A 71,818-nucleotide genomic window follows, 5' to 3' on the forward strand; every position below is an offset into this window, starting at 1 on the left:
CTCCTCTCTGGCTCCGTATCCCCACTACGATCAAGAGCAGCTTCAGTTACACTTCAATGGATGGCTCGACCGGGATATCTCTGACAAAACACACAAGGGCAGTATCAGTGTACCTGTTTAAAATGCAGGCATATTACACAAATACAAATAAATACTTAGCAATAGGTGTAATCGAAAGTGTTTGCTATAGATTTCCAAACTTGACACGACCCGGTAGCGTTAATGCGTGATGGTGTTGTTTTATTGGTAGCCACATCCACAAGTTTGAGTTAACGTAAACCATCACACACGTCAACTCCCAGTAACGTTTACCATCACACACACGTCAACTCCCAGTAACGTTTACCATCACACACACGTCAACTCCCAGTAACGTTTACCAACACACACACGTCAACTCCCAGTAACGTTTACCAACACACACACACACACGTCAACTCCCAGTAACGTTTACCAACACACACACGTCAACTCCCAGTAACGTTTACCCCACACGCACACACACACACACACACACACACTAGCGATACTTGAGTTAATTAATCATCCAGCTGGCCTAGCAACGGCAAACAGACACCCTGCCGACAGGTCGTGTTGCTCATCTAGTAAGCGTTAAGGTAAATCAACTTACAAAAATAACGAAAAGAACAAAGTGGATATAACGATAACAATGCAATATACATATACAAAAGACCGGCAACGAGTAACCAGTGGGTTGTAGATTACCAGTAGCCAGCCTTAGCAGTCCTCAGCTCCGCAGCCATTAGCGGTTCATCCTTGAGAACCAGGATGGAGATAAGTGTTGCCAGAGTGGGCCAGATTCTCCGCCCAACCTGCCAAGAAGAGTGGGCGAGAAATCGGGCCCAATCTGGCAACAATGATGGAAATGCCAGGTTTCAATATCTCTATCCCCCGAAAGCATCTTAGAAACATGCATTAATTTGAGCTGGGACAAGTTTACCGAATTGGATATTACATACTCTCCATCTCTCTCTATATAGTGTAGATTAGAGAAATACCACGAACAAACATTCATGCAATAATATAAAAGAAGGTCCAGTACTTCCGATACAATCGCGTCCCGTCGAATCTGGCAACCCGAAGTAAGCTCTCCTGACTGGCTCATCAGCTGATTGGATCAGCTTAAATTCTGCAGCCAAGGCTATGTTAAAAATGGAAAGAAACTTCATGCTCCAGTTTACAAATCCAGTTTTTATTTAACAATTTATTCAAGGTGATTGATTTTTTGTAAAAAAAAAAAAAATACAACTAAAACAGGTTCATCAGATTCCATTTAGGCGATTAAGTGAGAAACGTCAAGTTGAATTGCAGTACCCCCCCAATCGAAAAGTAAAAATCTGTTGAAATGGCACTGCCTATTCCTGACGTTGCGCCCAACCTTAATCTTGTGAGGGAAAACCTTCTATAAGCACTGTGGGCAACATTAGAACTTTGAAAGGGCCTCTTCAAAAATATATCATTCTAGGAAGGTTGGAAGAGCAAAAGGTCTTGGGGAGAGTGGCTACGACATTTACTATTATTCATAGCATTTACATAGTAACACTGACTATTGTAGTGATATAAACCCTAAAAAGACCAGTAATTGGCAGAATGTAGTCGTAGTGTGCAACAGTTTGTGCTAGTTGTGATGGTATGCATCTAATGCATAGAAATCAGCTGGAATGTCCACCAGAAGTGCATTGTATGTCAAAAGTGTCTTGCAATAGTGAGACACACAACCAGTCTTTCAGACAGTTGGTGAAGTAAACTCAGCTAAAAACTAAATAAATTACAGTAATGCAAAACATTGTTTGAAAAACTTTACATTAAAAAAGCCAACTATGTATACCTGAATATGAGGATACCACTTCTTAACTGAAGTGCAATAGAAAGCAACATTTTTCAGGTGTCTGGTGACATCCAAGCAAGGTAAACTAAATGACTCTCGATGGCAGTGCAGTCCTCGCCATTTTCAACAAACCACATGTTTACCCGCACACACATCATAACCTGTCCTCATTGGTCACTTAAATCATCAATACATTTTTAATTTTCATAGCTCCTCCTTCTTGTTGACTTTCCCAGGTTGGTCCATGCCAAAGAAGGAGGACGGCTGGCCATGGACGTCACGCTGTCTCTTCACAAAGGCAGAGAAAGAGGAGACACAGTTTCCAATGAAGTGGTCCGCCTGGCCCAAGATGTAGAGGTCCGTCTGGGCCAGCTCTGGCTGGAGAGTCACCACCTTCACCTGCAACAAGCCGGACAGCAGTTAGCACCAATAGGAATTATATTAAGGGCTTTTTCAGTTTGGCAGATTTGGTCTGAACAATGGTCTCAAACTTATTTTTTTAGGGATATGGTCGATATGCATATGGCTCGCGTTTATCAAGGCTATGAATGAAAAAAGTGATGGCATTTGGGGTTTATCAAACAAAATTTAAAAATGACTTGCCATAACTTGGCTTGATTAATCCAGCGGACATATTGGCTCTAAGTACTAGGTTGGTGGGCATTAGGTTAAAGTTGAGTAGGTTGGTCAGATTACCCTGAAACCTGACCTTTACCTCACCTATATGGAACTTAACAGGTAGCCAGACCAAGATTCATTTGCCTGGATCCCTATATAATAATTGGTTCTGCACCAGATTCTCAGCTAATGATCAAAACTAGTGGACAGGATGAAAATCATTCAAATCGGCTTGAAGTGTAAGGAACCCAATTCTACTGCTCTATACACCTTTCAATAACACCTACTGCTCTTTACACCTATTGCTCTACTGCTCTATACACCTTTATCTCAATTCTATACACCTTTACATTTCGTGTTTGCTCATTCGCGTAATCGAGCAATCGCGCACAAAATACATTTCAAAGTGGACCGGCCCACTTCCCGATCTTCCCGATGTCCAGTCCCTGCTGCAGAGCAAATTCAAATCACCAGAACAACGGGCTGGGGGTCTAACACCATAATATATATAAACTATAACCGCATTTCACATTAATCGCAAATATCCGCTGTTTCGGGTTTTCCTTTGTAGGCGCGTTGAGAGGAGCGGGCGAATCCGCTGCTCTATGTATGGGAAACACTGAACGTACATACGAAACGTAACGGAATAGTGGCACAGTGGATTCACCTTCTTCTCCAGAAGCTTTTCGAGGTCCTTGCTGTAGGACTCTGAGTCGGTGGCGATGTAGACGGAGCGGGCGGAGGTCTTCCCCACCCAGAGCTTCACGGCTCTCTGGATCTCCGTCAGGTTTGGGAGGCACATGGTCAAGGTGAGAGGCAGGGCGTTCTGCCGGCTGTAGCCCACACACTGGGGCGATGCCATGAAGTGGGGGCCAGCATCCCCCTTCTCCAGCATTTTGCAAGCATTTTGCTGCAAGAAAGAATCATGGACGAATTGAGGAGGAGATGTTTGTATAACTTAACAAATATTAATCAAATGACGTAACACGGTCCTTGTCTATTTATTGGATGATGAGTATAATAACCAATCACATACTTGGACTATAGAAAATGTGTATATATTTTTTATAACATGATAGATGACTAAAGCAATTCCTTGAGGATCAACATTATAATCGATGTATGACCCGATAAACATATGATTGGGAATACTTGTTCCAGCACTAGTTAGCGCCGAGCTAGTTGGTCTCACCCAGTCAATGCCGATCCTCAGATGAATGCCGACGTACGGGCGGTCCAGATGGGCAGCGATGAGCCGCTCCCCGTCTGCGGACATGCTGTCAGACCACACCAGATAGCGCTGGAGCCACACGTGCTCCTCCAGCACCGGGAACTGAGCAGGGGCCCCCGGAAGGGCCAGGACCGGGTGCTCTGAGGAAGGGTACCTACTCAGGCCAGGAGGAGGAGTCGGGGAGACAAGCAGATAGAAAATGTTTGAAGAAATAACAAGAATAATCCTTCTAAATGATTCAAAGAAGTCCTACTGACACAACGGAAATCAAACGCTACACTGCGCGTGGTTTATTTTATCGTGTGAGAATGATAGGCAAGCTCAATCGAAAACGCACTTCTTAATCCATTGAGATTGATGATATGCACTGAACGCAATACCACCAAACAATATGGATTTGTCAAAGTCCACTCCGACATGGTCCCAGAATGGACCAAATGGGTTTCCGTCCTGCAAAAAAGACCAGAACAAAAAGTTAAAACAGACCATTTTTCCCAAAGATATAGCAGTTTGTCTTTCAGCCACCAGGAGGGGGAGTTTCAAAGTCCACTATAAGTCATCGCTAACTCACCAGTTATCAATTATACAACCATTTGTTCGAGTCTCACCTTCATGGGGCAGGATTTCTTGTCTGAACTCCTTTGTGCAGCCGTTTCAAAGCAGTAGGCGTTTCTCCGGCCCCGTGGCCAGTGTTGAGGAGCTAAATGCTGCATGAAAGCCTCTAGACTGACCACACGGTGGTATGCAGAGAGGGCATCCAGCTGGAAGAACTGGCTGTAGGGTTCATGGACCTAGCAGAACGACACAGTATGAGGAACAGAACGAATGTTGTATGAGGAACAGAACGAAATAGACTCATGCTGCATGATGAATAGAACGACATAGACTCATGCTGTATGATGAATAGAACGACAAAGACTCATGTTGTATGAGGAACAGAACGAAATAGAATCATGTTGTATGAGGAACAGAACGACATACTCCTGTTGTATGATGAATAGAACGACAGTGTTTCTCATACATAGACCAATGTGTGGCACAGCGCCACAGAAACAACACTGAGCACCATAAATTGATTCTGCTTTTATTTATTAATTTTTTACGCAATTTTGTACGATAAATATCGTTCCCTTCATTCATCTCCGCAAAGCACTCTTTCTCCATGCCGTTCTCGTTCACACACGCACGCAGAGACAAGCGCGCATACATGCCAATGGTGCGCGGGTACAATACCACTTATTATATCAACCCAAGTATCACTGATACATGCACACGGATTCGCCCGCTCCTCCTCTCAACGCGCCTACAAAGGAAAACCCGAAGCAGCGGGATATTTGGCACAGAGAAGACGGTCGGCGAGATCTGGAGTTTTCCAATGTTTAGCATGATATACTGTGCTCAAACACACCTGCCCAAAAGTATTGTTGACTCAGAAGAGATAATGTTAGCCTTATGAACTCAACCTTATTGATATTGAACATCCCGCACCCTAAGTCAGCATAGACAACGCAGCAATGCGATTAATGTGAAATGCGGTAATAGTTTAGATAGATTACGGTGTTAGACTGGGTACCCCCAGCCCGTTCTGCCGGCGATTTGAATTCGCTCTGCAGCAGGGGCTGGAGAGGAGCAATACATTTCTTTCTGTTTCCGATCCCCTATTACTGGAGACAATCACTGGAGCCCTCCCCCCCCCCCCCCCCCCCTCCCGTTTAGGACTCATCGTTACGTATGATGAATGACTAATGGCCGAGAAGAGACACACAGATGAAGATGTATACTTAAGAGTTCTGAAGTTAGTGATCAAAAGATGTGTCAAAAATTACAACTGATATAGGGTACATCTTCTTGACGTATATCATTTCAAAATAAACATGTATAAAATAACTATAAACTATTGACAAAAAAATACTGATTGCGAATAACAGAGCTACCATCTATTGAAGTCAAATCGTATGAGTTAATAGTATTAGTGAAGCATCCATGATGCTTCCATGATGCATCACTGACCCACATTCAGCGACCAAACCTGACAAAGAGTGGTGCCTACATAAAGGTAAGGGGGTGCGTGTTGCCTACATTAAGGTAAGGGGGAGTGTGGTGCCTACATTAACGTAAGGGGGTGCGTGGTGGCGGTACACGATCCATGGAGGCACTGCCAGGGTGCGGTTTAACATCTTGGCGAACGCCAGAGAGCCCAGCAGGTGATCAGCCTGGTTCCCGAAGCGACCTGCGGAGAAATAGAACTCAAATGAGCCGATATTCAAACAAACCCATACACTGATGCATATTGTTTTACATGTGTAGTCCTGATGCATATTGTTGTACATGTGCAGTCCTGATGCATATTATTTTACATTTTCAGTCCTGGTGCATATTGTTGTACATGTGCAGTCCGGGAGGTCCGTGACGACACAACTGAAGGAAAAGTCGAGTCTTAAAGTTCAGTTTATCAACAGGAAAAGTACATACAACACAGTGGACCCGTGTCGTGGACGCATTGTAACAAGAATTACACAACAGGATTTCTTCGTTGATTGCTTTTTATGCAATGAAGATGACACAAAGCGACAGAGGAGTCTACTTGTAAACTTGATAAACACTTTAGATGTTAGTTTACTTCGATTTATACCATGCGAGCATGTCACGTTACACCCAGAAAGGGACACTTAAGAACATGCAAAACAGATTTACCCATGCACGGACAGTACAACACATAGCCGTTATGGTCCCAGGTCAGGTCCTCTGCCACAGTCAGGCATACTTGTTGAATAAGTGCTAAAAGGAACCATGTGAAGAGGATGTTCTGTGAGGCTTGTTGATACTCCGCCATTGTGATTTATCAGACTACCCAGAATGCACCGCCCGCGTTGGTCTGCCCGACTGCTGCATTTGCATTTGCAGGCTATATCAATATATTGCATTTGATTGCATTTGCAGGCTATATCAATATATGAAACATAATTATGAATCCAAAAGGCTATATCAATATATTAAATATTATTATTAATCCAACAGGCTATATCAATATATTAAATATAGTTATTAGTGGCCAACAGGCTATATCAATCTATGAAAAATAATTATTAATCCAAAAGGCTATATCAATATATTAAATATTATTATTAATCCAACAGGCTATATCAATATATTAAATATAGTTATTAGTGGCCAACAGGCTATATCAATCTATGAAAAATAATTATTAATCCAACAGGCTATATCAATATATGAAATATAATTATTAATCCATTAATACAGTGTAAAGTTTGTGACTAGATTTGCCCTGACTGAATGCTTCTTGTGCGGACACAAATTGAAGTCGAATAATTCGAGAAATAGAACTATGGATTTTATTAAAGGCCTATTATATTATTTTATTTTGTTGCATACTTGATAAAGATCTGATGCCACAACTCACAAAATTCAAAGATGGATTTATATTACACACATTTTGGGATCAGCACAATGTTTGGTACTTTTGTTTGGTTATTTCGACCTACTCATATGAACAGTGTTCTTCATCTGAGCATTTAGCGTTCAGAAAAAGTTGAGAAAAATATTTACAATTTAGCTCTTGCCATATCTTTTCTTCAAATCAAATGATTCGAATCTGTGTATTATCTAACATTAAAGACCCTGAAGAAACAAGGAGCAGAGATTCCAGACATCGGCCATTAGGGTTGTTATTGGTGGCCAAAATGCTGACTGGGCCCCAACAATCTCACTGCACTGAGCATGAGCAGAGCAATGTTTGGAAATGGGGTGACATCATTTCTTTAATATCGTACAGTGCACATCTCTCTCCCTCTCTCTCTCTTAAGATAGTAGAAACATAATAGAAAATTTGGAAAACTTTAATCTATCTTCATCTCCTCGCTCAAACGGGAAACTAATACGACCAAAACATAAGCATAATGCATCTGCTGATACACAGGGGACATTTATAGATGTTCAAGAAACAAGTTTGACACTTTATTATTTTCTCCAAACCAACTTGTTGTCCTACACTAGGACCCCCCTTGGGCCACCGCATCGATGACGTGGACATGAATGGGACTGTTCCACCCATTGGCCTTATCAAAAAGAAGCAGGCTGTCTACCACCTGATACCACCACTAATCACAAAGCTCCCAGGCCCAGCCGAAAAAGAGCTCTTGTACCTCATTGCTGGACTCACCAGTGGACCGTATTTGAAGGGAAGGATCTCAATACCATTCCTTTTATGACTTTCTTGTCATTTTTAGGCTGGTTGTTGCAATGGATTGGATGAGAACTTTACCTTTTAGGAAGGTAGTCCCAATGTGCATCAAATGTGTGATGCAGTAAGAAAACCTTCATGAGACATCCAAAGAAAGTAACAATACTCAGAGTAAATCTATTTTTTGCCAGCTTGAATGAAAGCTCTGCTGTGTGGGTTGTCGTTGTTAAGCTATCCCTGGGCAGCAGAGTGGCATGTCACTCTTTCTATCGCACTTGCTGTGCTCATTCATTTAAATATGTTTATCACCAGTCCTCTCTATAATGTAACTGCTCATCAGTTTTAAACGAATCAAACTGCACATAGCATATTCCCACACATTTAACAAGGATCATGAAAGGATCAAAATCAAATATTTAGCTTTCATTAATCTTTGGGATCATTGCGGTTATTTTGAAGGGGTCGAAAAGGAAAGAAATGTAAAAGCATGCGTGTCTGTCTATTGATTCATCTGTGAGTGTGCCTGCTTGAATGAAAGTTGTGTTAAAATAAGGGCTCTGAGGTGCAGCCAGGTGAATATTTCCAGCACTCCAGAAACCGTTTAAGATTTGACTAGAGCTATACACAACATAAACACACACACACACACGTTTCTGATCAGAGGCTGATGACAGCTGCAGGATTCATTTCAGGGAAGCTCATCACTTTCTTGACTCAGCCTCATCATCATCATTGTCGTCCTCATCATCATCATCAACTTCTTCTTCCTGAAATGCAATTGCTGGCTGTCTTATGCATCATGTCTAATAAGGACTGATTCACTGGATGCTGGGTAGAGATAGAGCCATGACGGTCTGAGGATCCTTCTCCCTTCAGTGTGTTTTACAGCTGCCTCTCTGGTAACATAGGGAAAAGGTAGAGAGAGAGAGAGAGAGAGAGAGAGAGAGAGAGAGAGAGAGAGAGAGAGAGAGAGAGAGAGAGAGAGAGAGAGAGAGAGAGAGAGAGAGAGAGAGAGAGAGAGAGAGAGAGAGAGAGAGAGGGAGAGGGAGAGAGAGAGAGAGAGAGAGAGAGAGAGAGAGAGAGAGAGAGAGAGAGAGAGAGAGAGAGAGAGGGAGAGAGAGAGAGAGAGAGAGAGAGAGAGAGAGAGAGAGAGAGAGAGAGAGAGAGAGAGAGAGGAGAGAGAGAGAGAGAGAGAGAGAGAGAGAGGGAGAGGGAGAGAGAGAGAGAGAGAGAGAGAGAGGGAGAGGGAGAGGGAGAGAGAGGGAGAGGGAGAGAGAGAGAGAGAGAGAGAGAGAGAGAGAGAGAGAGAGAGAGAGAGAGAGAGCCCACAAGCCCCTTTGTGCTGTGGGAGAGAATTGGAAAGAGAGAGGCAAGGAAGAGGGATGGAGAGAAAATAGGTGCATTTACAGAGAGAGTGGGAAATAACATGTCAGCATTTGGGTTGTTTCAAATGATAGTTAAAAATCGATCTAGGACTATAAATATCAGACCACCACCTGACAGCAATGAATCTGGCTCCGACCATGCCATAATTGACGTAAACAAACCTACCACATTAAAAGCACTATTCTTATACTGTAGAATCATTGCATCTAATCAGTCCCTTGTTTGTCTCTTATTTATTCGTATCCGCTTTGTTTTAGGTTTACAGCATCATTAGATCAGAAAGATTACAAGGAAAGTAACATTCAGAATGTTAGAATATAATCTGTGAGCCAAAAGGAAAAAGAGACAACATTGCCTAAAACTGAGTAGTCATTTCAAACCATTTATCATTTGTTATTTGCGATTTTTTTATTGAAATTGTACTATAATATAGTCAGTCTAACTGGGACTATTATCAATAAGAAATCTGAGCAGTGTTGACTGATCTTGTTGCAGGTGTTTCAGTGGTCCATGTCTGTCAGATTTATTAGACAACCACATCAACCCGCGTATTGAACAAGCTTATTGAAACCCCTACTCCCTACTCCCTACACCGTACCCCCTATTCTAAACGCCCACCCTGGGGCTGGTCGGGCTGCTGAAGCCTCTCGTTATGGAGGAGTGGGGGTTGGGGTGATGAGGAAACGGGTCGATGTGCCCTGGAAGTAATTCTTTCGCCCCAAACACTCCGGTGAAAGGGACCACCGGGGTCTACATGTGGGGGTCTCATCTCGTTTACAAAAACGGACAGAATTCCGAACTTTTAGTGGCCCTTCTATTGCATTGCGAAAAGAAGACATTGTTTATCCAATATGTCGTCTGTATGAATCTTAGAGCCACGAAACGATTGTCAACATGATGCCTGCCTCATGTTGTAAATGTGTATATTTACTTGTTACTGCAATAGGTTAATTGCATTTTTTATATTCCGTGTTTCAAAATATTAATTTCGAGTGATTTAGACTATAAGTTCATTCCATTATTAATCGGGTTTTTTTTACAGTATCGTTTAACTATAACTTCTCGACCTGATACCTTTACATATTGTTTAGGTGGCATAGAACATGCTTTTTCTATGTTTTCGTTCAAGGATAAAATATGAATTCCAAACGTCGATGAGAAATGATTTGTACCATCAGACCTTATCATTCATTCACTAAAATGTATGCCTTTGAGCCGTTTACTTTAACAGCATTTTAATCACAATTTAATCACAAATGATACATTCTAAAGAGGAATCAAATCTAAATACTACAAAATTAGGTCTGATCAAACCCATTAACAATTGATCGCTTATTTGTAATAGCCATATAATGTTGAATGATTAAACTTACCATGAATCAAATTAATCTTTTCAGCATTTTACAACAAAACTAAAAATGATTTAAAGGCCCAAATCTATTTTAAACTACCCCAATACAGCCCCAAAAAATTATTGTGCATTTTTCTTATGAAAGTTGAGGTCATTACACAAGTATAGGCAACCAGCCTAACAGGCCTAAATAGGCTATTACATAAACTCCTTAATAGTTTCTAATTTTTGTAGGCCTGTTATTGGTTATTATAGGCTACAGTCTAAGCCAAGAACGAAAAATTAGGGCTTTGTAATACTTGCGCATATATGTCATGTGAATTAGACCCATTAGGCTATAGAGAAGACAAACCAACCAACATGGTAAACTCTCTAAAAAAAAGTTGGTAACGTGACGTCACCCTCCCACAATGCCCCATAGCTCCGCTGCAGCTCGAGGAGAGCGACGCTCAGGCCCCAATACACACTATCACTATTAAAACAACCACCAGATCGGACCGAGGAGGACGGGGAAGGTGGCCTGGGGTCTCCACGGTGGGTTCTCCTGAAGTCCGGATCATCTAGAGTCTAAAGGGTTTCATGTGAAGTGGATTAATGCGGCTCTGGAAACTTTTTGGTGGGTAACTGCTCGTTTCTGTAGGACCTCATAGAGTAGCTGCATGTTCTGATGTGCACGTTTTCTCTATAAGAATATCATCGTTATGTTTGCCGATACACTAGATAAAATGACAACTGACATATTGACATATTTCTTAAGAGTTGAATCGCTCCATGTGTTGATATTGATCTGATAACCGATTGAGTGTAATTTAGGACATAACTGTGGGAGTATGCAAGCATCTGGGTATTTAATTTTTAATTACTAGAGCTCCCCTTCACTTGTAGCTTTGTCGATAAATATGTTATAAATGTCAGCTTTTCAGAGGATCCACATGATCCAATCTGTTGCGTATGTCCTTGCTCTACTTTATTGATCTTCATTTAGCGTTTCCGCCCATTTGTAGAATTTTAAGCAATTTCTGAATAGTTCTCACGTTGAGAAAACCATCAGGATCAGTGAGACAGGACCGTCCCGGGGTGGTCTGGCTGGGACTGGTTGATAAAGTTGTTGGATTGTTATTCGGTGTTCCCGTGCATCGCACCCTCAGAGAAGTGGTAGTTGTGTTGTTACTTTTGAGAATTCACCTGAGATCCGTATGACTTTCCTCTATGTGTGTGTGTGTGTGTGTGTGTGTGTGTGTGTGTGTGTGTGTGTGTGTGTGTGTGTGTGTGTGTGTGTGTGTGTGTGTGTGTGTGTGTGTGTGTGTGTGTGTGTGTGTGTGTGCGTGCTTCTCTCTATTGAGTCTGTTAAATACACGTAGTAGAGGTAGAAGGAATTATTTCTCACGTCTTGTTGGTTTCTCCTAGTGTCTTGGCGGATTGAGACGAGCTGTGACTGCATGTTGTGTTGACAAAGTGTGTGTGTAGAATACAGGCCTGTGTGAGTTACATGTTGTGTTAAAAAGTGTGTGCATAGTAGTGTGTGTGTGTGTGTGTGTGTGTGTGTGTGTGTGTGTGTGTGTGTGTGTGTGTGTGTGCGTGTGCGTGTGCGTGTGCGTGTGCGTGTGTGTGTGTGTGTACATTCAATAGGACCTCTTCAAGGGGGGTTGGGCGATATTCAAAATGTGGGGGTTCAATTGATAGTAGGCCAGGCTAGCCTCACTTGTTATTAGTATCTGCAAAAACATTTGTGTTTTCTTTTTGCAGAGTTAGTGTTCAGGTAATCGCTGTATGCAGACCTCTGAACACTACCCTTCCTCTGATATGGCAGTTAATAGGACAGGTGATGGGACTAGCACTGGCCCAACATATGAGATGCTAAATGTTTCTGAATGGGTTAGTCAGAAATCAGTGAAATATCAATTGCGTTGTGGTGTTTATGATAACACGTTACAACAAAATAAACAACCCAAAACGACTAAGTACCTCAATGCAGGTTCTTTCTTCATCAAATTAATTCCCTCTATCATTATTAAGCTTTGTAGGATGGTGAATTAAGCAAATACAACACAGTATGCACATCACTTTTACCCTGCCCTCGATGTAAGCAACCCAGATAACGTGGGACTAACAAAACGTCAAGCTTTAGGCCTCGTCCCGATCCTACACTGTAGGTCCATGTCGGCCCTGCAGGTCCATTTAGGTCCCTGTAGGTCTATGTAGGTCTATATAGGTCTATGTAGGTCCACGTAGGTTGATGTAGGTCTATGTAGGTCTATGTAGGTCCATGTAGGTCTATGTAGGCCCATGTAGGTCTATGTAGGTCTATGTAGGCCCATGTAGGTCCATGTAGGTTTATGTAGGTCGATGTAGGTCCACGTAGGTCGATGTAGGTCTATGTAGGTCCCTATAGATCCCTGTAGGTCTATGTAGGTCTATGTAGGTCCATGCAGGCTCTGTCTCTATCACTCATCAGGCCTCTCGCCCATTGCCTCGAGCTACATAATAAGGAAATGGAAGCGAGATCGTCACGAGACAATGGCTTTGTTTCTGACAGTTGCTTTTGCAAACGGAGTCCCATGAGTTGATGTTTGTTTTTATAGTTGTAGAGATCTGGTACAATGTATTCCTTCTACAAATTTGTTGCTTTTGAAATCATCATGTTGCATAATCTGCAACAAGTGAGGTTAGTATACAACTGATGCACCTGTTTTGAAGTGGATTATCGATAGATGTATGTCTTGTTTACTTGACTGCAGAATCTTACAGTTGCTACCTAGACAACGTCCCGAAAGACTTATCCTGGGAAGGTCATATCAAATATGAGAACTATGTTAGAAAAAAACGTTACGGTTTAAACCTGAACCATTAAAACAAGTTGCAATACTAGTTCTACAGTCAAAGACGTAGTTAACACATATTTGATTTACAAGATATTAGATATAAGATATATTGCCCACTACACTTTCTTCTTGGTAATATTTTATTAACTGCCAAATATAAACAGCATAATTCTTCATTTTGTTGTTGTATACAAAGTACTTGAGCCAGTTAGCTTCCCTCAGTATGTTCTGTAGGGTCCAGTGAGACAGCTTCTTCTCATTAACTCCTTTGCATTGCCTGACATTTCTTCTATGCTCCTGCGGTTGGGAGGAAGCACGTTTCATGTTTGCCTTTGTGATTGAGAGAATGTGTTTGTGAGAAATCACACACAGAGACACACACACACGCACAAATGCACAGCCACGCGCACGCACACACATACAAACACACACACACACACACATGGACACACATATATGGCTGTTTTGTGATATGTTCGTTCCTTGAAAAGCACACATGCATCTGTGGGAGTTTCCATGTGTGCGCAATGTATGAATTTATTTATATATGTGTGTATTTCTCTCTCTCTATCATCAAGTTGGTCATTTGGGGAACGATTTGAGAAAATCCCATTTTGAGAATGATGTAGTAAATAGGTAATAGCTTGCAGGTTGGGCTAGGAGAATATATCTATCTATCTCTCTCTCTATAATATCTATATGAATACATCTATACATATATGTATACATATATACATGTATATGTACGTGTGTCTGTGATTGAGAGCGATAGAGAGAGAGGATAAAGGGTTTGAGCGAGAGAGAGAGAGTGAGTAGTTTGGGTAGAGTGGTGTTGTTTTGTGCTGCTTGAGGGAGGTCTTCACAAAAAAGAAATACCCCCAATCCCTTGCACCTCTTTGGGCAGTGAGCACGGCGGTGGTGGTGGTGGTGCGGGCAGCAGCAGGCTGATTTCCATGAGAAAAGAGCATCAGTCTGGTTAATGGCAAGGACAGGCCTCTGAGGGGACAAACAGTAGTTAATAACCGGAGAAGAATCGGAAAAGCTCTGATCCCATTCTTTGTACTTCTTCACCTTCTGCGATGAGAGGGAGAGGGAGGGATTGCGGGGGGGTGGGGGTGGGGGGGGGTAAATTGGAATGAATGTTGTTGTAAAAGAGATGGCAAGCGAGGGAGACCGACTTCTTTTTATCCTCTCTTCATTTGTTTATTCTCCGGACAGTGTGATCATTTCCAACTTTGGACTATGTGTGAGAGAGAGTATGTGTTTGTTTGTGTGTGTGTGCGCGTGTGTGTGTGTGTTTTTCTGTGTCTGTGTTTTTCTGTGTTTGTGGATTTTTGTGTAATCGTGTTATAAGTGTGATAAGTATGTGCATATGTTTTAAGTGTAAGTGCAACCTTTAGGTTGGGTGGTTTGCTGTTTGCTATTTGACAATTCAATATTTGATTACTTGCTGAAATGTTTGAGTGTTGGCCACGTTGTTTAATCTGCTAAACCTGTTACTGGACTCCCAGTCGCCCAGTAAGGATGATGCTCCTCAATCACACAGCGCTGGAGGTGTTAATTGATGTGTCCAGCATGGTCCATCAGAAAAGGAATAAAATGCAACTCGAAAGAACAGTGAATACTGAATGTAATGTGCTGAGTTATGAGGATTTTGTTGGTCATCGCTGGGCTTATTAAGGCTTCGTTATCAAACGGCTTTGTAAGCTGAGTTTATTTCGAAGATGTGTAAATAAGTTACCTTGGCTTTTGCACTGAGTTGATGAAATTCCATTTCACAGAGGGTTGAAAATACTTTTTCATTAATGTTTTGATACAGAACAAAATCTATCCCTCAAGTGACATATTCAGTCTTTTGTTCCTAAGTTTAATAGGAGTTTGCTTGCACAATAATGGAAGAAAACCTAGCGCTTTCCATTTCACCTTTCTCTGCATTTACCAGATTGCAGCCATGGCAGAGAAGAGTGATGCTGCACTATGTTAGAAAGTGGAAAACTGACAGAATGCACAGCATATATGCATGTCTGTGCACAGAACACACACACACACACGCACGTACGTACGCACACACGCACGACACACGCACGACACACACACACACACACACACACACACACACACACACACACACACACACACACACACACACACACACACACACACACACACAAATTACATTCTTTTGCTAGCCTGATTAAAGTACAAAACAAGAGAAAACTCGTAACAGTTCTTCTGTTATTAGTTATGGGCACAGACATCATAATGCCGGCACACATGATCCCATTTACTCACATAGATGTGGACCCTTTATGGAGCGCACTGAGACGGGCCCTGCAGTATGCGGGTCAGAAATAGTAAGCGGACGCTAGATGCTTGAACCACATACTGCCACTTTTCCTCCTGGAACTCTTTCTCGGAAGAGCGCGGCAGCTGTGGCTTTTCAGAACCTCCATCCATCCGTCAAGCAGCACCCATGGTTTATACCGCACAACACACAAAGACACACACATACAGACGCACACACACACACACACACACACACACACACACACACACAAATATAAACATACAACACTCTTCCACTTCCTCTCCCCCCTTCTTTTCCCTTTTGTCTTAATTCTCTGGTCTCTGCTTCCCTCTCTTCTTTCCTCTGTCCATCCATCGCTCCCAGGGCAGGGTTCACCCCCTCAGGCCACTTCCGCCAGGCTGTCTGCTCTGCATTTATTAATAGTTTTTTCCCTCTGTGCTGTAAACACTGGCACTTTTTAGGGGTTCCTCCCCTCAGGCCATTGATTGACTATGACTTCAAGCATGCATTTAGTGACCTGGCTATCAGTAACGGGCTTGTATTGGTGCATCAACAACGCAGTCCACTGCACACTGACGGAGTATATAATACATATATATATATATATATATATATATATATATATATACTACTATACTGCTTACTGCTGTATTTATTGCTGTTAGTTGTCTCGTGTTGTTCACCTTTGGTGTGTAGCTCAGTAGCCAGCGTGCTTATAAGGTTGGTTTGGACAGGGGCTTCTGAATATGTGTTTTCCTTGGATTTTGGCACAAGGGATTATAACATCTGATCCTGTGTATTAATGAAATATATATTTATATATTATATGTATGTATCAAACATACACATATATATAAATATGTATATCTATGTATATGTAGCGCGGTTCAATCGATCTTGCAATCTAACAACATCACACACGCTACATTGCTACACACATATATGTATGTATATATATATATATATATGTATATATATACATCAGTGGACCCACTGTAGTGTGTCCACTGACCAGGGGAACCCGAGCTGCTCCGCTGGTGGCCTGTCATCGTACTGGTGGTCGGACAAAGGTGGGACATGCGTTTGCTTTTAGGCAGTAACCTGGTCCTCTTTGCTGCCATCCTGTGAAGACTCCTGCTAGTGTTCCTCTGACTTGTCGCCATTAGTAGAGCTTCCACCGGGAACATCACCTGAGTTATGGGGGATTCAGAGATCACTCAAAACAACAGCTCTTTTTGTTGCCATGTTGTGCTAATACCATTGTTAGTGGATGAGGTGCGATGTCCCACACTCACAGTCTTGAAAAGTGCTCTATTAATGCATTCATTAGGAGGCCATTGTTATAAGGCTCTTCGCTCCCATGAGGGAGTGGACTATTGACTGATAAGCTCTTCATCAATGAGCCATGTTGGCTCATATCTGCTTCTGCACTGACACTACTAGACACATTCACCGACATTCTACATATGTATATACATATGTGTTGTATGATCCCAATGTAATATAATTGGATAACATGGAAGTCAGTACAGGTCACAAACCACTTAGATGTCCTATATTCCTGTCCTGTATTATGCCAATGGCCCTTTAAAGAACCCTCTGATGATGTTGAACCAGTGCCATCTATAGAACCCTGTGATGGTGTTTTGTCACTACCAGCATTCATGTATGAACTCCCAATCTGAACTTCCCTGCACCTATTACATTTTCAGTTCAATTGAATGTTTAGAAGATAACAGTTCCCACAAAGGCGTCACTGTCTTGTGACTTTTTTTTAAGGAAGCCCTCACAAGAAATTCTTAACAGAAAGACTCTTGCAGGAGACCCAGACAGGAGCATACTGTGGTTGTGTTATTGTTTAATTTGCTGCATTGAGCCTTTCTACTTGGTATAGATATAGAGAAATGGGAAAAGGTGGCATCTGGGAAATTTGAGAGGCATAATGTGTAAATTAAGGAAATGTACTTTCCTCATTCCCCTTTTAGGCGAACTTTCAAACGAAGTACGTTTTTGTCTTTGAGATTCAAATTCCAACCTTCTCATAATTGTATGCTTGGTTAGTTGTGTATTATGTGTCATACTTAATAGTAGAGTTGTGGAATATGCCAGTTCGTGATGCATTCCAGGTATTTCTGAACCATACCACATGTACGAATGTAAGAATGAAGTTGGGTGTTTGTGTGTGTGTGCGTGCATGCGTGGGTGCGTGCGTGCGTGCGTGCGTGTGTGTGTGTTGCTGGGTGACCAAGCAGATAGTTATGTCTTTTTGGTGTTTTAAAGGATTGGTGGGATGCTGTGCGGTCTCCTCTAATGTAGAGAGATTCCCGTTTGTGAGTCAGTAAATATGAAGCAACTTGATCCAAATAAAAGAAGAGAAAGGGGGGCGACTCCTGACTCACACACACACACACTCACACACACACGCACACAAACACGCACACACACACACACACACACACACACACACACACACACACACAATCACACACACACACACACACACACACACACACACACACACACACACACACACACACACACACACACACACACACACACACACACACACACACACACACACACACACACACACACACACAGACACACAGAGCAATGACAGGTATTTACGCTGCTCATTGACTCACGGAGCGACAACTTGTCTGAAGAGAATTGGGAGGGAATGTTGCAGCCATGACACATAATCTCTTCTTCCAAAGTGCCTTTTAATAACCCCTTAACCACCCGCCCTACGCATGTTTTAATGCAACAAAAAACCTCCATTTGGTTGATGAAAAAAGGGCACAAAGAACCAAACAGCCTCTTAGAATACGTATTCGTACGTAATATAATATGGCCAATCTTAAAATACGAGACACGGGATGGGGTGTGTCAGCATTGCAACCATAATCACTATACATTAATACATTATAACGGATTCCCGTCATGTAAGTTCAAAGGTGATCTTTGACTTGCAGCGATAAGTTGAAAATACAGCTGTTTTATCATAGCAATTCCAATTCTTTAAATCCCTTCCTACCTATACAAGAACATCCTTTATCCTATGAAGGTAGAACCACAAATTGAACCATAAATTGAGCCACTAGAGCTGCCCTGGAATTGCCTGTGTATATTTGTACATTTGTTGTGACCCTTTAATGCCCACCTAGTTTTAAAGATAAGAGCGCTGCTGCATCTACTCCCCCCCCCACACACACACACACACACACGCTCACTTTTATTCAGTTATTCTATCTTTTTTTTCATCCACCAGAAGGCTTTACTTCCCCTCTCGCTGGCTTCCTGTTTTCTTCCCCGCACAAACCCACACATCAACCTGCTTCATGTTTTTTGTGCCTCACTTCTCTGTTTTCATTCATTCATACTCTTGGCTTCCCCCTTGTCTCTCCCATTTACTCCTCATGCGCTCCTTTGATCCTTCCCGCGCGCTCCTTTCTCCTTTCTCATCCTAAATCCCCCTCCTCCTCCTCCTTCAGCCCCTCCTTACTTCTCAAACATACTTCTCCCCCTCATTATTTCCAAGTATACTCGGCAGTCCATTCTCTCCCTTTTGCACAGAGCTTTGGATCCACCCCCTTCATTCCCCCCCCCCGGAATCACCATGCACCAAATCTGACCCCTCACCCAATCCATCACACTCATAAATACACACATGCAGTGCTACTTACACCTACACTTACTCCTCTCTGGCTCGCTCTCGCCTCTCGCACTTTAACATCCCTCTTTCTCCCTCGCTGTCCTCCAACCAGAATCCTCATGCCTCTTTCTCCCTCTCTGATAGTCCATCCATCCCTCTCCCCGTCCCCAGTCCCTCCGCTCTCCTACACTGCGCCCCGACAACAGCGTCGGGAGAAATGAGAGTGCTCTGCTGACAACGCCCGGGACCCTCCGTGGGTCCCCCTCCAGAGCCAGTGTGAAGTTTTTCCAGTTTGATTGAAGGCCTCCTTTCTGTAGTGTGCGGTGTGAAAGCTGTCCTGATTGAATGATAAAGTGCCCCGAGATGGAGTCCAGTGAATGGACCAACAATGGTCAGCCTGTGTGTGGTAGAGAGGGATTTGGTTCACATCCAGTCCCTGCCTCCCAGCTCCGAGAGAGGGGATTGGGGGCGGGGGAGGGAGGGGAGGGGGGGGGGGGGGGGGGGGGCTATTATAACACTCTCTGCTGGACTCTGTCACGTGACTGACGCCGCTCGTACTCCCCATTCCTCACCCTCCCTCCCCTCCCTCCCCCCTTACCCCAGTGTTAGCCAAAGCCAATCCTGTGGCGTCAGTCCCCCTCTCCCTCCGCTCGTCGGGCTGAATGCTCTCATTTTGCCCGTAAGTGACTTTGCACGCGTGCTCCCTGCTCACATGTGCGAGTGTTTTTTTTAATTTAATGTTGTGTGTGTGTTTTTGTATTTTCTGTGTGTGTGTGTGTGTGTGTGTGTGTGTGTGTGTGTGTGTGCGTAAAGCTTCCTCGCTCTCCCTCTGACCGTACACACTGATCAGTGGGTGGCAGAACGACAAGTGGAGAAAAAAAAATAAAGTTATTCAAAGAATTCTGAAGGCAGAAGAATGAAATGAGTGCTTCAGAAATAGGATGAACTGCAACCCCTGGCATACACACATTATTCCTCTTGAAAGGGGCATGAAATGTTTCCACAAATTAACTCACCATTATGTAGACGTGTTTCTCATTTCCCTGCCTAGCAGTTCTATTTCATTTCACGATCCAAAGTATTGGGTCAGAGCGGACGTAGTACTCGCAGCTGTGATGTGCTGGTTTTGGGTTATGTTAGGAGTGGTCCATCTCTGAACTAAGACCCGATCTCCCCTCAGCTTCAGCTAGATGGCAGCAAGGCCACCGGGATTCACATCCATTTTATTAATGACATTTTAGCAACGTTTTTGCTTTTCTTATTTGTTGCTTTGACGCTACGCCGTTGTGTTCCGCTGCCTGCGGGGTGGATGTGTGCGTAGCAGGCTGGTAGGGGTAGTAGGCGGTAGAGGTAGTTGGCTTTGGCTGAGAGGAGCAGGCTGACAGAGGCTGAGGAGGGAGCAGCAGACTGAGGACGGCTATTAGGGAAGGAAGTCTGGTCTGAGCACTCAGCAATCTGTTAACTATTTTACTCTCCATCTGAAACCTAAACCCGGAGAAAGGCTTCTCACCGAGTTCCTTACCTCAGACCGCCCCCCTGCACCCAGACACACACATAGAACACACACACAAACACACACACACACACAAACACACACACACACACACATATATATATATATATATATATATACATATATATATAAATATGAATGTTGACATACTGTGGGCAAAACCTTTCAAATCACAGTAAAAAAGAAAAGAAAAATAATGTGCGTTAATGTGTACATTTTTATTAATCAAATTGAAGAATGATTGCGTGAACACGTTATTATTGCGCTAACTTGAACATCCCTAATATATATATATGTACAAATACATACTGTAAAAAAATAAATATATATATACATATATATGTAGGTATATAAACTATATATATATATATACAGTATATAAATATATATGCACATAATGTAGACTCAGCACATAGAAACAAAACTCTGCACACACAACCACACACATCCATGCACATATGCACGCAAGCTCACGTGCACGCTCGCATGCAAACACTTATTCAAGGTGTTAGTGAAGCAGTGAGGTGGAAGACCACCCTTTGGCATTCCAGTCATTGAAATGAGTGTGTTTGTATCTGTAGGGCCTGAAGAAAGGAGGAGGGAGAGCACTGTGTTCAACGTGTTAATGGATAACTCCTGAACGCTGTGCAGAGACTCTGCTCTGCTCTCTAGCGCTCTGCCTCTTTCTTAGTCTAATTCACCTTTTCCCTTCCCTCTTTGTTCTTACTTTACTTCTTGTTAAGTCATCTCAATGTATATTCATTATTATCAATAGAGGAGTTACTACATCTGTAATGTACTGTTTGCTCTGATATATTTGTGTTTTTTATTATGGCGTAAGCATGTTGATAACAATAACCATTGTTCGATGCAGTTGATCATGAGTATTCTTGGGATTGGCATTTCTGTCCATGCCTACTATCTATACATCGCTCCTATACTACTGTCCCCAGAGGCAGTCTAGTCAAATAATTCAGAATACAGCAATATCAATTAAACACGGGGTCAAAGAAAAGCATGCCATTTCAATTTGATTTGGAAAAAACGTTTGCAAAATAAATATCATGTTAGTAATGAAAATATTTTTTTCTAAACTGAGGAAAAAGAGCTTAGCCAAAAATAAACATGAATTAGTCATCTAAAAGTGCTTGATGTGTCCGTAGCTCAGTAGGTGTCAGCTCCAGGGTTGCCAAGGTGAGCTCAGAGAACAGAGTCTCTGAACGGGGTTGAGCTTCGCTGGCCAAAGGCTGAGCGCTTTGTCCGATGCCTGATGTGTAAGCCAAGGCTTTTTAGCCCTCATTTAAAGTTACGTGTGTGCAGGTTAGGTAGGAGTTTAATGTGACGTAAAACAATGATATCATTTGAATGCACTCATAGTTGATATCGATAACACATCAGTAGAAGAATTTCATGGTATGGAATGTAAAAGGCTCCTTTTAATCCAACCAGTGGATGATTATTCATCTGTCCCCCTCACTTTGTGTTTTTCTTTTCTCTGTCCTGCCTCTCCGTGTGTCTCTCTATTATCTCTCGCCGCATCTTTCTCTAACCCCTCCTTTCCCTTCTTCTCTCCTTTGTGTTTGCTTGTCGCTTGGCTGTCATATATTCCACAAGCTCGCTTCCTCCCATTCAGAAGGAGATCAAGTTTCACGAAATTCGAGGAATGCAAGCTGCCCACTGCCCATTTTCAAGACCCTGTTTATGCAAGAATGTTATTTTTACAACTCTAGCTTTTGAGACTCCCCCTTTTCTCTTGTTGTGCGCTACATGACCACGATGCCCTTCTGTCTATAAGCGTCAGGCGATTTGCCCTGAAGTCAAAAAGAAAAAATAGTAGCGGGTCGATTGGAAACCTGCAGATTTCTGTAAACAAAGGCAGCGGAACAATGATTGTTGTTTTAAGGCGAGCTGACGTGGTCACCGTTAGAGATTGTTGGTTGCTGACCCTGTCTGAATTAGGGGGGGGGGGGGGGGGGGGGTCTGCATGTGTGCGTGTGTAATGGTGGGGGGGGGCTGCTGTGGGCTTGAACCCGTACATTATACACACCCTTAAATAAATATATATGCACACACTTGGCGGTCAGCCAACAGTTAATAAGGGAACAATCATTTGCATTAACATTATTTTATATAGCGTTAACTAAGCATTAACTTACAGTTAATTAACAGTTAACTTCTTGTATGGTTATCATACATTGACCATTATTAAATTATTATTGGACCAATGTTAACTGTTAATTGTCTCTGAGTTGATTTTAATCAATGCTGCTCTTACTAATGATAATGAATGGTTAATTACTGGTTTTTACTGCCTTTTAACTTGATGAGCGGGAGAGAGAGAGAGCAAAAGAGATAGAATGAGAGGCATAGAGCGAGATGAGAGAAGGCATGGTGCATTGGCCATTTGCCCAATTCACAGACTGCTGTGGAGCTCTGTGTCACGCGCAGGACTCCCGGCCAGAAGGGCTTCCCCAGACTCACCTCTGCACACATGCACATGCTCTCGGTCACACACACACACACACACACACACACACACACACACACACACACACACACACACACACACACACACACACACACACACACACACACACACACACAGACGACACAAGACACCAGACACACCAACCACAACACACGACACATATACACACACACTCTCGACACATGTACACACACACACACACACACACACGACACAAGACACCAGACACACCAACCACAACACACGACACATATACACACACACTCTCGACACATGTACACACACACACACACACACACACGACACATATATTTGCACACACGCACACACACACACACAGGACACATATACACACTCGCACGGACACCCACACATCACACACACACACACTCGCACAAACCCAACACGCAAAAAAATGTTGCAGCTGTGTGTCCACATTCTTGCCTGTGTACGTCTGTGTAGAAATCCACGAGGTGTACACAAAAAAAATCCTGAATGGTACACCTAGTGGACGCACAAACACACACACACACACACACACAAACATACACACAAACACAGACCACTCAAATGCAGTCATCCATACGTTGCCCAATGGAGACTGCTTATTTGGATAACTGCCTCCTTTGGCGTTCTTCAACTGTGTTCACCAGTGGAGGAGGGAGGAAGGAGGAGGCCGAAGAGTAGTGGATTCAGAGGAAGAGGCTGATAATGAGCCTGATTCATGGGCTGTTTGAATTGGCACGGTGAGAGAATAGCATTGGACATTTCAAGTTTTTGGAAAGTTCGAAAGTAATGGGGGCGCTTGGGCCGGTCGTCTGCTGCGTGCCAGGTGATGTTGCTCGGTGGTTGTACCTCCTGGTCGATACTCGTCGGTACACACAGTAGAATGGATATAATGAGGAGCGCTGCTGCTTCCTCAAGCGGTGGGAGAGAATAACAGAAAGGAATGTTAGTGGCCTTGTAAGAGTGGTCCGCTGAAGAGAAAAACCGCTGCCAGTCCTTAAACATGTATTTTAGGTGAAAGATGTAAAGAAATCAATAAACCAAAAAGCTTCAGAAAGGGTTTGTAGGTGCGTGTGTGCGGTTGAACCTGACCTAATTAAAGGGCCTCACCACACCTCCAGATCACGTCATCCACACATGGTCATGACCATAGCATCATAACAACTATAGAAAACATGCTAAATGCTTCAACCGGCCTTGTTTGTAAGGGGAAGCAGGTGAAGGCATGCCAACTGATAGTCCAAAATGCCTTTGTTCGTCAAAAGACAAGGACATAACTAATATGAAGAAGTAGGAGTCCTACTGTCAACCTCTTATAAACCACTCCAACGGCCACAGAGCCTCCCTGATAGTAAGATAGACCCTCAATCATCAAATTTTACTTATTTACATTATATAAATGATCAATCTATGTTTTAGATATAGTTATTCAAGATGTATGCGTATTCTTGTTTTCAGAAAGAGCCCATTAACCTTTAAACAGGCCAAACTTACGTCAGTGTGTCGAAGTCAGGTCCAGTATTCAGTATCTATACGTCTATGTTGTGTGTGTCCGTGTGGCCCAAAGTGTTCCCGTGCCCACCTAGTCCCATGTATGTCAGCGCTGGTCATTTGCCTGCCTGGATGATTTGTACTGATGCCATGCTGCTGAGAGTAGCTTCAATCATCAATGATCTCCCGATCCTCCGTTGGAGTCCTTCATTGTATCATATGGCCGTTTCCTTTGGTTGAGATGGCTGTGGCAGTCAAGGTATTGAGTCTGCCTCAGTCCACATCCACCCCCCCCCCCCCCGAAGCCACAACTTGAGCTATTTTTAGCCCTTGGCAGGGGTACCGGGTGCCTTCAGCCACAGCCCACCCCACCCCTTGCGTAAGCGACAGACTCGACCTGCTCCAGCGGTCGGAGAGGAGAGGTAGAGAGGTTAGGGCTTGGGGATGGAAGGGTGCGTAAAGGGAGAGGGCTCCCCCCCTCCTCCTCTCCCCCCTGCCTCCATCTGTTGAACCTTAAGGCTTTACCCTGGTCCACAGAACACAGAGAGAGGAACCGAAACCGGCTTTGTGGGGGGTGGGGGGGGGGGGGGGGGGGGGGGGTAAGCGGGAAAGATATGTGACATCTTGAAATCAAATAGCTTTGGGGATGAACCTTCATTATAAATACCGTTTGGATGGTCTGGAGCCGTTATTATTTTGTTAGGTTTGTTATTTATACATACAAATTATTATTTCACGTACTAATACATTATCTCTATGCTGTTGGTTAATTTATCAATAGAGTGTCGTCCACATTTGTTTTTCTTTGTCTTTCAAATGAAGAGGAATCCCTCTTGTGAATTGATTCAATCTGAGGTTGGTGCCCCCCCCCCCCCCCCCCCCCCCCACCTGTCAGAGCAGGTCATTGTGGTTAGTAAAGCATGACCTATCAGCCCCCCACCTCCCATTCTGGAGTCACTTGATCTGCCCACGGACCCCACCGGGATGAGGGACTACTGTTTTCCCTCCTTTTCCCCTTCATCCTATTATCCTCCTCCTCTCTTTCTCTGCGTCTCTCCACCGACCCCCTCCTCTCTATTCTCTCTCTTTGGTCTTCTCCTTTGCTGTTTTCCATCCCCCTCTATCTGCTGGTCACTTGGGTCTTAAAACCTACCTCCTACCACTGCTGCATATTTCTATTGTATATTATATTATCTGCTTAGTTAATTCAATTGGTAAAAGTTGCAGAGTTAATTGCTCTGCAACTTTGTACTTCAAATGCTAAGCTTTAACCCTGTAGTGGACTTTCCCGTGTCCCGGTGCTGTTGTGCTGTGTGTATGTTTTTGTTCTCCTCCGACTCCCACTCCAACTGCCCCTTAGTGTTCCTGTTGTCACCTCCACTTGGCAGAGTGAACTCATTTTCTATATTTAGCTATATTTGAGTTGACACCCACATCTTCTTTTCCCCTTCCCGGGGCCTTGTTGGAGTTCACAGGCGGACTCGGCCACCTAGCTTAGCCCATTTTAGCGTAGCATACCACCCCCCCCCCAGCCCACCGCCATGTCTGTAGCATGTAGACCCCTGAAACCCTGCTCTGTATGGCTGAGGGGAGGGGGGGGTTGATACCAGTCACTCAGCATGCAGGAGCTGTGGCATGCGGCAGGCAGGCAGTGCAGTGCAGGGGATGACCCCTGACCTTTGAGGAAAGGAATGTGGAAGCTCTTTCATCCTAGGACAGAAACCAAAGACTCACAGGCGGTCGTGGAGTGGCGGTTCAATGCTGCCCCACACCAATTGTTGATGAGGGGAAGCAGCTTCTATCTCCCAGCCCTGTGTAGAACACAGTAGTTCCCTCTCGGGATGAACGATTTGGGGAAATAATCCAATTGCGATTATTCCGACCACTATTGCGATTGCGATTTTGTATGCGATTTCTCTTTATAAAGTTCCTTATGTTCTGTATTATTCACTAAAGAAGCAATAAATCCTTCTATAGTATGATCAACACAACATTGGAGGCAGTCAACGTATAAACTGCTCTTTCCTTTAGGCCAAGCCTATGTTCTGAGATGATTGATGCATGAATTGATATTATAACATCTTTATTTAACTATTGAATTGTAAAAAAAAAAAAATTGTGTTGTTTGAGAGTTTCTGATTCTGACCCTATGATTGGTAAGATTTTGTAACATTAAAACAAACACTTATAAACGAACAAAACAAACACAAATAAAATAGTGTTCTTTTTCATTTTAAAAATCGCTTTCTACTACATTGCGTTTGAATACGTTGAATCGTTCAGCCCTAGTTCCCTCAAATGAACCCGCCTGTCGGACACTTTCATCGTCATCTGTATTTTGTAGTTGTTTGAAATAAAGGATGTTGCCAATGCCAACATATTTTGAATAGTGAGCTCTCTATAATAATTCCATAATTCCAATATAATTGGAATTATGAGATTCCATAAGGACGATGTTCAAGTGTAATCCTGCGAAAATTGAACCCAGGGTCTTTTTCTGCATGAAGACCCATAAAATAAGTCCTCCAGACACTTTGTTCGTTCATAAAAGAGTATAGAGCTTGCCCGCGAATGCTCAGAGCAATTTAACAGCCCAAATGGCTTCCATGTTATTGGCTAGGGGCAGGGTGAACGCTTGAAATCTGCATAATTTAACCACTAATATTGCTCAAAATAGCGACAAACCTCTGCAGTAGCATGACTACGGTCTCTACACATAAAACAAAGCATGAACAATTTAGTTAGCGTACCGGGAGTTAAAAAAAATACTGTTTTCCAAGTCTGTGCCTTACAGGTAGGTCCATGTTTCCAGGAAGTCATACAAGTCGATTACCGGCTACCGTAAACAATATAATAGAGGTGCCAAAAGTATCAAGAGGGGAGATTGTTAAGTATCTATTATATTATTTATGGTAGCCGTTAATTGAGTTGTGTGGACTTCCTGGCAACATGGACCTACCTGTAAGGAAAAGACTTGGAAAACAGTATTTTTTAATGAACTCCCGGTACTCTACCTAAGTTGTTGTTGCTTAGTTTTATGTGTAGGGACCCTAGTCATGCTAATGCAGAGGTTTGGCGCTATTTTGAGCAACACTAGTGGTTAAAAAATGCAGATTTGGAAGCGTTCACACTGCCCCTAGCCAATAACATGGAACCCATTTGTGCTGTTACATTGCTCCGGGCATTCATGGGCAAGCTCTATACTCGATTATCAACGGAAAATACAAATTTTTATATGATTACAATTATTAACATGTTGTCATCTTTTAGTAACATAATGTCATTGTATAAGTTCTCACTCACTTGGTATTTTTTTAATGGAAACAACACATGAACAAGTGAAAGACACTTGATCATGTTGCTCATGGGGTCTCATGAGAGACCACCCTTTGGGAGTGTGTGTTTGTGCGTGCATGTGTGCACGTGAATATTGAGGCATTTTAAACACAGGCACAAGCGAGAGCGGCTAACCAAATGCATGTGCTCTGTATGTAGCATGATGTAGGGCGGGTGTGGGGGATGCGGCAGTGGGCCAGGAATGTTCGATGTGGGTAGGCTGTACAATAGAGACGGGCTCCCTGAGGTGGCTCAATGGACTGGGTGTCACCCTCTTGCACTCACCCTGCTGTGTGATGAACCACTGCACATTGCCACAGCTGTCACCTCCTCTTAGGCACCACCATCAACACACACACACAGGCACACACACACAGTTGTGATGGCATAGAAGCACCCTTAAGTGAGTGGATATGTTTAAAGTGAATGTGACGTGAATATGTTTAAACATTCATTAAAACCGTCATTAATACAGTTAACCAGCAGATACACACAAATAAATACACTGGATCAGATAGCTGCCTCCGTGACAGCAACACCTTCTGGTACGAAAGCAAAGACATGGAAGACATGTCTGTCCATGTGGTAACAAAAGTATGAGTGAATTTGGACTGTGTGTGTGTGTGTGTGTGTGTGTGTGTGTGTGTGTGTGTGTGTGTGTGTGTGTGTGTGTGTGTGTGTGTGTGTGTGTGTGTGTGTGTGTGTGTGTGTGTGTGTGTGTGTGTGCATGTGTGTCCGTATGACAATAAGGAGGGCGTGGTCGCCCACCTTGGTTTGGCTGCTGGGTTAGCTAGGAGTGGGTCACCACCTCTGGCTGCTGGGTTAGCTAGGAGCGGGTCACCACCTCTGGCTGCTGGGTTAGCTAGGAGCGGGTCACCACCTCTGGCTGCTGGGTTAGCTAGGAGCGGGTCACCACCTCTGGCTGCTGGGTTAGCTAGGAGTGGGTCACCACCTCTGGCTGCTGGGTTAGCTAGGAGCGGGTCACCACCTCTGGCTGCTGGGTTAGCTAGGAGCGGGTCACCTCTGGCTGCTGGGTTAGCTAGGAGGGAGTTGCGTTGGTCATCAAGGGTAAATAAGTAAAAAAAGATTCCAGGCTGTGTGTGTGTGTGTGTGTGTGTGTGTGTGTGTGTGTGTGTGTGTGTGTGTGTGTGTGTGTGTGTGTGTGTGTGTGTGTGTGTGTGTGCATGTGTTTCAGGGTTTGTGGAATACAGGACTGTTTTTCAGTTAGCTAACATGTACTAACTTGTGCTCACACAAGAAGGCCCACTTTTTTTGCAAATCTTGCCACTGCCTCAGGGATGAGCCAATCTTCATTCAAAACTAAGAGACAGTTTAAAAGAATTTATGTCAGATGATGGCTGACAGATTGATAGCTTTTGACCAACTTTTATTCTCCGTGTTGATTGCCATAGTTGTTATTTAGCGCCCCCTAGTGACGAAAGTAAAGTGTGCCTCTGTACAAGGTTTTCTTAATGGGACATTGTGATTCCAGTCAAGACTGCTCTTGAGTACACTGCTGTAGCGTGTCTATTGGTCCATTGAAATGATTCCCCATTTTGAAGGATATTTCTTTACCCTCATGTCCTTGTTGCCCTTAGGACATTAAATATGCAGGGCAGTATTTCCTACTCACCCCCAGCCATAGCTGTCGGGCCAGGGTGAGGAGGCTGGACAGAGAGAGCCACAAGAGGGAAGAGAAGGAGGAGGGAGTGGAGGAGAGAGTGAGAGGCGAAAGGAGGCCGCTTGGAGACGTTAGAAGAGTAGACATTGGACGAGAAGGTACGTTTTCCTCAACATAAATGCATAGAAGTGTTGTGCAATTGCAATGGAAAAGTAATGAAAATACAGATCTAATCCTTATTCATACAGGAAACACTTTAGCTTCTTTCTTTACCTTTATACTCCCAACCCGCTCCCCTCCAGGAACTTCAGCACTTCCTGTGACTAACGGCAGTGTGTCTCACTGGGGCAAAGCGTCAGCGACCCACACTGAGCCTGGAAGACAGCGGAGCCACGGCCGGGTTCCCATGGCAACGGCACTCTAGTGCTGCCATGGCAGCTGCTGCCACCGATGCCTCACACCATATCACCACACTGACCACGGAGGAGCGGGAGAGAAGGAGCACGGCCAGGCTGTTTGGGAGGTCGGAGAGGGAGCCAGAGAGAGTGAGAGAGCGGGGCTTTGAGGCGGAGAGGGGAAAGAGGCAGGTGGAGAGAGAGGCAGTGCTAGGAGGGCCCGCCGGCGGTAGTGAGTGTCTGGTGTGCGGCGCTCTGTTCGCATCACAGGAGAAGCTTCATTTGCACGCCTTTAGCCACACAGTGGAGAAGGCCTTCCACTGCTCCCAGCCACACTGTCCCAAGGCCTTCAGTTCCAAATACAAACTGTTCAGGTACCCCGAAGTCTTCACCGTGGCCCGTACACATTAACCACTCCTACAGAATGAGGTATTGGGGCCCAGCCAGAAAATAACATGACATGATCATTTTGTTTGGATATGAAGCCTCAATTATTTTCTAGTACGGCCACAATACTCTACTGTAGTCTTTGGTTTGGCTTGAAAAAATAATAATAATTTACCTTAGAATAATTAACCTGATAACTTTTTATGTTTGCATAAAAAATATTCTTTCTTCACAGACTTGATAGAAATCGTACAGCAAACAATGAAAACACATTATTTAGAATACTTTGAATCTCATCACACCGTAGTGTCATCTCTCTGTCTCTGTATCCCACCTTCCAGGCATATGGCCACACACTCGCCACAGAAGACCCACCAGTGCTCGTTCTGTGAGAAGATGTTCCACCGCAAAGACCACCTGAAGAACCACCTGCAGACCCACGACCCCAACAAAGAGGCCTTCAAGTGCGAGGAGTGCGGCAAGCACTACAACACCAAGCTGGGCTACAAGCGCCACGTGGCCCTGCACTCGGCCACCGCCGGGGACCTGACCTGCAAGGTGTGCCTGCAGGGCTACGAGAGCACGCCAGTGCTGCTGGAGCACCTCAAGAGCCACTCGGGGAAGTCGTCCGGCGGCGCCAAGGAGAAGAAGCACCCGTGCGACCATTGCGACCGCCGCTTCTACACCCGCAAGGACGTGCGCCGGCACATGGTGGTGCACACGGGCCGCAAGGACTTCCTGTGCCAGTACTGTGCCCAGCGCTTCGGCCGCAAGGACCACCTGACGCGGCACGTGAAGAAGAGCCACTCGCAGGAGCTGCTCCGGATCAAGACGGAGCCCCCAGACATGCTGGGCCTGCTGAGTTCCGGGTCACCGCCCTGCTCCATCAAGGAGGAGCTCAGCCCGATGATGTGTGGGATGGGTCCCAATAAAGACCCCATGATGGGGAAGCCCTTCCCCAGTGGCACTCCCTTCCCCATGGGCATGTACAACCCCCATCACCTGCAGGCGATGGCCAATCCGGGGGTGGGTCACCCTCACCCGTCCCTGATGCCCGGCTCCCTGTCTGCTGCGATGGGCATGGGCTGTCACATGGAGCCCCCCCACCACCCCCTCCACCACCACCACCATCACCACCACCACCACCACCACCACTCACCTCCGCTGCCCTCCCACCACCACCACCACCAGACCCTCCCCTCACAGCAGCTGTCCCACACCCAGCCTGCTCTGAAGTACCAGCTGGGATCTACCTCATACCTGCTGGACAAGCCCTTGAAGGTGGAGATGGAGAGCTTCCTCATGGACCTGCAGAGCGGGCTGCCCGGGCCGCTGCACTCTTCAGACGACCACAGCGCTGCCTCGCCCACCAAGGACGGCCTGGAGGCCAGCTCGGGACTGGGGGACGAGCTGTGCGGCGGGGAGGCCCTTCTGTCCAAGAGCCCCACGGTGATCGCAGAGTCTCTGTGTGCTGCTAACATGGACTTCTCACACCTGCTGGGCTTCCTGCCCCTCAACCTCCCCCCTTACAGCGCCCCCATGAGCACGGGAGGCCTGGTGATGGGCTACACCTCATCTGTGGCTCCCTCCTCGTCCTCCTGCTCTTCCTCCTCTTCTTCCTCATCCCTGCACGCCACTGATCCTCACGCCATGACGACGGCAGCGGTCGCCACGGTGCCAATTACCTCTTTGCAACTGCAACCTCAGGACAGCTCCATGGGGGGGCTGGGACTCGGAACCCTGCACTCCCTGCCAGCAGCGTTCAGCTCCAGCCTCAGCGCCACCACCCTGCCTCGCTTCCACCAGGCCTTCCAGTGAGGGGCCAGGGAGCCTCCAGTACAGCCCGGGCTACGCTCAGCGTGGATCCTCAAGGCTGTGCTCCATCACAAAGGGTTTGATCATGAAAAAGGCTGAAGAATTTGAATGGTTAAATTACAAAAATAAATACTGACTGAACACCTAGAAGCCTTGATGAGAGCACACTAAAGCTTTTTGATTGGGCCTCGGAGGAGGCTAAACCCTTTTTTTACTTGAAGAAAGTAAGAGGTGAGAAAATCAGTTGAAGCAGCTTATATTTGGGCTTTCTTTATATACCTTTTCTTTATTTAGCTATAATGATATTTTAACCCATTTCCTTCCATACATTTTTCCCCTTAAACTCATCCCTCCTTATTCGCTAGTTTAGAGGACAGGAGGAGTCGGCCTATGTGTGGTACTGCATACTCCCAAAGTAATAATATTTGATATAACATAAAATTGCAAAAGATCAACTTTAGTTAAGGTAATCCTGTCTTGTTGTGACCCAGAAAAAAAAAATAGTTTGAAGTGGATATTTCGGTTGAATTATAATTTTTTTACTTTTGCTTTTCCAAATGTGTGATCATCCTAGAATGTTCTTCAGTCTTCAGGCCTTCTGGAGCTGCTCCTGTCAGCAGGAGGGTGGGGAAGAGATACAGATCGAACCCCCACCCGCTGGGCTCTAGCCGCAAAGCAAAACCAAAAGGAAGCGCTCTCCAGAAATATGATAATAATAACAACAATAATAATAATGATAATAATATTACCTTTCCTTTTGAAGTAACCATTGTTTAATAGTAATTGATATTTTGCTGTTACATACACACACATAGACTACATTCGCTTAAAAATCAACAAACAAAAACAGTAACACACAAATGAATGGTAACTAAAAGATTTCTGTGGCCGTTCAAAATGGATGTTATTCTAGATCATGTTGTTCCTAAAGAGAAGCACTTTTTTTAACAGAAGGCACTTCACTTCCTGTGAATCTGATTCTAAAATCTCCCCCTTCACATCTCACCCCACAAATCAACCACCTTTTGGAAAATGGATCCATGGCCATTTCAAATGTAGATTGTGGTGATAGAATGGGTCCCCCTGAACAAGCAGCGTCAGGTACCATAGATCTGAAATAGATAGGGAGGAATAGCAATTAGCTACACGTTGGTTTTTTAGAGATGGACCATGGAAACGGAAAACCCTGACATATGTGAATGGCAAAAACAAGAAAACTGTTATTGAAATTATGTTTAAGAATGTTATTGGAGTGTACAAAATCTCAACAACAACAAAATATATAGTTGCTTTTTATCTCAGTCGAGTTTATTTTAAGTAGGCGTGTAGAAACTAAGTGATGGTGTTTTTAATAATTCAATTGATGAAGTATTAGCTTTTACCCTGTCATATCAATCTTCCCTCACTCTTTCCCTGCTTGAGGAAGGAGAGTATCATCACGGACTGTGGGTCCAAACACCTTTAGAAGGCTGAGTTCTAGGAGGCTTACAGCTAGATTAATAAGGTTTTTCTTCCATACAATTCACTAGGAATGACCTGTGTTTCTGCAATTATATAAGCATAGTTTCAGTTGAAAAACGTAAATTGCCTGCCATGAAATCTTTTTTTCCACAACCATGGGAGGTAACAGAGTCTTATATTTTTAGAATTGACAACCTTTAGCCTGCAAAAAAAAGAACTTGAACCCAAAGTTTCAGCTTGATTTTAAAAAGATGCTCTTACCGTGTACCAGACGTCTCCCCTCATATCCTCAGTGTGTAGCCCAGCCAGCAGAACCCGAGCATTTACAGTTTCAACGTCCAAAGACTGCATTCAACCATGGCAGCCTGACCTTTCAAACAAGCTGTCTAACATTGTCATCACATCAAAATACTTGTGTTCATCGTAGGCATCCATTTTTATGCCCAGACGTATCGCCCGCCCTTATATGACGAATGAAGACCAGCAAATTAAGGACGATAAAAAAATACAGAACATCAACAATAAATTGAACTGCTGCTTTGAGCTCCAGATGCTGAATCAACTGTCGACCACTAGCCCGTCTGGACACATGATGTGATGTGCAGTGAGATACGAAGGTGCACAGATTGACATATTTTGTTGTTTCACACGCCCACTGCTCTGATACCCCTGTTTCCTCTCAGCTGCTTCTCTGATTCAAAGGAGCAGGCTCAGATCAATGCCAGGGATATCTAGTAAGAGAAGCGTGTTTATGCTTTGACATTCAAAGTGCTGGGAACACATGACAGGAGTGGCTGGCAGTATTGGCTGTTGTCCTATTTTGTTTGTTGTCATATGATATATTATCTTCTGTTTGTAAAAAAAACAGGACCTCGAGAAAAACAACGCAACACATCACCTCATTTATTTGTTAACATTTTTTTCTCACCAAAACCTGGGGAGAAGAAACAACACTTTTGCACACCAATTGCTTTTCAGAAGACACTTTGCTATGACTGTAGGAAACAATCTCCATGAATGGCTCAGTGTCAGGAAACACGCATTACCATTGAGGATAATATATTCTATTAGAAACGTATATTTGTATTTCTGTAGTATTTACCAAGTGTATGACATTCTATATCCATATCAATACAATATTATGCTATATCATCATATTGAAATAGCGAAATTACACTTGTTTTACACTTATTGGTCTTCCCGTGGAAATACATTTGGATATCAACTGATCAAGATATTTCTTCTAAATTACCAAAGTTGTAATTATCGATTTACAATTAATTTCTTCTGAATTTCAATTTCTGGCTTCAGACAAAACTGAAGCATTCAAAATAAACATTTATTATCTCTATTTCTTTGTAAAAAAAACAACTAAAAAGCGATTGGCAGGTATTGTGTTGTCCTCCCTGGGTTTATGTGAGCTAATCTGAATCTAGCACTTTCAACCTTAAAAAAAAAAGAGTATTTTTTTTCTTTAAAATGTTCTGCTTCTATGTTTATGTATTGTGTGTATTGATCCTGTATATGTATGTTCCATCAGTTTGATGTTTAGATTTGATCCAACTTTATGTATTTTCTCCTCAAAATAAATAACAGTATTTTTTTAGATTTATATCCACTAATATCCCTCTACATATGAGCCCCAACCTTTCAAACCATTTTTTTCTAGGGGTGTTACCAACTTTTATTTTTGTCCTTGGAAAATAGTTCTTTTAAAATGATATAGCCAGGACCCTGAGGCGGAACTTGAACAACTACACAGTAGTTATTTTTGTCAACTCTCAGCCAGCGTCAATGTCCCCAACCCGCCCACCCCTAACTCGGGAGTCAGGGGGCAACCCCAAAACATGGCACTTATTTCTTGCACTGCTCAGAGAGTTGTCTGCCTTTCTCTAGATGAGGAATGGCCACAATCCAACCAATGACTATATCCAACAGATGCTTGGAAAGTTTTTTAAATCGGTATTTCTACAACTGTGCTACTTTGATTTGGTGTCATGTGATCATTGTGGCTCAAGTAACCACAGAGTAAGGGCGTAATGATGAAATCTAGTATTGAAGAAGTGAAACATTTGAGACAGAGGAAGGAACCAGCCGGAGAGCCACAGCCTTCACAAGTTCTTAGATTATTCTTTAAACTGTGGTTTTCCGGAAAACAACAAAGATCATCCAGGTTGACAGAGTTATTTAGGTACTGGCTGTCTTCATACAACGGAGCTCCGTTTGACCATTGAGGTGGATCTCCCCCTGACTCCTACTACTGCTCCCAGGCCTGGCTATAGCTCCATTACCTCGTCTGTACCTGCTAGGGATGCACTTATCTTCCCCTCCCCTTGTTGTCTAGAAGGTGCAGAACATACATATTTCTAAGGGAATTTATTCATTATGGTATTAAGACTGACAGAAAAAATGACCAGATTGGATTTTATTAATCATTTTTTTGCTTTTAGTGAAGAACTGGATGCCGTCTGATACAGACAACATCCACATGTAGTGGTATATATTTCTAGCTTAAAGTAAGTCTTGCATTCCGAACTCTTTGTGTATCTCGTTTTAGCGACATAGCTTGTTTTATTTTTACTTTTACAGCCAGCTTTGCAAAAAGGCGAAAGAATGGAAAATTGAATCTTTACATCCTTTTTCACTTACACTATTTTATATAGCATGGAGCTTATCAACTACAGGGAGAATTATATAAATGATATACTTTGGGTGAAAGAAAGGAGAGAAAAAAAAATGCTTTTTTTAATTACATATCTCACATGCAATCAGTTGCTGCAATGTTTGTGTATTGGTTGATCCAAAGAGATGATGAACACAACAGAACTATTGACGTATTATACAGTACGATGTTTCTTTGACTTGTCATGTGTTATGTGGAAATGATTAAAAGACAAACCAGTGGTTTAATAATTTGCTTGTGTTATAAAAACTGCATTACAATAGCATTTTTTTGTAGAGACTGGCTATATATAAATGTATAGCCAGATAATAAACATAAGGCCAGATAGCTGGTTGTATGAAAGTTTTAATACAATAACAGAATGATTTAACTCACCATTGCGGCTTCTGTTAGATGTGGTTTTCATCTGTTGAGCTCAGTGAGAGATTCTCAAACTGCAGGCCTGCATCCAAAAGAGCTATAAACACTATCTGACTACTGGGTTGTGTCATGGCCTAAATTACTTAACCATATATCCATAATCGTGGAGTCTGAAATGAATCAGACCAGTTAGCCGACATGCACGTTTCAATAACTGACCTAATAGATTATGGAACTTAATCAAGGTCACACACATACAAACACGTCAACCAGAACTTAACCGATAGAAGGATTGGCTCAGTTCTTTGGAACTCCCTTAGAGAGTTACTTAAAGGGTCAGGGAAATAGATATGGAATGATGTTTACTAAAGTATCTAATAGCCCTGTATGAAAGGCTCTAAACATGACTCCTCTAGTTACACAGGTATAAACAGCTGTGCACCTATGGCAATATCTTTGTTTATGTGTGCATACTATTGGTTTAAACAAAAAAGGAAAGTACAAGGGAAGTGTGGTAACAGAGAAACAGGAAGATTTGAATATGTTATTAAAGAGGAGGACTTTTCAAATCACAATTTAAAGAGATAGGTTTTCTGTTTGCAACATACTGAGTGTATGCAGGTATCCCCACCCCAAAACGGTTCTTAGGCAGATGTTTCCTCAAAGTCTGGTTCTTAGACAGGTGTTTCGTCCAAGTTTGGTTCTTATGCCCCGTCCACACGGAGCAGATTTTTTGGTGAAACCGCATAATCAGGATTCGTGTGACCGCCTGAAACGCAAACGATGACGTCATCGCCCCCCCCCCCCCCCCAGCTGGGCGACGTTAGAGGTGCCTTGAATTTTTTATTTGTATTCTTTTTGTAGCTCTAAATTCCGCCCATTTGTACATTTACTTACTAACTCTACATAAAAAGTATTTCTGTTCAATTTAAAAGTTTTAATCTCCTCCTCGACTGAATGTTTGTATACAGCTGGCTGGCTTGATGGGCTCCACTTTTTTTGGTGGAGAACCAGCGCCTTGAATATTTACTACAGCGTTTCTGCAGCTCGCAACGAGTCTTTACGGAGATATTCCTGAAACGCATCAAAGGAACACGGAGGGGAAAATATCGTTTTCGCCCGTGTGGACGGGCCCAACATCTATTTCGATTCACCACGAAGCGCTACCAGAATGCTATGTTTGTACAGAGCGCAGGATTTATGCGCATGCGCGCCTATTCTTCTTTCTTTTGCTGGAGTTCTGTAGCAGAAGCAGTGCCCCTTATCGCCTGGAATATGTACTACTGCGTTTCTACAGCTCGATGCGGTTTCGCAATGAATCCGTCTTTACGGAGATATTCCTGAACCGCATAAAAGGAAAATGGATCGTTTTCGCCCGTGTGGAGGGGGCCTTACACAGGTGTTTCCTCATGGTCTGGTTCTTGGACAAGTGTGTCCTCACGGTCAGGTTCTTAAACAGGTGTTTCCTCACAGTCTGGTCCTTAGACAGCTGTTTCCTCACGGTCTGGTTCAGGCGTTTCCTCACGGTCTGGTTCTTAGACAGGTGTTTTCGCCTGGTCTGGTTCAGGTGTTTCCCCCCGGTTTGGTTCTTGGGTTTCCCTAATTGTCTGGTTCAGGTGTTTGGTTCTTAGGCCCCGTCGACACGAAGCAGATTTTTCTGTGAAACCGCAATATATATATATATACATATATATCTATATCTACATATATATATCTATACATATATATCTACACATATATATATCTACATATATATATATATACATACATATATATATATATATATATATATATATACATACATATATATATATATATATATATATATATACATACATATATATATACATACATATATATATATATATATATATATATATATATATATATATATATATATATATATATATATATATATATATATATATATATATATATATATATATATATATATATATATACATACATGGTCATGGCCCGCCCATCCCATTCACCTGCCTGCCAACCGGATCTCCCCTAATTATCCCAACCACCTTCACCTATAGGCTATAACAGTCCTCTCCTTTCACCTAGTCCTTGCCAGATTGTCTCTTGTTTCATTCAGAGCTTTCCCGCAACTCCCGATTGACTTCGTCTACTCCACTCTGCCTGTTAACGAACCCTCGCCTGTCTGACCTCCTGCCTGCCGTCCAGTCCCTGTCGGTCTGTCTGCTCCTCTGTCCCCGTCTACTGATCCGCCTGCCTGACTTACTGTTATCGACCCTTCGCTTGCCTGACCTCCCGCCCGACGTCGAGTCCCTGTCGGTCTGACTGCTCTCCAGTTCCCGACTCCCGATCTGCTCTTCTGCCCTCCCGTTGCCGACTCCTCGCCTGCTGACCCACCGGACGATTCCCTGCCCACCTGCGGTGACTTATTGCTCTCTGCCTGCCCAATCCTGTACCAGAATAAATCCTTGAAACTGTTCTACAACTGTCGTCTGTCTTTCTGTGCACTTGGGTTCTGCCTAACCCCCCCCCCCCCCGTTACACTTTGGCCTTAAGTGACTTAATTTTTTAATAGATTAGCATATCTGAGATGTATTTTGGCCCCAGGCCATTGAGTTTCTTGATGATAAGGAGGACTTTAAACTCAATTCTGACTTGTACTGGAAGCCAATGCAAATACCCGAGGATTGGTGGGATGTGTTCTCTTTTTTGTTTTTTTTGTTAAAATTCTGGCAGCTTTTTGAATTTATTGCAGCCGCCTGATTGACTTTTTGGGGAGGCCAGTGAAGAGATCATCTTAGACAGATGTATCCTTGGGACAGGTGTTTCCTCATGTCAACGGGCTATAGAGGAGCCATTTGTGCAGCGCTCAGAAACCCATAGCTCTGAAGCCAAACAGATTAGATGCATTTTTCTTTACAGAAACTATTCTATAAAAGCCTTTCTGGGATACGACGCTACTTTATTGGTGGATAAAGTGTCATTTATATCTCTTAACCTACTACGAGATTAGGTATGACCAAACCACAAAGTAGTTTATTTGAAGGTTATGTAATATTTGTATGTCAAATAGATTAAATTATAATTCTGATGAAGATGAATACAGAGACTGATTAAAAGATTCTGTAAAGATGTACACATTAAAATGTCTGCAACATTCATACAATAATAACAATTAAATGTTAAAGCTGGTTTAAAGTTATAATCGGATGCATGCAGTCATTTACAAAAATCTCAAATTAACTTTACCTCAGAAGAAATAAGGGAAAGTGTGTTTGAATTATATAAAAAATAGATTTACTTTTAAGTCTGTTTCAATCACAAATCTCCAAGTTGAAGACAAAACCAGCAATCTTAAGACATCTTCATAAAGCAAAGCATGCAAAGTAAATACTTGGCCTCAGTCTGGATTCGGCGTTGACATGGGACCCTCAGTGGTCTTCAAAGCTGTTATATTATGCTCTGAAAGTAATCCTTATCAACTCTATAGCTTCAGTCGATTCGCCTCTTTTAGGTCACATACAGATACAAACTTTAGTTTGCACACGCGTGCTTAAGCAAATGAAACAAGGTTTACAGACGATTAAACTAAATGTAAAGCTTGTTCACTAACAAATTAGGTTATGTTTTCACAATTAAAAGGCCCAGGGAACACTAAATGAAAGTAGTTTATTCATGAATTCAAAGTCAACGTTGTTATGCATTCAGAAAGTATAACAATGAAGAATAAAGTGGATCAGCCTCAAGGATAGTTTTGTGACAATAATTTGTGATAGAGAATATTGAATGAATGGAGTAAGAACTGCATTGAGTAAATCAACCATTCATCAGAACAGCCATTGATCCCTTTTTCTTAGAAATGTATTTATTTGCACATATATGCGTATATATATATTGCGCAGTGTTTGGCACTTGCATCGCATCTCACACAAATGTTACAGAAGTGTCAAAATGTGTCATGATTGTATAATGGGTTGCAAAACAAACTATTGGAATGTCATGCAAAAGACAAAGTGCCTGGCACTTTTCACACGCACACGGCGGGCCATCTTAAACATCTTCCCTAGATTAGACACGACCCAGAACAAAAGCCAAGCGTAACTAGTGCCAACTGGATGGTTTGGAAGACGTTCTGATTTTCCTATAAATGCCAGTATGTACCATCAGATATTGTTCTTCGGTCAGGAGCTTTGCAACTCAACCTCATAATTGTTTATTGTCTGGCTTAAATTACGGCTTGATGCCAGTGTGTGGTTTGCAGAAGGGGCAAGACTTTGTTGCAAGATAAAGCTTGGCAGTTATTGATTCATGATAGGAAGAAACGCATCACGAGATTACGAGTGAAACAGCCTAGCTCAGAATAATCCTATTCCACATGTTTAGGTCAACCTCCACTGTCTGATAACCACGTTTACCACAATAACTATCAAAGGGAGGAGAAACTGGGATTTTACAGGGTGTTTGGAATAAATGTTTATGATCCGTGCGAGCAACCAAATGTAGGCATTTCCCTGTCCATATATGCATAGTTTGCAAGGTATAAGCACTGCTACAAAGCTAGTTTTTTGCACCGTATACACATACAACAAAAATGTGAATTCTTTGTAGAAAAAAGCAAGACCACAGCGTTCAGAAGGGGATCCATTCAAGTGTCATTTTATCATAAAGGTCCACATTCTGATCTTTTATATAATTACACATACATGGTAGTCCTCACTTTGCATTGTATTTCATTGTTTCCATTAACGGCAGCAGCATCAATGAGAACTCTGGCTCTGTGATTGGTCATGTAACTTCAACACGTCTGTAGCCTGTGCCGAGCAGCGGTGAGACCAACCCCCGCCCCCAATCGGCAGAATTAGCCAACATCTTTTGGAAAAAGAAAGCTTATGATCGGAGCCATGTCTAAATGAAAATGGGCACACAGGGACAAATACAAATCCAACTGTTTAATATCCTCCCACGTTTCATACAGAATTATCAAGCCTTTCTGGGCTCTACCAAATCAACCCCAGCGCCGTTACCACCACAGTCCCAACTACCACCTCTGATCGTAGAAAACTAACGTGATCACAAAGTCCTTTTTCACAAGAGAAGAGAAAAGAAAGAGTAAAGCCACTATAATATTAATATAATTATTTTCATTCATAGACCAACGCTTCTGTTAAAAATAAGGATAACAAAGACCTGCCCAACTGATACAGCTCATAAAAAAAGTCCAAAAAATGATCAAAGAATTACAGACAACAAGACGTATTTTGGCCCATCTCTGGTGTGAAAGGTTCAACAGCATCGCACACGTCCTAAACCAGAAGAAAGCAGTCGGTCTCAGGGAGCATGAGAGTAAAAGATGGCGAGGGGAACAGCAGCGTGTGTGCCAGCTTCTTGGTTTCTTTCCTCCTTCAGGTCGGTGAGTGAAGCTGTCGACACCGTAAACTCCCACGTTGGCTGTCCCTTCCCCCCTCACACACGCGCGCAGACACACACACGCGCGCAGACACACACACACACGCGCGCAGACACACACACACACAGACACACAAACAGTCACACAAGTCAGTGCTTGCTAGACATGAATAAAATATAGATTAAAAAAAATGTGGCAAAAAAATAACTCCTCAAAAAAAGAAAGAAAAGCATGTCAGTCAATCTTGACAGCGGCGTAGATCTTCCTGATGAACATGTAGGCTGCGTAGAAGCCGATGGTGCCGGTGAGCAGCCAGAAGGAGAGGACCATCAGGGCCGTGTAGCCAAAGTACAGCAGAGAGGGAATGAACTCCACAATGTCCAGCTGGAACCACAGACACATGCACACGTTACTGTCTGAGGAGCCTTGGTTCATCCATTTAATTAACACGCTTGATATACACAGCATTTAAAGGAATATATTCCCGTTTTAAATTGACAGTGCTCAGACCAATCCCAGCTAAATGGTCCTAGTCAGGGCATCTATACTGGGATTAACATCACTCAACACTACAGTTTGTAGAGGTGCAAACTGGTTAGGACAAGCAGGATGTAGAAGTGCTCGACCCAAGTGGCACACAAAGCCTTTCAGTGATTCAGGACCCATTTATATTAGCAGTGATTTCAAAATAGTTTTTTTGTATGGACCTTTTTGTTCTATTTGCTTCCCTGACTCCTAGCCGTAATACCAGCATTTCCTGAAAACCCAGCATTTGAAAAAGCTCAACAAACAAACATTTACAGTTCAGAGGTCTTAAATTCATACATTTAAAGAGTCATTTACAGTCCTGTACAGGTATTATATTACAATATTATAAAATGTAAACCTCCCCTCTCAGTCCAACAGTAGTCATCCCACATGTAAAATGGTATTTTGAAGTGTAACTACACAATCCACATGAATTAAATAAATTTATAAAGTAAATAAAAAAACACGGTGTGGGCAGAGTTTGTTTAGTTTACCTAACACTCAAACCGTAGCAACAGCACACTTTAGTGAAGATTAGGGTGCAAACAAGTATATAATAGGGATGCACCGAAAATTCGGCCGAAAATTGCCCAAAACATGAGTAAAAATGCCGAAAGAAAATACCGAACATTTCTATTTTTGATGATGTGAGAAAAAAAAAGCAACCAGTGTGGAATGAGCCATGTGCGCTTCATCAAAAGAGATTAAAAAAGAGCCGCACGTAAGTTTGTAAACAACTAAATGACAATACACGGCGATGAAAAAAGAGCCGAGCACACCTGTTAAAACTAATGAATGAAATGAATGAAAAACAGCAAAAGCCACATTCGGTATTCGCTTTCGGCCAACTGTTTGAGTATTTTCGGTTTCTGTTTCGGCCAAGAATTTTCATTTCGGTGCATCCCTAGTATATAAGAATATATTATATAATATATTATGCAAATACATTTTATATTATGTTGAGAAAGCTCCAAAACAGGGTATTGAATTGAATATTCCAGAACACGGCTTTTGAAGGCTTGTTGGCCGTGTGGCAGCGCGGGCAGGTGGAGTTCTAACCCTGCGTTCACACCAAAAGATGCATTTGCTGCCCGAACGCGTTGACGCCTGAGTTTTGCGGCGCGTCAAATCAAGTTTTGCGGCGCGTCAAAGGTTTGCGGCGCGTCAAAAGTTGAAATATTTCAACTCGAGCAGCATTTGACGCGCCGCAAAATACGTGAACGCGCCCTTCGCCCGTGCCCGGCAGCGGGCACGGGCATGCCGCGCCGCAAATCAGATTTTGACGCGCCGCAAATCAAGTTTTGCTGCCCGTTTTCTTGGCAGCAAATGCTGCGGCAGCAAAGCAGCAACGCGTCTCTACATTCACTTTGAATGGGATCACGACGCGCGTCAACTTTTTGCATCTTTTGGTGTGAACGCAGGGTAACATGACGCCCGCTGTCAACCTCACAACATCCAAACCCAAAGTGAAACGTATGGCTCTACCCCAGCCGGACCAAAAGCCACTCATAAGACAAAGGAAGTGAGCGCCCAGCCATGCTATATAAAAAGACGCGAGAGATAAAACATCTGGCCACAAAGGCCACGCCTAACGTTGGCCAATCCGCCCTCCAAACCCCGCTGGGCCAGCTAGACGCTGTTGACTGGAAGATGATTCATGACAGCACAGCGTGAAACGCTCCTGTCTGTATACATTATATAGCCTACAGAACATTAAGTAGGCCTAGAAAAAAAATAATCATCTAAAATAAATCTCTCAATGAGCTATTCATCAGAAAGCAAATATTGAACATCAAAACCAAATTTAGTCGCAGATATCATTTTGTGTGTATATATATTCACATAAGTATATCTGAATTTAAACCAAATATACAAACAAGCAAGTTAATCCCAAAACGATTTTTTTTTTATTTAAACGTTTTAATACGTTTTAAATGAGCATCAACATAGTAATCTATGCCATTTGGCGCCATTGACACCAGCGGCGAATTGCTTGTGAAGCTCTGCATGAGCATCGGTAGATTTTGATGTTTGCGTTGGATTGAGGGTTAGACTATTAGTACACATATGTATAAAGCCACAGTGCTGTGGGAGATGAGGCTCTGTCTGGACAGCAAGGGTTAGGCTTCCTGGAAACATTCACACCCTACGGTAAATACGGATAGGAACCCTTTCGTCCGGTCCCGGAGGACGTTTTGTCCGTCAGTGGGTCCGTCGCCTCTGAGCTTACGAATCCGGAGTGCTCCGGAAGAAACGGAGCAATACCAACGGAAATCGAGGCGGCAGTAGAGTCAGAAGTCCAACCATTCGCGAAAATAGAGAGTAGCATAATATCTATGAGATATATATATATATATATATATATATATATATATATATATATATATATATATATATATATATATATATATATATATATATATTGTATTTAACGTTTTATACTTATATTATACCATATACCTGACCTTTTTATTTTATTGTTCACTTGCTTTGGCAATGAGTTGTAACTGGTCATTTAAAAATGGCGCAACATTTTGAGGAGAGAATCTGCGGGTTGGTGAGGGGTGTCACATGCCACCGCCGCGTAGGCCTACACTTTATGCACCTTTTTTTTTTTTCGATTTCGGATGACACAAAGAAAAATCATCTCTACAGATGCCATGTTTGCGATTGCCGATGCCGGTAATTTGTGACACGAGAGTCACTGCCCTCTAGAGGATGTATTGTGTAACACCCATAACAACGCTGAAACCGGAAGGAGGTATTAAGGGTAGTCCCGGAGACAACGCATGGTACGGCAGGATGAATTTCGTCCAGGTTGATGAAGTTGTACCTTGTTGATGAAGTAAAAGACAGCATAGACCAGGACATAGAAAGCTGAGCCTCCAGACACCAGGAATGTTCTCCACCACCATCGGTAGTCCTGCGAGAGAATGTACAAAGTAAAGTCAGAACATGGGGCCTTTACTGTTGACCATTGAACTGACAGTTGGAGCTGGACAGCAAAACAAACTCAACCACCGTCACAATGTTCAACCAACCCATCATTTTCCGGGTCATCAGCAATGAACAGACTGTAAACCTTGCCCACACGTTTGGTGGGGTATCCCATTCTACTAGAAGACCGTGATGTTCGCCAGTACCTCTGCACAGAGCTGAAAGTAGACCATGACGATGCTGATCTGCGAGCAGGACACCACCAGGATGATGAACACCAGGAACAGAAAACCAAACAGGTAGTAGAACTGGTTCTCCCAGATGGCCTGCAGTCGTCGACAAACACATAGAATTACACACACTTGGCATGGGAAAAAGACTAAAGCTGGGTTAATGTGCCCCTAATGAACCGTTCATCTGAAGGTCTAACTGTAGTCACACGGGACAAGATGAACTCACGCTGAAGATGAAGAAGAGCTCGATGAACATGGCACCAAAGGGGAGGATACCGGCCATCAGGATTCTAGTGCAACAAACAGAAACGCCAAGTTGGGTTAAAGCAGGAGTCACCAACACAGTGTCCTCGCGGGCACTACGGCGCCCGCAAGGACCACATGAGGCGCCCGCAGGCCTGTTCTAAACATAGCACTACTCATTCTTGAACAACTCTTTCCCACCTTTTTTAAGTCATTGTTGATAATTATTGTGAGAAATCATTCACATGACTTAATTAATTAACATGTCTTCACATAGATGAGTATCATTAATCATTAATAGTAACATATAACTAAAGGCAAACTGAGCAAATTTGTTATTTCAGAAGAGTGTATAGAACTGGGTGCCCCTCGTATGACTCAGTGCTCATGAAGTAGCTCTCAGGTTCATAAAGGTTGGTGACCCCTGGGTTAAATGGTGTTCCAGTGTGTGAGCAGTGAGCACACAGGTGCATTATGGGTTTTAGGGGTGTAACCGAATCGGTACGGACGTCATGGTTCAGTGCATAGATTTACACGCAGAATACACGGTATAAAATTGAATAAAACTGGCGTGCAAATTAATTAATGTAATGCCGAACTAATGTTAGATACACGATCTTCAGGGACAACTCAGACGCCTGAAAGGGTGCCGGCAAGTTCGAGCTACACACGCCGTCCGTTGATTGGTCGACAGAATCGCATTTCCGTGAGACAGGGGGATAATAAACAAACACATTGTCCGCGAGGTATTTCTGGACAACGGCGAAAGCTTCGTTTATTGAAGAAAATGTCGCACAAAAGTTTGCCATCCTTCTTGGACGTCCTACATTGTTGATCTTTGTTCATTGTGCGCGTTCTTCTTTTTCCTTATATATTAGCAGGCTACACTGTGTCGGGCTGGAAACGCGAGCTGTAACTGAGCTGTGCCGAACCGCACCCTCACTACTCCACCAAGCCGCACCGAACCGACCTGCACCCTCCGGTGGAAGTGCGCAAATTCTGTGTAATTTGCACTTTCATAAATCAGACATGCTGAATTTTCCATTTTATAACTAATTGCCTTATTTTGTTTACAAGTTACGGATGGAGTCTGGAGGTGATGTGGGGTACTTATTGTTTACTGTTTACATCTTAGATAACACAGTTCAGGCTGTTGCAGCTAGCTCAGGGGAGAGACTGTATGACACTAGGTGGTACAACCTGAGACAATAAAAAATAATTGCCTTCTGCATTTTAGTTTTTTCTTTTCCCTTCATTGTATCAAAGTCGTACCGAACCGTGACGTCTGAACCGAGGTATGAACCGAACCGTGACTTCAGTGTACCGCTACACCCCAGATGTGTTTCCATGGTTGCCTGGAGGCCCACTCACCCTACAAACTTGTTCATGTACCAGCGCTGCTCCGGGACCTGCCGCGGGATCTGATTGGTGCGCACAGGGTTATCATAGGGCTGCTTCCGGAAGCCAAAGTAGTAGCCCAGGTAGACCAGCGGCATGGAGATGCCAAACCACATGCACAGCAGGGCCAGCATGGTGGTGAAGGGGACCTAGGGGGGGCACGGGGAGCAACACCTCAACACATACAGCCAGAACAGGAGACCATTACCGTCAACATTGAAGCTTATCTGCAAGACGTCTTCATTTCTTATCTGTTCATTCTAGAACTTGGAAGATCTACTCCATAATCAAATCAGGGGCAGGATAAAGTGGCCAGTATGCTTCATTAGAGGACGGTGCATAACCCCTCCCTGATTTGTAAAATTAATATAAAATGTCCCCCAGCGATGATGGGATGGGGGAGCTACGACGATGGGCCTGTGTGTCACACACACACATGCCTGCGACCGTCGACGAGTGACAGCCAATAGGAGAGTAGATGTTCCTGTCAGCTGTTCTTTCCCGCAGTAAACTATTTGGTATCCTAATTGGCCGTTACATTTATAATGCGCAAGGTGGGGGTACACGGTCACGTACCCTTACCACCAAAACAAACCTCTATTTGAATCTTTCTTATGCAGTCTTTAAGTCATTTAAGAGGAAGGCATGATGAGACACGGGATGACAGAGAGGGTTAAGGGTAGAGAATTTGAGTGCTCACCGCTCCAGAGGAGTGTTCACCCCAGATGAAACAGTTGAGGACGAAACAGATTCCAAAGACGACTGCTGGGTACAGCGTGGCCGTCTGCAAGGGAGTAAACAAAGACACTAAAAACACTATTGTGGATTCTACCATCACCACGAGTGAGAGGGTTAGACAATATTAGAGTCCACTGAGATATCCCTTTGGCTTGGGTCAACATTAAACATTTGAGCTGGGAGATGCTTACACAGAACGCTCCTTTCTTCCACCGATGGCCTTTGAGTGTGCGATAGAGCCGCCCAGCGAAGTAGCCCCCGAACACGCTGCAGGGTCCAGAGTCAGCAGAAGACCACAACATTGAAACGGAATAGTACGACTACGAGTGGCACCTTCCTGGAACCATATGGAGCTTGGCACTTACCCCATGAACATGAAGAGGAAGCAGGATGTGGTCATCAGAGCCCCTCGGCTGGATGGAGACAACATCCCTAACATGGCCACGACTGGGGACACACACACACACACGTTTATATTGTGCACCGATGTTTATGCCTTGAACACTATTAAAAAGATATCATCATGAAATATAACCATACATTTAACATATAATAGAACTACCTGAATTCTCATAACCATCAATGAATCAACCATAAGCCAGTTCTATCCATTGAGAACGTAAACCTATATGGAGTTGAGCAGAAGGGACTGAGTGGTGAGTGTGCGACTCACAGATGACGATGAGGAACATGCAGAACAGCTGGATGCCAGAGCCCAGCAGGGAGCTGAGGATCATTGGGTACTGCGGCGGGCGGAAGACGTCTCCGTGGACGTTCTTCCAGCCAGACTCCTCCATGGTGTCCTCCTGAAGAGAGAAACAGATTTAGGGGTTCTCCCATTGTTCTCCCGTCTCTCAAACACAGCGTTTGTGTGATTGTGTACTTACAATGTCATCCTCCCTGTTGTAGTTGGCGATGTCCTTCCTTAAGGTCCTGATGATGATCATGCTCAGAATGCCTTGTGGAGACATGACACAAAGCTTCAAACCAACTCTGTTCCATATTTACAAACCATTGTATTGAAACGTTATCCCACCGATTCCTTTTCCTTTGTAAAAGTGATGAAAGTTGAGTTCATTCTACGTTCCTAAAAGTCTTCCTTTACATTTAAACGTACTGACATGGTCAGAAAACGAGTCCATACTAAACTCTGTAGTGCTGCGTTTACAGGCTTTTCCTTCTTTTTCTTAATGGCACACAACAGATTCATGACCACTCACCAAAACAACAACAACAAGCAAACCAAGAGTCCTAACTAAGAAAAACGAATGCGGGAATGGTTGCAAATATTATGAGCAGTATTTTAAATTGGATGTGTTTGAAGCAACGCACCAGACAGAAAGAAGACGACCACCACAGAGTTGACGATGGAGAACCAGTGGATCTGGACATCACTCATGGTCAGGTAGGTGTCCCACCGCGAGGCCCACTTGATCTGGCTCTCCTGTTCCAGAGAGAGAGTGAACAAGAGAGTGAGAGGATGGGTTGACATAGATAGATCTCGGTAAAACACTGTGCGGCGCCATTGTGGGGACACCTACCTTCCAGTCCACAGAGTAGGTGAAGAGGACCTCGTTCTCTCTGCTGGGGTCGATCTCTTGGGGTGCGGAGCCGCTGGCCTCTGGTAGTGTGCATGCTCTCTCCACTGGCTTCAGGTCTGGACAAAAAGCAGACAGAAGGGTGGTGCCGTTAGCGCTGTGCATTATGGTGGAGCGGTGCTGGGATGTGTTGCCATGGCCACCACTGGTGACTGAACTACGCAGCCGTTTAGTGTACCACACAACTGTTCCGATGTGTTACACACCGAAACAGATTTGTTCAGACATTTCAATGGACGGTGTTCAATTGACTAAATGGTCTTTCAGGAGACTATCCCAAGTGTTCAACAAGTGTCCTCTACATCAAATCCGGATCTATCCAGCATCGGTAATGCCAAAATGATTGCAAAATTGTTTTCCCCTAACCAGGGATATCCGTTTTTTCAATGCCACTACACGTTGCTTTCCTGGAGCCAAAGTCACATCCATCCTGGACAAACTTCCAGAGCTTATTCATTCCCTTCCGTCCTCCATACATCGAGTGATAGTCCACACAGGCTACAATGATATGGCCCGTCGACAAACCGAGCTGACAAAGCGGGATTTTAATGACCTCTTCTCTTTCTTAAAACGCTGCGGAAAGTCCGTTTTTAATCAGTGGTCCCCTGCCAATCATGTCCCAACGCCCAGAGCGGTTTAGCAGACTCCTAAATCTCAATACATGGCTCCAGTCCACTTGCAAAATTCATAACTTCGCTTTTATCGATAACTTCAATCTGTTCTGGAACCGCACTTCTCTCTATAGCACTGATGGAATCCACCCAAACACTTTGGGCAGCTCGGGGCTAGCTGCAAACATACAGCATGCCGTACAATCTGCTCCACACAATGGTACGCATAGTTGACTGTTTTCAAATGACACATTAGTGGTGGATTCAATGATTCGTTTCCGTGACCCAGTTCGCGTGATTCAGTTCGCCACGAGGAGTCGTTTGCGAATCGTTCGTTCGTTCGTTCAGTCGAGTTTCCGGTAGCACTAACTCCACTGAGTCTGGCTGACTCAGCTGAGAACCGTGCAATGGGGTCCATTCCAAGATGCGATTTACCGCTACCGGAAACCAGGCTGAACGAACATACGATTCGTGAACGACTCCTCCCAGTTCAGTCGAGTTTCCGGTGAATCGATTCCCCGGAAACTCGACTGAACGTGGAGGAGTCGTTCGCGATTCAGCCTAGTTTCCGGTAACGGTGAATCGCATCATGGAATGCACGCCATTGCACGGTTTTCAGTTGAGTCAGTCAGACTCAGTGGAGTTAGTGCTACCGGAAACCTGTTCGTTCGTTCAGCCGAGTTTCCGGTGAATCGAATGGTGAACAAGACAACCGAACGAACGAGTGAGACGAACCGGTTCAGTTCGTTCGTCCTAAAGACTCGGTCATTCGAACCGGTTCGCGAACGAACGAGCCAACACTATTCCCTTTACAGACCATTATTACCGACAGCGCCTGCAATCTACCTCGCACATCTAGCCTGCACACTAGGAGGGGAGGAAGATGGGGAGCGGATCGTAGTCTGCTGCGGCCCATCAAAATGACCCGCAAGCACAATACATCTTCCACCGCGGAGCTCACTCTACGATTGGCACTTATCAATGCCAGATCAATAACTAATAAAACATTAATCTTAAATGATTTCTTCACGTCCAGGAACTTAGATTTTATGTTTTTGACAGAGACATGGCTTCGCGCTGGCGAGCTTACAGCATTTGCTGAACTTCTTCCGCCTGACTGTACCTTCATTAGCACCCCCCGGATTACTGGGAAAGGGGGAGGGCTGGCGTCAGTTTTTAAATCCAGCTTCCGCTGCCGCCAAACTCTGTCAAACAGCTTCTCTAGCTTTGAACTGCAACTCTTCGAGATACATGTTCAACCTCCTGTTCTATGTGCTGTGATCTACCGTCCCCCGAAGTTTATAAGGATTTTATCCAGGATTTTTATGACTTTGTGGCGGGAATTGTCTTGAACACAGATCGCTTATTAATCATAGGCGATTTTAATATCCATGTGTGTTGCGACTCCCGGCCCTTAGTTAAAGACTTCTTGAATCTCATTGACTCTTTTAACCTCACACAGTCCGTTACTGCCCCGACGCATGAAAAGGGTCATACACTAGACCTTGTTCTGTCCCATGGCTTAAATGTGTGTATTAGTGAATTTTGTGATGTGCCGATTTCAGACCATTTACCGGTGATGTTCACCGGTAAATGAACAAAAATTATGATTTTATTTTATTCATTGTTGTTGCTAATATGCAATTTTAAGCATTCTTGTTCTTTGTTTTGTTTTTTATATTGTATTTGTGTACAGCACTTTGGTCAACTACTGTTGTTTTAAAATGTGCTATATAAATAAACTTGACTTGACTAACCATTTATCTTGCCTGTTAGGTATATATAACCCAGCAAACAATATAGCACAGGGTGATTATATTTTCAAAGTTATTGTCAAGTTAAATTGTTAAAAATTGTGGTAGAAGTGAATGTTACCCCGCAACCCATCTCTGCTCGTAATTTGAACTAGCAAATAGGTTGACAGCGGACAATCAAATGCTTATCTAGCCAACGCAAGCCACTTGACATTTTCTTTATTTCTTATTCAAAACTGTGTAAACATATCCCAAGGAACTAGGCAGTGTTGGCATTTGAAGAAGGCAATCACATGTGGCCCACGGCAGGGTTCTACCTGGCTCAGAATGAGATCATCCGTTTGGCTGCTACTTGGGTTAGAGTGAATAAAGATACAACAGAGATTTAAGTAATGTTTTAGATTGAATACCACCTGGTGCAATATCTGTTGGTAGCCCCCCAGTACATCAGGGTCAGAGCACATCATATTAGTACCCGAGTCAATATTTGATGTTGACAAAGTAAAGAGCAAAGATAGCGGTTTAACTAGAGGTACTTTTAGGCTAAATTTCCAAATAAATCAATAAATCCAATGCACATTTGACAATATAAACTTGATGAAACAGGTAGATATCTTGAGAACCCCATGAACATGTGACACCTGACCCGAGTGTTTCTCCCAGGGTTTCTAGAGACTATGGTGGGTGGACCTCCGACCATCAAGGGGCCCGGGGGGGGAATGCTCCCCGGAAGACAGGTTTATAAATTATAATTATTTTCTTAAAACAGGAACTTTAGGGTGGGGCTCGCAGCGGTGAACATCTCATTGGTCAAGTTCTCAATGCATTTTATTTCAGCCACTTCCCCATTTACAGTCGCAAACAATGTTTTTTGTTCACTCCGAATGGCAGAAAAACACCAACAGTGCCCTTATTGTATCCATAACGGGGAACCACATTCATAGCCCTGGAATTGCAACTCTGGTACTGCAACTTGTTTGGTATTATATTATATTTATTATATATATTATATTATATATGTATTTATATGCAAACAGGAATGGAAGCGTGACCATTTACTTGCCGAATGAAAAACAAACAGAATAAATAATAAGCAAAGGGGTTTGCTTGTGAGCGCCATCAGAGAATATATAGATTTAAAGATATATAGGCACATTACCAATAATCTGGGGGTTTAGTTTGCATTTACAGTCTTTTCCTTTTTAATTTGAATAGATCTTCTTTGAATACATTGGGCTGGGTGCAGTTTAGATATTTAGCCTTGGTGCAAAAGAAAAGCAGGTTCACCTGGTTTTCTACCAATCCCGCAGAACAGGACCTTTTGAACTTTTACAGTAGGAAAAGCCTGCCCTACAGTGTTCTCCTAGTCCGGCCGGTAGATCCCTTATACAGAATAACTAGGGACTAGGGCTGGGACGACGCGTCGACGTAATCGACGACGTCGACGCATAAATTACGTCGACGCGAAAAATGCGCGTCGATTTAAAAAAAAAAAAAAAAGAAAAAAAAAAAAAAAAAATAGATGGGCGGCGCCGGGGCGTAGTTGCAACGCGAGTGGCTCCTCAGACTTTCATAAGTGCAAGGCGCCAAAAAAGGAGATGCCTTTCCATTCTAGCAACACGGCAATTCACCAGCACCTGAAGAGGCGCCACCCGGTAGCAGCTGCAGATGACCGAGCACCGTAGAATTCTAAGAATGCATTACTTTGCACTTTTATATTGGAATTTAAAGGCAATAAACATGTATTGAAATGTTAAGGAATTCATATTTTATCATTCAGATATGTAAATCAACATGTATAAATTGCTATTAGTCAATTAATGGGGAGATAATCGAGAATCGAATCGAAATCGAATCGGACTGAAAAAATGAATCGTTAGATGAATCGATGCATCGAAAAAATAATCGCTAGATTAATCGTTTAAAAAATAATCGTTTATCCCAGCCCTACTAGGGACTAGTCTGTAGTGGTAGATCCCTAAAACAGACTAACTAGGGACTAGTCTGTAGTGGTAGATCCCTAATACAGACTAACTAGGGACTAGTCTGTAGTGGTAAATCCCTAATACAGACTAACTAGGGACTAGTCTGTAGTGGTAGATCCCTAATACAGACTAACTAGGGACTAGTCTGTAGTGGTAGATCCCTAATACAGACTAACTAGGGACTAGTCTGTAGTGGTAGATCCCTAAAACAGAATATTGAGGGACTAGTCTGTGAGTGGTAGATCCCTAATACAGACTAACTAGGGACTAGTCTGTAGTGGTAGATCCCTAATACAGACTAACTAGGGACTAGTCTGTAGTGGTAGATCCCTAAAACAGAATATTGAGGGACTAGTCTGTGAGTGGTAGATCCCTAATACAGACTAACTAGGGACTAGTCTGTAGTGGTAGATCCCTAAAACAGATTAACTAGGGACTAGTCTGTTGTGCACCAGCATACCTTCAACCTTGACGCTCTGGGGCACCACCTCGAAGCGCACCACCCGGTAGTCGTGGTCGTTCCCCTCCTCCAGCCTCTCTCGGTGGTAGTAGAGCACAAAGGAGAGGTGGTTGTGCAGGTAGAACTGAAAATAGACAAGGGGAAAACCATTAACGCATGGGGAGTCATGATGTTAATTCAATATCCCCATATTAAATGTAGACACGCATTTGACCACCAACAACCAAATGACAAATGAAGCGGACGAGGGCGTGAGGCCATTCAATTGTTATATTAACGCGATTTTACAGGCAATTTAACTTATGATTCAATACATTTATGAGGCAATCTGTATGTTTTTGCACCAGTGATTTGATTTTAATGACACGACTCGTCTTGCGAGATAGATTTATAGATTTTGAGAAATTTGGAACCGGATCAAAATAAAACCGGGCCCCTTTAGAATCGGGTGCCTATAGAACTGGGCCCCTATAGATCCCGGCCCCTATAGATCCCACATATAATATCTATCTGGTTTACGGGAAGCTCACAGCAGACCGGCGGCAAGTGACAGTTAAGCGGAGAGCTCCGGTGTAGAGCAGCTGATGTACCGTACGGTGAACAGTAGCATGGCTCAAGTGTCTAAACTGTGAAGGGACAAACATGAGTCACTTCCTCCAAGGCATCAATGCCAGATATTTAATTACATGTCTATTTTACTACTAACCGTGACCCGCTAGTCTGACGGATAGCTTTCCAAGATTTACTCGCCAAACGGAAAATTGAGCAACAATTGCCGCTTGTCAGGCGTTCATTTGAGACCCTGTGTCAATTATTATAATACCTCCAAGTACACTCCTGTATACACGTTAATGTGACCCCCTGCTATACAGCCAGCTTTCTGAAAATCGACATCCTGCCACGGATCTTCACAAACATGTTGTACGCAGAACTGTAAATACAGCTTAACAATGGCACTGTACCTTGTTGTTGTCTGTGAAACCCAGCCTGTAGCCATGTTCGTACTGGACGTCCTTCACCAAGTCCTTCCTCTGCTCCTCCTCGGCCCCGGCCTCTCTGTTGGGGTAGAACTCCAGCCGCGTGGCCACCGGCAGGTTGTCTGCAATCCTAGAACCCAAAGCAAGGCCAGGTTTGCGTCAGGTCTTCAAGTATTGACAGAGTGATCAACATCACAATGCAGAAATATCTGGTACAGCGGAGAAAATACTATTGACTAAGGATTGATTTGCTTTGCTTTGAGAGACACACATTTAAAAAATAACGCCATTGGAAACTAGACATGTTGCTGCATGGGCATTTCTGAAGAACATGCGTGTGGTCACATGAGCCAATTTGTTTTGTGCGCAATATTCCACTAGCATGCTAACATGCTAATAGTAGCAAGGCTAATGGGCAACGCGTCGAGTTTCAAGTCCCTGGGCTGATTTGAGGCTGAATGATTGGCCTAATTGTTCTTTTGGATTGGAAAGTATAGGGCCCCCTGTCACCAAAGAGTTCCTCTACTTGTTTGAGACCAGCTTACACATGCTTTCTACAAATGTACCAACTTGGCTACCCTGAACTCTTCACCTTCGGAATGGTTGAAGTCAGTGTTTTTCCCCATTGATTTCCATTAAAAAATAGCTCGGTGAGCACCTGCAACAGTAGGAATTTGAATTTGGGACTGAATTATTATTATTTTTTCTTCTGGAAACACAAATTGTAGGTCCCTGGGGTTCTCTGAAGCAGAACAGAATCAACAATTTCAGGCCAATTTCAGGCCATATACGGGTTAGTTTTCACGATTATTTTGTCAAATCTTTCAAGATACAGAAAAAAACTTTCCAGGCCAACATTATGGGTCCTTGTGGCAAAAATATCCAGCAAAAAAAAGCTCAGATACCAGGTTTAAGAATGTTAAATAAACCGGGGTGGGCCGTTTAGGTCTGACCTTTGTCCTCACAGCTATTCCTAACTTTTTGGATGGCTGCTTACTCCCGGTTTACATATGCTGATTTGTTTGACAACTCCCAGGTGTTCAGGTATGGAGAGGTAGATTTTAGCGTTTTGGCCCCATTTACTTTCGATATTAAATATACATTTTATAAATATTAATTTAAAGGTGAAATATTATACCACCAGGTGTGGTAAAATCAAAACGTCTCTTAATGGCTCACTGCTGGTGGAATAATAACCTTTAAAAGAAAGTCTCCAATGGTTGTTCTCTAAAAGTAGACTAGCACTGCATTGATATATGACCGGCTTTCTGGTCGGGGTTTAGTGCAAATACCTCACAAACTTTAAGAAAAGGTAATTACGCAAAATAGGGAGGAAAAAGACCAAAAAAAATAGACAAATAAAAAATAGTTTAATGCCCTGATGAAGGCCTACAATGGCCGAAACATGTAACTTTAAGAATTCTATTTTAAATTAGCCTATTTATCACAGGTTTTTTAACTTTAAGGAGAGTACTTTGGCCAGCTTATCTTTTTAAAGACCATTTTTTTTATATACCAAAGAGCCCCGTTGCACTAACTGAGTCACTTACTCAGAACCACGCCGCAGCCCTCCAACCCGTCTACCTTACTAGACTAGTAGTTTGGCTTGCTTTTCAACCACACTATAACAACAGGCGGCCAAAGAGAGTGAAGACCTAATAATAAGAATGGTATCAATAGGTCGTCTCTTCCAGCGCTCAACGAGCACGGTGACTCACAGGTGGACGTAGTACTCCTCCTGGATCCGCTCCGCCACCAGCTTGCTCTCCGCGACGCTGAGCTTCTTCTTGTCACACACCACCTCACATTTCTTGTTCTGATTCATGGCCACGCTGTACAGCGTGTTCACGATGCGGTCCCCCCGCAGCACCTCGCCTAGACACAGGAAACATAGGAAATTCACCCCAATAACTCTCGGTGTGCATGATTCGGGAAGGGCATTAGATGGACTACCACAGGAGAGCACTTAGACCGACAGTTGTTTAGTGAATAAAAAATATCAGGGTTCTCCATAGGATTATTTTACAAGGAGGCAAGGGCGTCCCAAAACACTCAATCAATGCAGTCATATGGGGGGGGGGAAGAGACAACCTTTAAGACATCGAATGCCATGACAATGATCAATAATAATGTGCTCACCAAATGTCACCCGTTTAAAATAACAGTGCACCTCGATAAATGGCACGCAATAAAAACTTCTCCAAATGCCAGTGAGATACAACATTTATCATAATCCACCACATCAGCAAACAGCCATTTGCTAAATTATTACTCTTGGATGAAAAAGTAAAACTCAAGTTTGTAACATGTGTGAAAACATGTATAACGCATGTGCAAAAGCATCCTCTTCTAAATGTAGGGCCCTATGAAAACCGCGATAACGAAAACGCGGACGGAATCACGGAATTGGACAATAAAAACGGAATCAACTGATAATTTTTTTTTAATTTTTTTTTTTTATTATTTTATTAAGCAGGAAAGTATTAAAAGTAACAAAGTTACAATTTAAAACGGGCCTGTCTTAGTAAAATAACTGATTTCCAGCAGTTTCCTGTTCTTCAGCACATATAACATGCAACAGGGACAAGGCACATCAGACGTCACATTTACAATATGCAGCGGAATGCAGCGGAATTCGCCATTATTTTGGTGAAATTCAGTTTCGAGGGAAAAGGGAAACAACACAGGTGACATTAACGTCACTGAATGTTTAGCAGTCACTCGCACAACAATGTTAAAAAAAATCCCCGGTCCACCACGCAAACAATAGGTCCGGCTCCTAACAAGAAGCCGAAGAAGAAGTTGAAGCGCCCGTAATTCGGTTCTAACCCCAAATTCAGAGCCGAACAAGATCACTCAGGTGTTTTGTAGAATATGTCAACATACTATCGATTGGAAACGCAAAGATACGTGCGATGACCACTTGAAGTCCAAAATCCATATGAAAAACAATGAACGCCGTAGCCAGGGCACGCCCCTTCAAACAACAATTTGAGTTTATAAAAAAAGAGTTTATAAGCACTTTAATATTTATGTCATGTTTTTATTTGAAGCACTAAAAACAGTGCAATGATGTGATGTTGTAATAAATGTAGTCTTCTATCTGATTAAATTGTATTCGTTTGCACTTATTTGACACTCGTTCTGATGATTTTAAGTGTAAAAACTGAATTAATGAAAAATTAAAACGGAAAAAACGGAATTTGGAAAAAAATAAAACGGAATTTGGAAAAAAATAAAACGGATTTCATATGGCCCTATAAATGCGATTAGGCCAGCGGAGAAGGGCTAGGGCCTAAAATATTTTTTTGTTCGGTTACGGTTTCCGACCGACCCTGTAAATGTATGTGCGACCCAAATTATTTTCTGAGCTGCTGTAAAAATAAGAAAAAGAAAAAAATAAAATAAAAAGAAAGAAAAAAGTCCTACCCATCATTCGCTGCCGCTGGAAAAAATAAATAAAATAATGTCCCTACCTACCCATGACCTCAACTGACAACCAACAGGAAGCTAACTTTTATTTTTTTTGGCCTAGACATGCTTACGTTAGCCAACATTTGTAAAAAAAAAAAAAAAAAAAAAAAAAAATTCAATAGTAATTACACCATACTTCACTACTTAATTTGTGGTCGATTCCCGGAATTCAGTCCAACAGCTCTACAATGTACAACGCAGTGTGTCTAACTGGAACGTGAGTTTCCAGCGAGAGCACCAACCGTAGCGCCGCTATACAGCCGCATTACGACTTCCATCACACAACACACCATCCGTTATACTAAACACAGAACAAGCCCTGCAATCGAATATACGGATGTGTGTGATGGTCTTTCTACTAAATGAGCAGCCTCCACTGTTCGACCCCTGTTACATTGAAGCTCGTTTACATGAGTCCGAGTGGGAACAAGAATGGCTCCGAAAGACAGCAACTTCCTCCACAGCACTTATTCTTGATAAATCAGTTCTGCTTTTTGAAGCGTATTGCAAAATAGAAATGTGTTTTAACTAGGGCTGTTCAAATCAGCGTGATAATAACATATTTGTCCACGAGATATGGAACGAGCCGCTATTGTCAACATCGACATAGTTAGATTTGTGTTGAAAGTACAGCACATTTGTTCCAAATAACAGCAGTTTCGAACTGCGCCTGCCGCCTGCTATTTCGTAACTCTGCTTATCGCTCTCCCGCTCTGCCTCCGGCTCACACAAACCAGAGACGTCAGAGAACCCGCAGTCTTTACGAGTCATAATATTCTGGAAACGAGCACAGCTTTTGGCCGCGAAATTATATATTATATTGTAAAGTTCTCAAATACGATGTTCTCAAATACGAGGCGGAGGCAGTGTCTAGTCCACGCTTCATTCAACCATCAAACAGAATTAAATTCCGAACCGTAGGAATAGTAACGGTAACTAACTTAACGGTTTCTCACTCCGCGAGACCTAAACATAAAGCACTAACAAGTAACCTAGGAACGGGGCCAGCCCCATTGCTAGGTTAGGCAATATTCACAAAATAGTATTTTCCAAATACATTTGTCATGACTGATGCTTTGTGCACTGATGGCAGGCTGCTTACCAAGGTTCTCTGCCTTGTAGAGAATGGCCTCTGGCTTACAGTAAGGCAACGAGTAGTATTCATAAGGAAGCTGGGTGCGGGAGCTCGTAAGCTTTACTGCCTGAAAACAAAAGAGAGAAAAATTAATATCTGTAGGTGCAATTCTCATCTGGGAAACTGGGAGAATTGTATCGTGAGTTGGGAAAGAAACATCCTATGAGAATCAAATGAAGCGTTCAGATTTACCTTTATATCCACTGGCTCATTATCACGAAAGTCCTGCGGAGCGACTCCAGGAACGTAGAATGGGAAGACGACGTGGAAGGTCGACACGAGGACCAAGGCCCACCCCGTCTCCTGCAAGACAAAACAAATAACCAATATTGATTAACCTGAACCACTTGTGTACATTTATTACTGTAAAGTGCTGACTACACCAACATCAGAAGATTAACTCGTTCTGTTTACAATCTTACCCATATTTTTACAGGTAAGTGGAAGAAATTCGACCAGCCAAGCAATTGTTTTAATATACAACCCTGACATGTTTCAGTACAACATTGACAGCTACACATCATGAAAAAATAAAAAATAAAGAACAAGTTTGGGAACTTTGCTGGCGATCCTTATTAACTACAATCCATAAAATGCAATTAGGTAACACTAGCACTTGACTTCAACTCATTACTTATTATAACGACTGTCTTAGTTTCTCTAAGTATTAAATACTTGTACTTTATACATTACTTTATTATTATGCATTGTGATCTATGCTGCTACTTATTTTTACATATTTTTATTTCTCTTTATCTTGTATCGTTGCTGCTATGTCTGAGGAGCCAAGCCGCAGAATTGTACTCCTGTGTAGGTGTACAATAAGATGTAATACAATTATCTGATTCTGAAAGTACTGCTGACTTGTGTTCCGTAGAAGAAGTGAAGGAATGTGGTATTCAAAGCAGTGATGTCTCCGTCGAGGTTAGGATATGGGACACATGTCCAGCAGTATACATGTGTTATAAGTATCTACATCAGCAGTATATGTATGTGTGTATATATATATCTAAGTATGTAGACCAACTAAAGGACCCTTCCACAGACCGCCCTAACCTCTCGGTCTGTTCAGTGATCTACTCGGTAACTCGTCTGTCTTTCTGTAGCTAACAAGCCGTTCTGAAGTCATGCAAGCGAACTAAATCAAAGCGAAGGACTACAGAACAAGGTTAATGTTACTGATGCATTGACGCTATGTGTTAAGATGTCAAAATTAGCATAAAACCGATTGTTTTTTGTAATGCAGTTACGTTAGCTACGTTGAGCTAGCACCTCCGTCAACATTAACACACACACCTCCGTCAACGACGAGGCCCAAAGACCATTCTTAATATAACATATTATTTCCCACTGAAACAATACTACATTTTTAATGCAGCCCATGCATCAGACCTGATTGAGGACAGAAATGGTCAGAGTAAATAAGGGTTAGTAGAAAGATAAATGGCTTTTTCTCTTACCCAAGCCACGGCCGCCATCTTGAATATACGTGTCACTAATGACGTCAGAGGAAATACATGTTTCTGAACGGGTCATTATTGACCAATCGCTATTTGTATATATATATATACACATCTATACATATTTATATACATGCATATTTACGTAGGTATATGTATAAATATTTAAATACATACACGTATACCTATTTACATAGGTATATGTAAATATATATACATATACTGTACATACAAAAAACAGTTGCAGCACAACTCCAGGATCACCTCATACAACATCACTTGTTTGAAAAATTCCAGTCTGGTTTCCGCTATGGCCACAGTACAGAAACAGCCTTGGTCAGGGTCACAAATGACCTCCTGATGGCAGCAGACACCGGCTCCCCATCTCTCCTCATCCTCCTGGACTTAACAGCTGCTTTTGATACGGTTGACCACAATATTCTCCTTCACCGCCTGCAATACACCATTGGACTGTCAGGAAATGTGAAGAACTGGTTCACCTCGTACCTCACTGACAGAACTGAGCACGTTGCCCTGGGCAAAGCAAAATCACACACCAACAACGTCACCTGCGGTGTCCCCCAGGGCTCGGTGTTGGGCCCCACACTGTTCTCACTGTACATGCTCCCCCTGGGTAGTGTCATTAGCAGGCATGGCTTGTCTTACCACTGCTATGCTGATGATACACAGCTCTACATCAGGACAACCCCCACTTCTTCTGCCCCTCTGCCAACATCCACACTGACCACCTGCCTGGAGGAGATAGAGGCGTGGATGAAGCTCAACTTCCTACAACTTAACAGCCATAAAACGGAAGCCATCCTTATTGGCACGCCACATCAGCTCCGCTCCCCCACCATCACCAATATCACCTTCTCTGGCAAAAACATCCCCCTTTCCACATCCGTCACCAACCTCGGTGTTAAAATGGACCCACAACTTAATTTTGACACCCACATCAAACACCTCTGTAAGACAGCTTTATACCACCTCAGGAACATCGCCAAACTCCGCCAATCACTCACCCTGGCTGATGCAGAGAAGCTCGTCCATGCCTTTGTCTCCTCCAGGTTGGACTACTGCAATGCACTCCTCATTGGGATCCCTGGCAAGAGCATCCAGAGGCTCCAATACATTCAAAACAGTGCTGCCAGGGTCCTGATGAGGGTGCGCAAGCATGACCACATCACCCCCATCCTGAAATCACTGCACTGGCTCCCTGTCTCACTCAGAATTGAGTACAAGGTCTCCCTCCTCACCCACCAGTGCCTTCACGGACTTGCCCCCCTCTACCTTCAGGAACTCCTCACCCCCCTGACAAACTCACGTACACTCCGTTCAGGATCCACTCACACCCTCCAAACCCGACATACAAAGCTGTGCACCATGGGTGATCGGGCCTTTTCTGCTGCTGCCCCTAGACTATGGAACGCCCTCCCTGACCACCTGAGGGCTCCACAGACTACAGCTCTTTTTAAACGGAACCTCAAAACCCATCTCTTTAAAAGAGCATTTAGCTAAACTTTCTTTGAGGTTCCCCCTTTTTAATAGTTTTTTTTGGTATTTTTTTCTCTGAAGCACTTTGAGATTCTTGAATATAAAGTGCATTATAAATACAATTTATTATTATTATTATTATTATTATTATATAGATGTAATTATTTACCAATAACTATTAGCATATCTAAAAATATATATATATGCTAACACTACATACATTAGTAATTAAAGATTGATGCTGAACATTGTGAAATAATACATTAGTCTAACCAAACATCTCAGAAAAAAATCTTTATTATTAAAAAACACAATTATGTAATATTGTATAAACTACTCCATTGTTACCAGCTTGAACCTAAAGAAAAACATTTATATCAAAAGTATATCATTCAAATTTGTATACAGTATTCAAACGAATGAAATAAAAGCATTGATCTAGTTAGATAAAAACAAGATCATTCATATTTGTAAAGGATGAGAGGGCTACTATATGAACAAATAAATTAATTTTCCATCACAATAAAAGTCAAGGCCTTATTAAATGCAGATTCATAGCAGTTGCAGTAGGCCTACCATCAAAGCAAAAGTTAGAGAAAAGGCACAAAGTAAATTTAGTAAAGACACTCAAAAAACTTGGAGAATGGAAACATTAAGCGTTTTAATATAAAAATATGGTTTGTATATTACATGTCATACGTTGGACTTTATATGTGTACGTTTTCTAAACTATGCGGTCAACAGCGCATTTACCACATGAGTTGTTAATAATTGACCTATTTATCTTGCAACAAGAGGATCCCATTGACACTACAGTGGCTGGCAGTTTGTGGCTGATTCTATGGATGCACAGTGAGTACGAGGGCATCATTCGGACATTTCCATGTCACCAATTGAAATTGCAGATTTAGATAGTATTGCAGATGGTATATACAATATGTGGTGCACCATATTAACAAGATGTATCAATTCACAGCCAATAACGTGTGTTTATTGTCTAGCCAGCTACAGAGCATAATAGTCATCGAAAAAGAGAGTGTGGCTCAGACAGAGAGAGAGGTAGAGAAAGAGATGAACGAGAGAGAGAGAGCACTGTAAAGATGCACTGTAAAGATGTTGTAGTTCAGGCTACCTGTGTGTGTGTGTGTGTGTGTGTGTGTGTGTGTGTGTGTGTGTGTGTGTGTGTGTGTGTGTGTGTGTGTGTGTGTGTGTGTGTGTGTGTGTGTGTGTGTGTGTGTGTGTCCAAAATAAATAGAACCGAACGGGAAAGTGACGCCATATCAAATTAGGCTAATGTACCCTTTATGTAACTCTCATGGCTGCTGCTGGTACTGGCTCTCTGTGGCCGTATAGAAGTCTTCCAGAACACTCTGCAGGTATTCAAAGGTAGGCCGGTTCTCTGGCTTGGTCTTCCAGCACTCCAGCATGATGTTGTAGAGTTCCTTGGGACAGCATTCCAGGCGCTGCATGAGGTATCCTTTCTCCAGGGAGCTGATCACCTCTGGGTTGGTCATACCTGCGCATGGAAAATCACCATTGTTAAGTTTCCCTGATGTGCAATGTTATCCAACTTCTAGATTCATGCGCACTAATGTTTCGCATAAATCAAATTTTCATTTTTGGTTGCAACGTTGAATCATTTGAGGTGCTGATTTTAAAAACTAAAATCCATTCCAGTGATCCAGTTCAAAGACATATTCGTTCTTCAGAAATATTGCTATGTATAAATGGCTCATTGACCTGGATAAGGTGTGCGTCCATAGCTGATAATTTCTGTCAGCAAAACACCAAATGACCAGACATCAGATTTGATGGTGAAAGAGCCGAAGTTGATGGCTTCAGGGGCAGTCCAGCGGATGGGAAACTTTCCGCCTGTTGTCAATGTCAAAACACAACACGCATACAATGAGCTCACACAAAAAAGAAAATGTAAATTCCATGACAGGTAATAAAACAGCAGAGTAAACAGAAGGTCACTGTTGCCTTATAGAGGCTGGCCTGTAGCAGGGTTGTCTGATTAGCAGTACGATGTTGTGTATCTAGAGCTTCTCACCCTCTCTGGCAGTGTACTCATTGTCCTCGATTATGCGAGCAAGGCCAAAGTCAGCAATCTTGCACACTAATTCTTTGTTGACGAGGATGTTGGCAGCTCGCAGGTCTCGATGGATGTAGTTCCTCTGCTCGATGTAGGCCATCCCCTCTGCAATCTAGAGGTAAAGATGAAACACTTCAGCCTCGTCATGTCAGCCTAATGTTTACATCTGCTGCTCAAACTCAAACCCTCAATCTTTCCCTCTCTCTCAATTCATAAGCCAGCAAGTATGTAAGTAAGCCATGCACATACAGACACACACACACACACAGACACAGACACAGACACACACACACACACACACACACACACACACACACACACACACACACACACACACACACACACACACACACACACACACACACACACACACACACCTCACTCTGTGCATCTCTGGCTTCCTGTTATAACAGACATAATGATTAAACAGGAAAAAGTTAAGAGAAAATAACCAATTCATCGAACATGAGGTCTTACTATCAGAACCTCACCTGAGCACAGAAGTCGATCAATTTTGGGAGCTGAATACGGTTCCCCTCGTCGCTCTTCAAAAAATCGAGCAAACTCCCTGTGAACACAATCACACAGACCTAATCAATTCATTGTCACGGCCCCTAAACTGTACACCTGCAAATTGGCAGCGTTTTAACATTCTTCCCGTGCCTTCCAAACACACAGACACGCACACACACACACACACACACACACACACACACACACACACACACACACACACACACACACACACACACACACACACACACACACACACACACACACACACACACACACACACACACACACACACACACACACACACACACACACACACACACACACACACACACACACACACACACACCTTTATCCATATACTCAGTGACGATATAGATGGGCTCCTCTGAGACCACAGCGTGGAGTCGGACCAGGTTGTTGTGCTGCAGAGACTTCATCAGGTTGGCCTCCATGAGGAAGGCCTCCACTGACATGCTGCCAGGCTTCATGGTCTTCACTGCTACCTTGGTGTGCTTGTTGTATGTAGCTGTGAAACAGATCAGCTTCATGAGCAATTGACAGACTCATCCCGCCAGGTCACACCACCTCCATCCACCGAACACAAAGAAATGATCAGGGATGTCGATGTGGGAGGCCGCTCACCCATCCAGACCTCCCCGAACTGCCCAGCGCCCAGCCTCCTGTCCAGCTTGAGGCGGTCTCTGGGGATCTCCCAGGCGTCCTTCTCCCAGGGCTTCTGGGGTTTGGGGTTTTGGCAGGGGTTGGTCAGGACCTGGCACAGGCCATCCCCCTGCTCTGAAATAAGTTTAAAAAAAAAAAAGTATATATACAGACTAATAATATTTTTTTTAATGTAATTTACATTTTCTGCCGGAAAACGCAATTGTTTCAGTTTTTGTTCCCTTTATTTCTATAACCCTTAATCAAATTTTACGTCTCAAAGGTTTTGTTTACATCATGTAGATGTCAACATGTGGCTTCATGTAGTGTATTCATGAGGTGTTGTATGCAGCTGCTCACTCTTATAATGGCTGACGAGTTCCTGCAGGGTGCTGAAGGTGATGCGAGGCGAGATGTAGAACCCTCCGTTGTCCAGCGTTCGTAACTTATAATGCTTGACCGTGTCCCCTGACTTGCTCTCGCCATCTCTGACAGACAATGAGTAGCTTCCTAATGGGAGAGAGGTTAAATTCATAGTTATATTTTAATTGAATGTGGAATATTTAAGCCTTTGTGACCCTTTCAATTCATATTACCTATATTTTATATTTTTTGTTATAATTTCCTTTCTTTGAGCAGAGCAATTGAGACGGTAACAATCTCCTTACCTTAGTATTGAATATTGCAATGTAAAACGTTTCACTGTAAAATTACAGGAAAGTACAGAGAGCAGTTTTGCCAGTAAGGTACTGTTTATTTACAGTATTATTACTGTAAAAACTGCAGCGGATTACTGTTAGAATTTTGCTGTTAATTTATATCAAAGTCCTACAGTGTGTGATTCTGAACCTGACTCTTATAGGGGTTGGGTTGGGGTGATTGGTTCTCACCCTTAGTTGTCTCACTATCTCGGATCATGAAGGCCCCTGTCTTGTTCCCCGAGAGCAGCAGCTGTCTCTCTGCGTCCTTCCTGCTGACGCCCTTAAAGAACCATCTGAAGCACAGGAAACAGGCTGAATGCTTCAGCAGATAAACAGTCCGTAGATGTACAGTATAGGACCACTGCTTCCAGCCCAGGCCCAAGTCTTATTAAGGAAAGAGTTAATCATAATAGGATCAGAAATACTGGATGAATAGAAGAGAGGATCCACATACCACTTGAAAACAGCAATTGTAAACAGTATAAAGACCTGAGGAAAATGTGCTGATCTCATGGGGGGCAGGACTATATTGGAGGTCCGATTCACATTTAATAGGTTCTGGGTTTATTCATGATGTCCACAGTCAACCTGTAGGCATCCTTGGTTAATGTACACAACCCCTACCTGCTCCTCAATGTACATGAAGGCCCTGTTTGTCACTTGGATACAACAAATCGCCTTGATAATAAATAATGTTAGAACATTGAAGTAACGTTAGGTATCTCTTACTCTTCTGTTTCCAGATTGTTCTTGGCTACATAATTACTAGGGATATAGCCCTCCTGTCCTGTGCTTATGGAAACAGCTCTCCACCACTCTCCTGATCTGAAGAGAGAGAGAGAGAAAGAGAAGGAGAGAGAGAGGGAGACGGCATACTGACAGTGAGCAGATATATAGTCTGAATGTGTCCTTCGTAGTTTGTATTTTTCATTATGCAGGGGGGGCAAGAATCGGGTTGAATTCACCTCTATCCACCTCTAAATTAATTGAATTATTTGAACCAAATTAGTAAACACACAATGACCACAGTTTGTTCAATGTCGGGTTCCTTGGTATCCTTGATGAATGCATTTTTTGATGTATTATATATGTCTTACTTACTCCTGTAAGATCTTGAGCCTGTCCCCCTTCTTGAATCCCAAGTCATCCGCATGGATGCCCTCATAGTCAAACAATGCAGTAGCAATGCTCTCTGCTTCTGATCGATAGAAAATAAGTGAATATATTAGGATACAAAATATACAAAGGGAGTGTGTATTTTGAGTGAGTGAGTAAAGCCCAGTGTGAGAGAGAGAGAGAGAGAGAGAGAGAAGAAATATAAAGAGAGAGTAGTATAAAGAGAGAGGAAGAGAATGTTTGTATGCGCTTGAACTTGAAAATGGTTTGCATTCCATATGCAAGTGTGCTTACACCATGTCGCCTGACTTGAGAGTTTGAGAGTTTCATAATGCGCAATGCAATACATTAAGTAAAATAAAAGACGAAAAGAAAAGAGGTAAGATAAATATGATGTGAAATAATATATGAATATAAAGTAATATTACTCACAACTTACCATCCAATGTTGATGAAGGTGATTGTGTTTTACTCTGTAGAAATGAAGAAATAGAGAGAGCAGGAGAGAAAAGCATATATTAAAGTATACCTATTTACCTAGACCACCACATTGTGTGGTGAAACCTAAACAAGGTAAGCAAATCACCATGCCATGTTACCACACACACACAACCCATTTCGGAACCGGCTCCATGTAGCATCTGTTGACTTTGCATGAATCCATTTTTTTTATGAGTTAAAGATTATTATTGAAAAACATATGCATTTAAATATTTGTTTTAATTCAATAAAAATGCTTGCCAGTATTATTTATGATATAAATCACTTCCAGCATACAGACACGGACAAAGCGAAAAAGGCAGAAAAAACTAATATAACAATACAAAATAAATAAAGAACAATAACATAAAAGGGGAGAGACTGTTTTATGGTGCATTTAATTAACTATTAATTCATAGGCTTACCTGATATTAGGTTATTTGTGTGTGTGTGTGTGTGTGTGTGTGTGTGTGTGTGTGTGTGTGTGTGTGTGTGTGTGTGTGTGTGTGTGTGTGTGTGTGTGTGTGTGTGTGTGTGTGTGTGTGTGTGTGTGTGTGTGTGTGGACCAGTCGTACATACAGACACATTTAAAAGAGGATCTTCTGAAGTGTTTGAAACTTTCTCTGCAGGTTAGGGCTGTACTTCCTCTTCTAATGCCCTTTACTGTTAATGTGACAACAATTTTTAAAAGCGTGTGAAACATTGCACCAGGCTTACTTCTCTGTCCTTTATTTTCGGCAATGCCCTCACTTTTTTATTACTTACATTTAGTTATTTAGCAGATGCCAGTTGACGCTAATTATTGACAAAGGAGAGACGGTACGAATCAGAAAATAACAAGACTGTCAAAGTACGAACACTATTTGAAGATGCTCCTTCTTACCTATAAAGGCTTGCATGGATTGGCACCACCATTGCTATTATTACCGTGTAGGTCAATTACGGCACCGTTTGCCTTCCAACCATCTCTGGAAGGAGGGATCTCCCACTCTATGTTCCTTCTCAAGATTTCTTCCTTGCTAATTATTTATTTTCCCGCCCACTGGGGACTAGGGTGAGGGGGCTGTCAATAATCTATGGCCCGTTACACAGCCCTTAAAGATTGAATAGCCCTTTATCACTGTAAAAGTGCTTTGTAAATTCCCCGTAACAATTTCAAATTGTCAGAAATTTCCCATAATGTTGAAGCTCAGCTTACCGGCTTGGTAGCCGAGTTCCCCATGGTGGGGTCTTTGACGTAGTGGGGGGTCAGGGTTCGGCTGGGGGCCTCCTCCTTTCCCCCTCCTTTCTTAGGGTGCTCCTGTTTGGAGCCCACACAGCCCATGCTCCGGGTCAGGGGACAGCCCTGTCAGAGACGATAGATGGTTAGGATACGGAAATGCCCTATCTCCCACAGGTCAACAGGTTCCTTCATGTTTAATAGTTGGCGTAATCTGGTTGGTGGGTTGGCACCCCTGGGGATGAACTATATCCATCCATTAGGCTGAATCCTATGATGCTATGCTGACAGCTGTCCATCAAAGTGGACCTGCTATACCATGATGCATGACAGAAAGCAACATATACATATTCATATATTAGATATTCATTTTTTACACACTTGCACTATGATATCATATAAGTAGGGCTGGACATGATTGGAATGATAATGGTAATCATGTAATCTTGACACTTGAAAAAGTCTATCTGAAGGTAAAATAGTGATCTATGTAATAGTTTAAGTATGTGGTCTCTGACTTAAGCTATAGTTGATGTATTCATATATTGATTTCATACTAAATACTAAACAATTAACATTACAAGTGAAAGTACAACCTCTTTGTGTAATTCTCAAACCACTTTCATGACATTGTTTTATTTGGTGTACCATGTTGTGACATTTCTGATGTGCATGAATATATATTTCTGTGTGTTTGGCTTGTGTCTGTGTGTGTGTGTGTGTGTGTGTGTGTGTGTGTGTGTGTGTGTGTGTGTGTGTGTGTGTGTGTGTGTGTGTGTGTGTGTGTGTGTGTGTGTGTGTGTGTGTGTGTGTGTGTGTGTGTGTGTGTGTGTGTGTGTGTGTGTGTGTCTTTATGGAGATGTAAATTATATACAGAGGGAATAGAAAGACAGTTTATGTTAGCAGAGAGGGGAGAGGGAGAGTCAGAGTGAGAGAGAGAGAGAGAGAGAGAGAGAGCAGGAGAGAGAGAGAGAGAGAGAGAGAGAGAGAGAGAGAGAGAGAGAGAGAGAGAGAGAGAGAGAGAGCGAGAGCAGGAGAGTGAGAGAGAGCAGGAGAGAGAGAGAGATGCACTTCAATAATCAAACATAAATTATTTTGATTATTGGACAAACCTGTCTTGAGACTCAGGCTTTCATGTCAGCTCTCAGAATTTCAATATTGTTTCACTGACTATTCTTGTCCTTCCATTATATTGTATAGAGATAATGATTAAATATGATTTGCGACTGAGGACTAAGGATGTAGTGTTACTGAACATAATGGAATTGTGTGCATTCTCCCCAATAAGAATTTATAACAATTAAAGATCACCTAATTCTCCAAGGAAAAATTGCCACAGACACAAGGAATCTTTGGAAAAATACATACTTGAGTATAGGGTTAGGGTAAGGACCTTGACGTGATCACGTCGAGGTCCTAGTTTTCGCTACCAACAGTGAGCTAGGCCCGATGGTCTATTATGGTATATTTCCTACGAGTTAGGCTTTGAACAAGTTATAATCACAGAGAGGAGAATGAAGTGCAGTACGGTGCGGCGCATCGTGCAGTTCCCCTGATCAAGAGGACAAGAAGGCGTGTATGTGTTGCTCTAACTCTAACCCTCTGGGTGAGACAGTCAGCTGATCACAATGAAT

General features: G+C 42.9%; 5 protein-coding genes across 8 annotated transcripts in view; 1 reads left to right on the top strand and 4 right to left on the bottom strand.

Moving 5' to 3' along the window:
* kif3b (kinesin family member 3B) overlaps positions 1–818 on the bottom strand; it is a 16,286-nt gene extending 15,468 nt beyond the window's left edge. Inside the window, exons 1-2 of one of the 2 annotated variants that reach the window (XM_056586159.1) lie at positions 727–818; positions 1–80 (exon numbers count right to left, since the gene is read on the bottom strand). The exon at positions 1–80 is cut by the window's left edge and continues 1,446 nt beyond it. The gene's annotated coding sequence lies outside the window, so the exon portion shown is untranslated. The other variant, XM_056586167.1, reaches the window with a different exon arrangement.
* Positions 819–1,167: 349 nt separating this feature from the next.
* Positions 1,168–6,588, bottom strand: pofut1 (protein O-fucosyltransferase 1). The gene is made up of 7 exons (XM_056586189.1): positions 6,393–6,588; positions 5,807–5,928; positions 4,307–4,489; positions 4,036–4,148; positions 3,660–3,852; positions 3,135–3,377; positions 1,168–2,248 (listed from the first exon to the last, which is right to left on the bottom strand). The coding sequence occupies exons 1-7, from the start codon at positions 6,529–6,531 to the stop codon at positions 2,054–2,056; spliced, it is 1,188 nt and encodes a 395-aa protein (XP_056442164.1). The 5' UTR covers positions 6,532–6,588; the 3' UTR covers positions 1,168–2,053.
* A 4,490-nt stretch (positions 6,589–11,078) lies between these two features.
* plagl2 (pleiomorphic adenoma gene-like 2) lies at positions 11,079–37,498 on the top strand. Of its 2 annotated transcripts, none has more exons than XM_056586204.1 (4): positions 11,079–11,252; positions 29,854–30,034; positions 30,179–30,645; positions 31,000–37,498. In XM_056586204.1, exons 3-4 carry the CDS (start codon positions 30,308–30,310, stop codon positions 32,474–32,476), a joined length of 1,815 nt encoding a protein of 604 aa, XP_056442179.1. In that variant the 5' UTR covers positions 11,079–11,252; positions 29,854–30,034; positions 30,179–30,307; the 3' UTR covers positions 32,477–37,498. The 2 variants fall into 2 exon arrangements, with proteins under 2 accessions (XP_056442179.1, XP_056442187.1); XM_056586212.1 differs by having other exon boundaries at positions 29,870–30,034.
* A 3,102-nt stretch (positions 37,499–40,600) lies between these two features.
* On the bottom strand, positions 40,601–61,961 carry tm9sf4 (transmembrane 9 superfamily protein member 4). Its single transcript, XM_056586225.1, has 18 exons — positions 61,901–61,961; positions 60,633–60,743; positions 60,408–60,507; positions 57,550–57,706; positions 55,817–55,961; positions 54,855–54,978; positions 49,988–50,103; positions 49,779–49,890; positions 49,334–49,404; positions 49,120–49,252; positions 48,812–48,893; positions 48,638–48,713; positions 48,409–48,492; positions 47,682–47,857; positions 46,294–46,357; positions 46,041–46,160; positions 45,731–45,820; positions 40,601–42,753 (listed from the first exon to the last, which is right to left on the bottom strand). Exons 1-18 carry the CDS (start codon positions 61,916–61,918, stop codon positions 42,604–42,606), a joined length of 1,929 nt encoding a protein of 642 aa, XP_056442200.1. The 5' UTR covers positions 61,919–61,961; the 3' UTR covers positions 40,601–42,603.
* Positions 61,962–63,709: 1,748 nt separating this feature from the next.
* hck (HCK proto-oncogene, Src family tyrosine kinase) overlaps positions 63,710–71,818 on the bottom strand; it is a 9,166-nt gene continuing 1,057 nt past the window's right edge. Inside the window, exons 2-13 of one of the 2 annotated variants that reach the window (XM_056586276.1) lie at positions 70,164–70,310; positions 68,925–68,958; positions 68,471–68,564; positions 68,099–68,194; positions 67,559–67,662; positions 67,029–67,178; positions 66,651–66,803; positions 66,355–66,534; positions 65,984–66,060; positions 65,451–65,604; positions 65,138–65,269; positions 63,710–64,913 (exon numbers count right to left, since the gene is read on the bottom strand). In XM_056586276.1, the coding sequence (XP_056442251.1) occupies positions 64,711–64,913; positions 65,138–65,269; positions 65,451–65,604; positions 65,984–66,060; positions 66,355–66,534; positions 66,651–66,803; positions 67,029–67,178; positions 67,559–67,662; positions 68,099–68,194; positions 68,471–68,564; positions 68,925–68,958; positions 70,164–70,289 (1,503 nt within the window). In that variant the 5' untranslated portion in view covers positions 70,290–70,310 and the 3' untranslated portion in view covers positions 63,710–64,710. Of the gene's footprint in view, positions 64,914–65,137; positions 65,270–65,450; positions 65,605–65,983; positions 66,061–66,354; positions 66,535–66,650; positions 66,804–67,028; positions 67,179–67,558; positions 67,663–68,098; positions 68,195–68,470; positions 68,568–68,924; positions 68,959–70,163; positions 70,311–71,818 lie in introns of both variants that reach the window. The other variant, XM_056586268.1, reaches the window with a different exon arrangement.

The sequence above is a fragment of the Gadus chalcogrammus genome, chromosome 1 (genome assembly GCF_026213295.1).
Source record: "Gadus chalcogrammus isolate NIFS_2021 chromosome 1, NIFS_Gcha_1.0, whole genome shotgun sequence".
Classification (NCBI taxonomy): domain Eukaryota; kingdom Metazoa; phylum Chordata; class Actinopteri; order Gadiformes; family Gadidae; genus Gadus; species Gadus chalcogrammus.

Coding starts and splice junctions, on each gene's coding strand:
- pofut1 (XM_056586189.1), bottom strand. CDS start 6,531: ATGGCGGAGTATCAACAAGCCTCACAGAACATCCTCTTCACATGGTTC. Junction 4,490..5,806: donor ACGCACCCCCTTACGTTAAT/GTAGGCACCACA, acceptor TCGTTCTGCTAG/GTCCATGAACCCTACAGCCA. Junction 3,378..3,659: donor TGAGGATCGGCATTGACTGG/GTGAGACCAACT, acceptor TCTTTCTTGCAG/CAAAATGCTTGCAAAATGCT.
- tm9sf4 (XM_056586225.1), bottom strand. Junction 48,894..49,119: donor CATGTTCCTCATCGTCATCT/GTGAGTCGCACA, acceptor GTGTGTCCCCAG/TCGTGGCCATGTTAGGGATG. Junction 46,161..46,293: donor AGCTCTTCTTCATCTTCAGC/GTGAGTTCATCT, acceptor CGACGACTGCAG/GCCATCTGGGAGAACCAGTT.
- plagl2 (XM_056586204.1), top strand. CDS start 30,308: ATGGCAGCTGCTGCCACCGATGCCTCACACCATATCACCACACTGACC. Junction 30,646..30,999: donor TCCAAATACAAACTGTTCAG/GTACCCCGAAGT, acceptor CCCACCTTCCAG/GCATATGGCCACACACTCGC.